This window comes from Malus sylvestris, chromosome 15 (genome assembly GCF_916048215.2).
Source record: "Malus sylvestris chromosome 15, drMalSylv7.2, whole genome shotgun sequence".
Lineage (NCBI taxonomy): Eukaryota > Viridiplantae > Streptophyta > Magnoliopsida > Rosales > Rosaceae > Malus > Malus sylvestris.
In genome coordinates this window covers 41,052,595-41,124,683 of record NC_062274.1, presented here as the reverse complement: position 1 = coordinate 41,124,683, position 72,089 = coordinate 41,052,595, and the positions used below count along the sequence as shown (strand labels likewise).

The 72,089-nt window shown below is 38.8% G+C and overlaps 3 protein-coding genes and 3 long non-coding RNA genes across 12 annotated transcripts in view; 4 read left to right on the top strand and 2 right to left on the bottom strand.

Annotated features, from left to right (window-relative positions):
- Positions 1 to 118, top strand: part of LOC126601871 (uncharacterized) — a 3,176-nt gene extending 3,058 nt beyond the window's left edge. For both annotated transcript variants that reach the window (XM_050268639.1, XM_050268638.1), the window contains exon 5: positions 1 to 118. This exon is cut by the window's left edge and continues 437 nt beyond it. The gene's annotated coding sequence lies outside the window, so the exon portion shown is untranslated.
- Positions 119 to 6,647: 6,529 nt separating this feature from the next.
- On the top strand, positions 6,648 to 7,388 carry LOC126601266 (uncharacterized). Its single transcript, XR_007615704.1, has 2 exons — positions 6,648 to 6,820; positions 7,040 to 7,388. It is a non-coding gene; the product is annotated as an uncharacterized LOC126601266 (long non-coding RNA).
- Positions 7,389 to 12,412: 5,024 nt separating this feature from the next.
- LOC126602974 (uncharacterized) lies at positions 12,413 to 13,066 on the top strand. The gene has a single exon (XM_050269764.1). It carries the CDS (start codon positions 12,413 to 12,415, stop codon positions 13,064 to 13,066), a length of 654 nt encoding a protein of 217 aa, XP_050125721.1.
- An 8,684-nt stretch (positions 13,067 to 21,750) lies between these two features.
- On the top strand, positions 21,751 to 24,972 carry LOC126602339 (uncharacterized). Its single transcript, XR_007616080.1, has 2 exons — positions 21,751 to 22,304; positions 23,210 to 24,972. It is a non-coding gene; the product is annotated as an uncharacterized LOC126602339 (long non-coding RNA).
- Positions 24,973 to 25,322: 350 nt separating this feature from the next.
- On the bottom strand, positions 25,323 to 56,691 carry LOC126602338 (esterase-like). 6 transcript variants are annotated; one of them, XM_050269172.1, is made up of 6 exons: positions 56,359 to 56,691; positions 45,158 to 45,367; positions 44,462 to 44,631; positions 44,091 to 44,355; positions 43,317 to 43,495; positions 25,323 to 25,694 (listed from the first exon to the last, which is right to left on the bottom strand). In XM_050269172.1, the coding sequence occupies exons 1-6, from the start codon at positions 56,627 to 56,629 to the stop codon at positions 25,617 to 25,619; spliced, it is 1,173 nt and encodes a 390-aa protein (XP_050125129.1). In that variant the 5' UTR covers positions 56,630 to 56,691; the 3' UTR covers positions 25,323 to 25,616. The 6 variants fall into 6 exon arrangements, with proteins under 6 accessions (XP_050125129.1, XP_050125128.1, XP_050125132.1 ...); XM_050269176.1 differs by lacking the exon at positions 25,323 to 25,694 and adding an exon at positions 43,891 to 43,991 and having other exon boundaries at positions 43,312 to 43,495; XM_050269171.1 differs by lacking the exons at positions 43,317 to 43,495; positions 44,091 to 44,355; positions 44,462 to 44,631; positions 45,158 to 45,367 and adding exons at positions 26,475 to 26,739; positions 26,846 to 27,015; positions 27,398 to 27,607 and having other exon boundaries at positions 25,323 to 25,873; positions 56,359 to 56,688.
- On the bottom strand, positions 33,838 to 34,251 carry LOC126602340 (uncharacterized). Its single transcript, XR_007616081.1, has 2 exons — positions 34,111 to 34,251; positions 33,838 to 34,029 (listed from the first exon to the last, which is right to left on the bottom strand). It is a non-coding gene; the product is annotated as an uncharacterized LOC126602340 (long non-coding RNA).
- Positions 56,692 to 72,089: the final 15,398 nt, after the last annotated feature.

Here is a 72,089-nt window from a genome sequence, read left to right as displayed (position 1 = left end):
GTAGACTACTTCTTGTAGTTTTTTCTTTTATGTTCAAACATCTTGTTGTTTATAATTTAATTACAATATTTATTAAAAATTAAATAAAAAATATTTTTGCCAAAAAAAAATAAAACAAGGGTTTGCACGACGAAGAAGCAACCTGCGTTGTCTTTGCGCGACGCATGTCTCTACGTTGTGCAAAACTGCTTTGCGTGACGTATGTCCTTGCGTGGCGCAAAGTAGGGGTGGGCACGGTTTGGTGCGGTTTTGAAGCCAAAACCGAAATGAAACCAAACTGTTTGGTTCAGTTCGGTGCGGTTTCAAACGATTTCGGTTTGGTTTTTAAGAAAAAAAGTGTACAATTTGCAATTTAACATATTAATAAGCATTTCCCAGTAGCAATAAGAAAAAGACATTTGTTATATAAACAATTAGCATGTTGCATGCAGTTGTGATGTTAAAACATGTTTGTGCAACAAAAGGGTGTCCCGTACGAGGTATAACATAATACAAATTGAATAACTTTGAATTCATTAAACGTGAGCAAAATTTTCATACTAGAATATGTGATATCATGCTTCAAATGAGTGGATTTCATTAGATCATTGTTTGACTCTTGATAACAAGATTAGTCCAGCCTTGTACATATGTGTGTGTGTGTGATGGTATAAAATAACAAAGGTCCTTCAACTTAATGAACAAAAGAAAGTGATGAATGATGATATTCTAGTGTGGTTGAGTCCATACTAAGTGCATGGATTCTAACAAACAACCAATTAAAACATGAAATTTAATATGAACATTTAATTAAATGTTTATTAATATTTGCGGTGCTATTCAGTTTCGGTGCGGTTTTCAAAAGTCAAAACCGAAACCAAACCGTTTTCTATGTTGCGGTTCGGTTTCAAAACCGAAACCGTTCCAAAATCGCAAAACCAAACCGTTTGGTGCGGTTCGATTTGGTTCGTGTTTCGGTTTCGGTTTTCGGTTCTAAGTGCCCACCCCTAGCGCAAAGTGCCTTTGCGCAATAGATAACCTACATTGCACAAAGGAGTTTTGCTTGATGTAGGGACATACAACGCGCAAAGACACTTTGCGCGATGTGGGTTGCTTCTTCGTCATGCAAACCCTGCTTTCACTGCCTTGGCGAGACAGTTGGCGTGCGACGAAGGTTTCATTGGGCTAATTTTCAGGCAACGTTTTTTGATTTTGCACAACGAAGGTACCTACGTTGCACAAACTGTTTTTTGGTAGAGGGTGAGGCTAAGGGGGTATGTAAAATACCCAACACTTGGCCTCAATGGGGATCCGGCATAGGTATGCTGGTTGGGGGATGGGAAATGAAGGTGGGTAGTAGATTTGGGATCCTTTTCCTGATCGGAGCCTGCCTATTTGAGTACATGGTGGGATGGGGATGTAGTATCACAACTAAAGAGAAGGGAGGACAGAAAGTTAAAATACAGAAAACAGTAAAATTAGGCAAAAGATGCCGAATAAGGGGCATGAAGCCCATATCTGAGATAAGCTCAGGGGATAGTTGAGAACCTAGCTCAGGGAAAATTGAGATAAACTCAAAGAGAACTGGGAATCAAACGAACGAATGAGACTGGAAGGAAGAGAGGAAGAGATGGATGCAAGGAGGGGGATGAAGCAGAGAATGTGAGAAGGGAGGAAAAGAAGAAAAAGGCAGAGGAGGGAAGGAGAGAAAGAGACAAGGAGGAGGGAAGAAGGAGATTGGAAAGAGGAGGAAGATGGCGGGTTGCGCTTACCTGAGCAAGAGCAAGGGGTGGTGGCTGAGAATTGAAGCCAGAGAAGAAGCTCTAGATCGGGGTTTCTAGAGAGAGAAACTAGGAGAGAGAGGGAGAGAGTGAGAGAGAGAAAACGAGTCGCTAAACGCAATATTAATGAAGCAAACACTGATTGAATTAGGATAATGCTTATGCTCGTAAATATATAATTACCTTGATGGTTTAAAACATATATGCAGTTGTAATATGAGTGCTGTGTTTAATTCTCTCTTCCCAAATGTGTATTGCATGTATAGGGGGAAAAAGTTACCTTGATACTTCTTGAAGATCCCTTTGGAGTGTGCATTGCACCCTGTTAAAATCTCGCTTGGCAATTTCAAGTAGCACCTGATTTACATCCGGCATCTTTCTGTATGCCTCAATATACTATCTAGCTTCTAACCTTTGCATTCTATGGTGCAGTGGAAGTTCAAGTGCATGACTCACTTGTTCTGCTAGTCCATTGGTAACATTAGGTCCACTGAGGTTCTTGAGATAATTGGTTGAGAATGCAAGGCCTTCATCCAAGAGGTTCTCTCATTCGAAAGCAAAATATGAAGCTTCATACAGACTCAACATTCCTTTTACATCCTTGCAAAGCCATGCCTTGAAACTTCCATTATCGTCCATGAAGGTCCTGAATACATCTAACTTGCATACAAGTTATGACTAGAAGTACATTTGAAAGTTCTGTGTCTAATGTCTTTATTTGTAGATTATCTATCGTTTATAACAATAAATAACAAAAAATTCACGTATTACATACCTTGGGAGACCTCAAACCCATGTTGTCTAAGGAGCCTGAAGCTGAAAGCAGTGAGGTGGAGACTCTGGTATGTTCCTTGGCCATCAATGTTGTTCAATATTTTTTTAAGGGCTCTTCTTATGTCATTTTCAAAGTAATATCTTAAACCCAACCGTTGGAATCATCAATGAACTCAAGTGTAGTCAGCGTGTTGATATCATTATTATCATGGAATCCACTTGAGTTCAACACGTGGGGAAGCTATGGAGGTTTTCATGGTGGCCATGGTTTTGGGGAGAGAAACGAGGATGGGGAAGCTATCTTGGATTTTGCAATGGCATATGATCTCTTCTTAGCCAACACCTTCTTTAAGAAGAGAGAAGAACATGTGATCACCTACAAGAGTGGGTCGTCAAAAACACAAATAGATTTTCTTCTAATGAGGAAAGGGGATCGTATAACTTGTAAGGATTGCAAAGTTATACCAGGAGAGAGCGTGGCTAATCAACATCGCTTGTTAGTGATGGATGTACATATCAAAAGAGTGAGAAAAAAGAACAAGACTTGGAAGTGCCCAAGGACTAGATGGTGGAATCTAAAAGAAGAAAAACAAGCCATTTTCAAAGAGAAAGTAATCACCCAGTGTGTGTGGGATAGAGAGGGGGAAGCTAACCAAATGTGGGATTCCATGGCTAGTTGTATCCGAAAAGTAGCAAAAGAGGTATTAGGAGAGTCCAAGGGCTTTGCCCCACACCAAAAGGAATCTTGGTGGTGGAATGAGGAGGTACAAACAAAGGTGAAGGCTAAGAAGGAATGTTGTAAAGCCTTATACAAGGATAGGACCGATGAAAATGGTGAAAGGTATAGAAAAGCGAAGCAAGAGGCGAAGAAACCTGTTAGAGAAGCTAAGTTAGCGGCTTATGACGATATGTATAAGCGACTAGATACCAAAGAAGGAAAGTTGGATATCTATAAATTAGCTAGAGCAAGGGAAAAGAAGACAAGGGACCTAAACCAAGTGAGGTGCATCAAGGATGAGGATGGAAAGGTTCTTGCTACAGAGAACGCGGTTAAAGACAGATGGAAAGGTTATTTTCATAATCTTTTCAATGAAGGACATGAAAGGAGTGCTTCTTTAGGGGAGTTGAGTAACTCAGAAGAGTGTAGAAACTACTCTTTTTATCGTAGAATCCGGAAGGAAGAAGTGGTTGTAGCTTTGAAGAAGATGAAGCATAGAAAAGCAGTAGGCCCAGACGATATACCAATCGAAGTGTGGAAAGTTTTGGGAGAGACAGGTATAACATGGCTCACTGACCTTTTCAATAGGATTTTGAAAACGAAGAAGATGCCAAATGAGTGGCGAACGAGCACTTTGGTGCCTATCTACAAGAATAAGGGCGATGTACAAAATTGCATGAACTATAGGGGTATTAAGCTAATGAGTCATACAATGAAGCTCTGGGAGAGAGTCATTGAGCATAGATTGAGGCAAGAGACACGGGTTTCAGACAACCAATTCGGGTTCATGCCAGGGCGCTCAACCATGGAGGCAATCTATCTCTTACGAAGATTGATGGAAAGATATAGAGATGGGAAAAAGGATTTACACATGGTCTTTATAGATTTGGAAAAAGCGTATGATAGGGTCCCAAGAGACATTCTTTGGAGGATTTTAGAAAAGAAAGGAGTACGAATAGCATATATCCAAGCTATACAGGATATGTATGAAGGAGCAAAGACTGTCGTAAGAACTCATGAAGGACAAACCGAAAGCTTTCCCATAACTGTAGGATTACATCAAGGCTCATCCTTAAGTCCTTACCTTTTTGCGTTGGTAATGGATGAGTTAACAGGACATATTCAAGATGATATTCCTTGGTGTATGCTTTTCGCAGACGATATAGTGTTGATAGATGAAACTCAGGAAGGGGTAAATGCAAAGCTTAACCTTTGGAGAGAAGTGTTGGAATCTAAAGGTCTTCGCCTAAGCCGATCAAAGACAGAATATATGGAGTGCAAGTTCAGTGCAAATGGAGGCCAAAACGAGTTAGGGGTGAGGATCGGAGATCAAGAAATACCAAAGAGCGACCGTTTTCGTTACCTAGGATCTATCTTGCAAAAGAACGGAGAATTAGATGGAGATCTCAACTATAGAATACAAGCTGGATGGATGAAGTGGAAGAGTGCATCCGGCGTGTTGTGTGACCGCCGTATGCCACTGAAGCTCAAGGGAAAATTTTATAGGACGGCAATAAGGCCGGCGATGCTGTATGGCACAGAATGTTGGGCAGTGAAGCATCAACACGTACACAAAATGGGTGTAGCGGAGATGAGGATGCTTCGTTGGATGTGTGGGCACACGAGAAAGGATAAGATTAGGAATGAGGATATCCGGGGTAAAGTAGGAGTAGCCGAAATTGAAGGAAATATGAGAGAAAATCGGTTACGGTGGTTTGGACATGTGCAAAGAAGGCCTACTAACGCTCCGATTAGAAGATGCGACTATAGGACAGAGGTTCAGGGCCGAAGGGGTAGAGGAAGACCTAGGAAAACTTTGGAAGAGACCCTAAGAAAAGACTTAGAGTACTTGGATCTAACGGAGGACATGACACAGGACAGAACACAATGGCGTTCTAAGATTCATATAGCCGATCCCACTCAGTCACTTGGATTTTCCAAGTCTCCAACCGAGAAGTTTTCCTCACTCGGGAAATTAAGGGAACACTACCTCAACCTACATGTTCCACTCACAAAGCTTCAACATACAAGCTTCAACAAAAGAAAATTCAAAGAACTTAGCGAAGAAGGCTTTGGTGTATTTAACACAATACGTTGAAATGAAGGAAAGCTTATTTATTGATATCCCCGATAAGTTACAAATATGTACATATACTTGAGTCAAAATAAACAAACAAGAGGGAGCCTTCACAAAGGTTGCTTAGGAGAAGTCTCAGCAGTCGATAGAGCCCCAGAAAGAGAAGGCACCGGAGGGGGATCATTCGGAGCCTCAGTACTGGACAGAACCCTAGAAGGAGGAGGCATCAGAGGTTGATCATTTGGAGCTTCATTACGCGGTACAGCCCTAGAAGACGAAGGCAATAAATGCCTTTGGAACAAACCCACAAATCTCTGATGATCAAGTAAAACCTGACCATCAGATTCCTTCATCTGGTCAAGCTTCATCTTCATGTTTGTAGCATAGTCATGTGCGAGCCGGTGCAACTGTTTATTCTCATGCTTGAGCCCTCTAATCTCCTGTTTGAGACTCATCACTTCAGCCGCCAATGATTCAACTTGGCGGGTTCGACCAAATAGGCGTTGGGCCATATTAGACACAGAACCTGCACACTGAACACTGAGAGCCAGAGAATCCTTAACAGCCAACTCATCAGACCGTTTGGAAAGTAGTCTGTTATCTTTGGGAGTGAGAAGGTTCCTGGCCACTACTGCAGCGATCATATCATTCTTCATCACGGAATCCCCAACGGTAAGAGGACCAGTAGGGGAGACGAAGGATGGGCGTCATATGTTGTCTGGAGAAGGCGAGGCTGCCTCTTCAATAAGGTTCAAGTCAAAACGACGGTCGGAGGGGCCAGACATTTTCAAAGGTGTTGAAGAGAGAAGAGGTCGGACAAATCAAGATCTTAGAAGTGCAAGAATGGAGCTTCTACTGGTGGATATTCAAGTGTGCTTTGGAACTTAATGTCAGCCCCTATAAAAATCTGCACTCGACGAAGCTTCAGAAATCGAAGAGGCGCCTGCTCAGAAGTCGAAGAGGCGTTTGCTTTCTCAAAGCTGGGCTGCTCAGAGACCACGAGGGTCGATCTCAGAAATCGAAGAGGCGTTTGCTTTCTCAAAAGCTGGGCTGCTCAAAGACCACGAAGGCCGATCTCAGAAATCGAAGAGGCTTGCTTTCTCAAAAGTTGGGCTACTCAGAGACCACAAGGGCCGATCTCAGAAATCGAAGAGGCACCTACTCTTCCAGCCTTGTCAGCAACTGTCACACGCACACTCAGCTTTGCGGAAATTATGGGCATTCTGTCGAACATTTCTGGCAAAGTAGAAAGCACATGAATCGTACTGTTCAATCACCCACTTCCCACACGCAACAGTAGCTCATGGGTACCACAGATAACTTTGCCAAAGTTCTCTGACAAAGTTGAGACACGTGAAGCTTGCAGCTCCCACTACATCGCTCTGACCAAGAAGGGTAAAACAATAGCAAAGAAACAACACTAACAAAGTTTAGACACATAAATTTTGAAGGTCTAGCTACCATATTATTACCCACAAGGGTAAAGGAACAGTACCACTGCTGGATAATTGGAAAGTCCCGGTGTGTCAACCTCTGTGCTTCGTGGCAAGGTAGACTAGCAAACATGCCCAACCTTTACTCACATTCGAGAAAACACTCCCAACAAGATTGCTTGCTCCAAAAACGAAGAGGCACCGCCCTCCGAATCTCGAGAGCCAGACTCCCAACATGATTACTTTATCAAAAATCGAAGAGAGGGTAAAGGAACAGTAACACTGCTGGATAATTGGAAAGTCCCTGTGTGTCAACCTCTGTGCTTCGTGGCAAGGTAGACTAGCAAACATGCCCAACCTTTACTCACATTCGAGAAAACACTCCCAACAAGATTGCTTGCTCCAAAATCGAAGAGGCACCGCCCTCCGAATCTCGAGAGCCAGACTCCCAACATGATTACTTTCTCAAAAATTGAAGAGAGGGTAAAGGAACAGTACCACTGCTGGATAATTGGAAAGTCCCTGTGTGTCAACCTCTGTGCTTCGTGGCAAGGTAGACTAGCAAACATGCCCAACCTTTACTCACATTCGAGAAAACACTCCCAACAAGATTGCTTGCTCCAAAATCGAAGAGGCACCGCCCTCCGAATCTCGAGAGCCAGACTCCCAACATGATTACTTTCTCAAAAATCGAAGAGATGGTAAAGGAACAGTAACACCGCTGGATAATTGGAAAGTCCTTGTGTGTCAACCTCTGTGCTTCGTGGCAAGGTAGACTAGCAAACATGCCCAACCTTTACTCACATTCGAGAAAACACTCCCAACAAGATTGCTTGCTCCAAAATCGAAGAGGCACCGCCCTCCGAATCTCGAGAGCCAGACTCCCAACATGATTACTTTCTCAAAAATCGAAGAAACACCGCTCTCCGAATCTCGAAAGCCAGACCCCCAGAGCCAGACCCCCAGCAGGATTGCTTTCTCAAAAATCGAAGAGGCATCGTTCTCCGAATCTCGAGAGCCAGATCCCCGACAGGATTGCTTGTTCGAAAACCGAAGAGGCACCACTTTCCCAACTTCAAGAGTTGGATCTCCTTGGATAAAGCTTGTCTGTAATCTTCACACGCAACATCAGCTTTCCAGATACCACAGACCACTTTTTCAAAGTGCTCTGACAGAGTTAAAACATGTGAAGCTGGCAGCTCCCACTACCGTGCTATGACCAAGCAGGGTAAAGGAATAACATTATTACTTGATGTTAGGGAGACTCCTATATATGTCGACCTCCATCCCCAACGGACAGGCAGACCTGCAAAAATGCTCAACCCTTCCTCTTATCTGAGAGGGCACTCCCAACGAAGCCTTTCGAAATATTCAGCTTTCTTTCCCCCCGATAATACCTCTGTAAACAAGTTATACTAGAGCAAGAATATCTCATATCATCAGGGTTAAAAGCAAGAGTATCCCATATCATGCTTTTTCCCTGTCTTTTCCTTTGGCCTTGTTCTTACCTGCAAGACAATGAGAAAGAGAGCAATCAGTCAGCACTTGGAATCAAGCTTCCAGCCAGGAACTGACTGCTTGGAACCCCTTACCTGATTACTTACTTGGCATTGCTCTCGACTACTCATCTTCAACATTTTATGCTTCCAGGGAAGATACCGCATCTGCCTGAGGAACAGATAGGGCAAGTGAGAAGGATACAAGGAAGCATGTGGAGACAAGCGTAACAGCACACGTGCCGATACATCCACTACTCTGTCAAAAGCAAAAGTATCCCATATCATCAGGGTTGAACGTACTCTAGATTTGATGGACTTGTTTTGACCCTCAAATTCTTCAGTCGACCTTATACTCTGGAGGAAACCAGAAAACCCTCCAGCCCAGTTCAAGAATAAGCCTGTGGAAAGTTACTTCTTCAAAAGCAAAAGTATCCCATATCATCTCTTCTCATTTTTCTTCTCTTTATCCTTCATGCTGCCTGCAAGATAGGGAGAATGTGAACAATCAGCCGGAGCTCTGATTGCTTACCTTGTCTGTCACCTCTTTCAGCAGATCCCCTAGCTCGGCGACTTGGGGGACTCCTACTACATGGTTTGTATCGCGCTTGACCAAGCCTGAAACTACAAGTAAGCTTCAAGTGAAATTGATACATTACCTTGTGCATCTCCACCAGTTACAGATACCACCCCTGGATGGAGGAAGAGTACTTCCAGAAAAGATGCCATATCTACCTATGAGACAGATAAGGCAAGTCAAGACGATACCACACTCCGGTACTTAGAAGTTTCGTGGTTACGAGATCATTCTCCCACAATATTTCCTAATGTCATTTGTACTAAATCATTCACTTTGTACTCACTAAAGGAGAGCTTGAACCTATGTACTTGTGTAAACCCTTCGCAATTAATGAGAACTCCTCTATTCCGTGGACGTAGCCAATATGGGTGAACCACGTACATCTTGTGTTTGCTTTCCTATCTCTATCCATTTATATACTTATCCACACTAATGACCGGAGCAATCTAGCGAAGATCACAAAAAGTGACCGTTTTCGCTACCTAGGATCTATCTTGCAAGATAACGGAGAATTAGATGGAGATCTCAACCATAGAATACAAGATGGATGGATGAAGTGTAAGAGTGCATCCGGCGTGTTGTGTGACCGTCGTAGGCCACTGAAGCTCAAGGGAAAATTTTATAGGACGGCAATAAGGCCAGCGATGTTGTATGGCACAGAATGTTGGGCGGTGAAGCATCAACACGTACACAAAATGGGTGTAGCGGAGATGAGGATGCTTCGTGGGATGTATGGGCACACGAGAAAGGATAAGATTGGGAATGAGGATATCCGAGGTAAAGTAGGAGTTGCCAAAATTGAAGGAAATATGAGAGAAAATCGGTTCCGGTGGTTTGGACATGTGCAAAGAAGGCCCACTGACGCTCCGGTTCGAAAATGTGACTACGGGACAGAGGTTCAGGGCCGAAGGGGTAGATGAAGACCTAGGAAAACTTTGGAAGAGACCCTAAGAAAAGACTTGAGTACTTGGATCTAACGGAGGACATGACACAAAACCGAGCGCAATGGCGTTCTAGGATTCATATAGCCGACCCCACTTAGTGGGAAAAGGCTTTGTTGTTGTTGTTGTTGTATGTTTGGAAGTGATGGGAAAGAAACAAAGGAACTACCAATTTTTTTGAGATATAATAGGTATTTTCAATTATTAATTATTTGGGAAATTTTATTGGAACCCATTTAACCTCTTTCTACACCCAAAACAAAAAATATTTTCTTAAAATTCCTAATTCACCCTTTGATTAAAACTGAAAAAAAAAAAAGAAATAAACAAAACTAAAATCTCTTTCCACACCCAGTGGTTCTCTTCCACCTCAAACCCCACGGAAGATTCACCGGCGATTCTCCATGGAAACTTCAATTCAAATTCTTTTAGCATCACAACCGCCTTATATGGCACCGGAACGGAGTATGGATCTGGATACGGTCGAAAGCCCGAGTATAAGGCACCGGAACCAGAGTATGGATATGGGTACGGGAGAAAGCCCGAGTATGAGGCATCGGAGTCCGAATATGGATCTGGGTACGGTCGAAAGCCCGAGTTTGAAGCACCACCAACTGAATTCGGATCTGGGAATGGTTGGAAGCCGAGCTACGGTAAGGAATCTGGTTATGGCGATAAGCCACCGAGAAGCCGAGCTATGGTGAGGAAGGCGGTTATGGAGAAGAGCCACCGAGAAGGCCAAGTTATGGGCGGCCCAGTTATGAGACGCCAGAAAGTGAGGAGAGGCCGGGTTACGACGAAGAGCCGCCGAGGAGGACCGGCTATGGAGATGAGCTGCCACCCCCGAGGCCAAGCTATGGGAGGGCCGGCTACGAGGGCCAGGAAAGTGGGGAGTATGAGAAGCCCAGTTATGGGAGGAGCGAGGAGCAGAAGTATCGCTGCCCTGGTGGTTATGAGAGGCGCGGCGACGATGATTCTGATTTTGAGCGTCCTAAGTATGGTGAAGAAGGCTATGGTCGCAAGAAATATGTGAGAACCTTTAATGCCGGCGTTATGATTGAAGAGCGTGATAAATAGAGGAGGGAGATAATATGAAGGAGGAGGTGGTTTAGAGGTGTTGGCAACAAGATATTCATGCTGGCGTTAGTGAAGAAGACGCTGGAAAATGGTGGGCAGATACATGGGTTTATGTTCTTTTAATTTATTTTTACTTTTTAAATAACGTCAGGGCAAAATGGAGAGTTTAATGGCAAAAATATTTAAGTTGGGTTTGAAGATAAGATAGTTAGGTGTAAATAAAATTTCCCTAATTATTAATGGTTTATATTGGTTTTCCCTTGAGTAAGAAAATGATTTTCCAAGGTGGATGGAGGGCATCCCTTTTCCCTCTATTTTCACTTGGCCAAGGCAATCATTTCCCAAGAATGACCTTACCAAACATGGAGATGCAATATTCCCATTCTCAAGCCCATTTCCCCCCAAAACAAACACACCCAAAAAGGAAAAGCATTTTTATTGAAACAGGTGTTGAAAATGCTGGTGGGTTAGTGAATGCCCACAATGATGTTGAAAACACACAGATTGGATTTTCAACATTGGCAGTGTTGAGATGTGGACTTTGGAAATGAAGGAGATCGTTTTTCAAAAGATGTATTGTAAATTTCAAACTGTAATAATACGGAGTTGCTCTATAAATAGAGCGCTCCGACTACTGTTAAAGGACAGTGTGATATACAGAACGAAAGAAAGATCAATAACATCATCTATTCCTCCCTCTTTTATTTGTCATCCTCTTGTGCTATAGCTTTAGTGTGATATTTTACACCTGCTTCATTCCTGTCACTAGTAAAGGTTATCTCTCTAACTTTAACATATTTATAACACGTTATCAGCGCGAGTCTCTAAAACCTAACCATTTTTTCATTTCTCTTTGCCCAACAAAAGAAAGGAAAAAATGTTTCCTCTAAGGTTTTTACTGTTCATCTTCTTCCTCTGCCTCAACTGCGCGATATACCCTCGTGACGAACTGTTTGCTCCATGCCTGCTTCTAGTTCTCAACCTAACAGTTACATATATATTTGATTTCTTGTTTGGTGTTGATCTTGATTACTAACCCAGTATTTATTTATGTTGATTTTACTGCAATCCAAGATGGTGCGGTACAATCGCCCATCTTGAACTGCAAATTTAATCTTATTGTGATCCAAGATGGTGAGGTATCATCGCCTATCTTGAACTGCAGATCTAATTTTACAGCAAATTTTAGGTGGAGCGGTATAATCGCCCACCCTACCCTACATATTTAAATTTGCCTGCTATTTAATTTCATTGCAATTTTAGGTGGTGCGGTATAATCGCCCACCCTGCTATGCGTATTTAAATTTTTCCTGCTACTGGAGTGGTGCGGAATAATCGCCCATCCTATGTTATATTGTTTCAATGAGAATGGTGCGGTATAATCGCCCTCCTCATTCATCTTGAAAATCTCGAGCCTGAAGTTTCAAGTGCTTATCATTTTGGCCTGAAGATCAAAATGAAAATTTTGTAAGAACCAGAAATTCTAACACTATATTCTACCAGGAATACATATTATTGCAAGTTCTTACACATCTCATTTTCTTTCAGAAAAGAAAATGGGGAACTTGGTGAAGCTTGATTTTGTTGCCCTGGACATTACTGGGAATAGTTACCTTACCTGGGTACTGGATACCAAGATCCATCTGGAAGCAGGGAATCTTAGAGATACCATCAGGGAAGAGAACAGCTCATCCTCTCAAGATTGGGTGAAGGCCATGATCTTTAATCGTCGCCATCTTGATGAGGGACTAAAGAACGAGTACTTAACGGTTGAAGATCCGTTAGCCATTTGGAAGACATTGACAAACAAATACAATCACCAGACAACGGTGATTCTTCCAAGGGCTCACTCTGAGTGGACTCACCTAAGGATCCAAGATTTCAAGTCAGTAGGTAAGTACAATTCTGTATTGTTCAGAATTACCTCTCAGATGAAGCTCTGTGGGGATACTATTACTGAGGAAGATATGCTGGAAAAGACTTTCAGCACATTTCATACCTCTAACGTGCTCCTGCAGCAACAGTATAGAACGCGAAGCTTCACTGAATACAACCAGCTGATATCTGTGCATTTGGTAGTTGAGCAAAACAATGAGCTCCTGATGAAAAATCATCAGTCCCGACCTACTGGATCTGCACCATTCCCAGAAGTGAGTGTTGCTTCCCTCGAAGTGAACCCCACATCCTCTAGTGGTGATAATCATAAATGAAGACGTGGCCACAAGCATGGTCGGTGGAATAGGAAAGGCAAGAACCATGGTGGTCAGTTTCACAACCAGGTTCCAAGGCATAATTTAGGCCAAAGTTTAAAAAATGTGAATCGCCACAAAGGCAAAGCTCACATGAACAATGCTCCCAGGAACTCTGAAGGAGTCTCCCACAGGTGTGGTGGCAATGGGCATTGGGTGCGTACTTGTCGTATCCCAAAACATCTGACGGATCTATATCAAGCCTCCCTCAAGGAGAAGGGTGTCGAGACTAATTTTCTCGACCAGGCTAAACCAATGGATATACCTGATCCAGTGTGCGACTTATTAAAGCAGTTGAACACAACTCACCTAGATGTTTCGGACTTCATTGTGGAAATGGGGAATGAAGTGTATCGGTCCGACTGAATCATTTATGTTTGATGTATTTTTATTATGTTGAACTTGTAGTCTAAAACTAGCATTTTAGATTCAATAAAAATGGCATGTAAATTTCCTGTTATAACTTGCTTCTAACTCTGATTCCCTTACTCAGAGAGCATGGATAAAAACTATGGTCATTCTCAAAACATGAGAAATGGCGAAGATATTTGTCTTGCAGACTGTGCAACTACACATACAATATTTCGAGATCGAAAGTATTTCTCAAGATTGATGCTTACAAAAGTAAGGGTAACAACAATATCAGCACCTTCAGATGTAATTGAAGGCTTAGGGAAAGCCCAGATTATGTTACCAAATGGAACAATAGTGTCCATACAAAATGCATTGTATGCTACTCGATCTATTTGAAATTTGTTGAGTTTCAAAGACATACATTTAAATGGATACCACATTGAAACGAAAAGTGCAGAAAATGTGGAGTATCTATGCATTACCTCCAATGATACCCAGAAGCGTATATTGGAGAAGTTGCTTGGTTTGTCGAGTGGATTGTATTATACATACATAACGACAGTTGAATCACATACTGTCGTGAACCAGAAGTTCATTGATTCAAAAGTTTACATGTTTTGGCATGACCGTCTGGGTCATCCAGGATCCCTCATGATGCGTAGGATCATTACCAACTCTAATGGACATCCATTATTGAGCAAACATATTGCTATCACAAATGATAACCCTTGCAAACTTGTTCTCAAGGGAAGTTGGTAATAGACCATCATAACTAAAGGTTGATGTTGAATCCCCATCATTTTTGCAAAGAATTCAAGGGGATATTTGTGGACCTATTCAACCATCTTGTGGACCATTTCGATATTTTATGGTTTTGGTTGATGCATCTACCAGATGGTCACACGTTTGTCTCTTGTCTACTCGGAATGTAGCTTTTGTGAGACTTCTTGCTCAGATAATTAAGTTACGAGCACAATTCCCAAATTACCTCATTAAGTAAATCCGACTTGATAATGCTGGTGAATTTACGTCTCAAACCTTTGATGATTACTGCATAACATTGGGCATTGATGTTGAACATCTTGTTCCTCATGTCCATACTCAAAATGGTCTAGCAGATGCATTGATCAAGTGGCTTCAGTTAATAGCTTGCACTCTGCTCATGAAAACAAAATTGCTAGTTTCTGCATGAGGACATGCCATCTTACATGCTACATCATTGGTTCGATTGAGACCTATAGCCAACAACCAATACTCCTCAGTACAACTTGTATTTGGGCATCAACCAAACATTTCACATTTACGAGTTTTTGGTTGTGCTATTTATGTGCCTATTGCACCCCCGCAACGCACTAAAATGGGACCTCAGCATAGACTGGGAATTTATGTGGGTTTTGATTCACCATCCATCATTAGATATTTGGAACCATTGATAGGTGATATGTTTACAGCTCGCTTTGCTGATTGTCACTTTGATGAGACAGTCTTCTCGTCGTTAGGGGGAGAAAAGACCGTTCCAAAAGAACGGAAAAAGCTGACATGGGTTGTTCCCACCTTGTCTCATTTTGATCAATGTAGCACTTAATGTGAAAATGAAGTGAAAAAGATTGTTCATCTTCAAAGCATTGCCAATCAAACGCCAGATGCAGTTAATGATGCTATGAAAGTAACAAATCACATATACCAGCTGCAAATGCACCTGCAAGAATTGATGTCCCTATTGGACAAAATAAAGTGGCAGCGAATGATTCATCTGGTGCACGCTTGCAGCGTGGTAGACCACCAGGTTCAAAAAATTCAGCCTCTCGTAAGAGAAAGACAAGGGCACAGTTGAATCCAAATGAAATCATTCAAGAAAAGAGAATGAATGACAAATCTACAATTCATGATTCTGGACTTCTAGAAAAAGAAAATGTCCTTGATGAGACACATGTCCCTGAAGAGAAAGCAGTACATGAGAGCAAAGAAATCTCCATAAATTATGAATGTACTAATGAATTGTGGGATCAGAATGAAATAATCATCGACGATATGTTCGCATTTGCATTAGCCACTGAAATCATATTAAGTGATGATATTGAGCCCCGCTTTGTTGATGAATGTAAGCAAAGACAAGATTGGCCTAAGTGGAAAGATGCAATCCAGGCAGAATTAAATTCCTTGGAAAGGTAAAATGTTTTTGGACCAGTAGTCCAAATCCTGCCTGGTGTAAACCCTGTGGGTTACAAATGGGTATTCACAAGGAAACGCAATGAGAAAAACGAGATTGCAAGATATAAAGCACGACTCGTTGCACAAGGTTTTTTCGCAAAGACCTGGAATTGATTATGAGGAGACATACTCTCTTGTAATGGACGTAATTACGTTCTGTTACTTAATAAGTTTAGTGGTTTTAGAAAAACTTGACATGCAACTTATGGATGTCATCACCGCGTATCTATATGGAGAATTAGATACTGACATATATATGAAAGTCCCAGAAGGACTTAAGTTGCCTGAAACAACTAACAAATCACGAGGTATGCTCTCGATCAAATTAAGGCGATCATTGTATGGGCTGAAACAATCTGGACGAATGTGGTATAATCGTCTCAGTGAGTATTTGATCAAAGAACGGTATATCAACAATGTCATTTGCCCTTGTGTGTTCATTAAGAAATCCAACTCTGGATTTGCTATAATGGCAGTATATGTTGATGATATGAACCTAGTTGGAACCCTTGAAGAGCTCAATAAAACTGCTGAATATCTGAAAAGCGAATTTGAAATGAAAGATCTTGGAAAAACAAAATTTTGTCTCGACCTGCAGATTGAGCATTGTGCTAGTGGAATTTTGGCCCACCAATCAGTTTACATTGAAAAAATCCTGAAGCGATTTGGTATGGACAAGGCTTATCCACTCAGCACGCCAATGGTCGTTCGTTCTCTGGACGTTAAGAAAGATCCATTCCTTCCAAAAGAAGATGATGAACTGGTCCTTGGTCCAGAAGTACCATATCTGAGTGCAATAGGTGCTTTATTATATTTAGCACAATGTACTAGACTAGATATAGCTTTTTCAGTCAACTTGTTAGCAAGGTATAGCTCTGCTCTAACAATTCGTCATTGGAAGGGTGTCAAAGATGTATTGCGATACCTTCGTGGGACAACATACATGAGTCTCTTCTACTCAGAGAAATCCACAAATGACCAGATCCTTACTGGATATGCAGATGATGGTTTCCTCTCTGATCCGCATAAAGCTCGCTCACAAACTGGATATGAGTTCAAGAATGGAGATACAACAATCTCATGGCGCTCAACAAAGCAAACACTAGTTGCTATATCTTCAAATCATTCAGAAATACTTGCTTTACATGAAGCAAGTCGTGAATGTTCTTGGTTAAGATTAATGATCCATCATATCTAGAATTCATGTGGTCTAACTTTGAAGACAAACAATCCAACTGTCATTCATGAAGATAATGCAACCTGTGTTGCCCAAATGAAGGAAGGATTCATCAAGGGCGACAAAACTAAACACATATCTCCAAATTTTTTCAACACATATGAGCTTCATAAGGCTAAAGTTATTGAAGTCGGACAAATTCGTTCCAATGAAAATCTGGCAGACTTGTTCACCAAGGCCCTACCGAAATGCACGTTTCAAAAGTTAGTGCAAAGTATCGGATAACGTCGACTTACCAAACAACCAAATTTGGAGAATGCGGAATCAGGAGGAGATACATGTCAGGGGGAGCATCCATGATACATGCATGTTGTACTCTTTTTCCTTCAATTAGGATTTTTCCCACTGGGTTTTTCCTATCAAGGTTTTAACGAGGCAACATAAACATACTTAACACTATATCAACAATCCAGGTAAAGTTGTACTCTTTTTCCTTCGCTATGGTTTTTTCCCACTGGGTTTTTCCAAGCAAGGTTTTAACGAGGCAACTGATGTTGATATGTGGGCATCCAAGGGGGAGTGTTGAAAATGCTGGTGGGTTAGTGAATGCCCACAGTGATGTTGAAAACACACATATTGGATTTTCAACATTGGTAGTGTTGAGATGTGGACTTTGGATATGAAGGAGATTGTTTTTCAAAAATGTATTGTAAATTTCAAACTGTAATAATACGGAGTTGCTCTATAAATAGAGCGCTCCGACTACTGTTAAAGGACAGTGTGATATACATAATGAAAGAAAGATCAATAACATCATCTATTCCTCCCTCTTTTATTTGTCATCCTCTTGTGATATAGCTTCAGTGTGATATTTTACACCTGTTTCGTTCCTGTCACTAATAAAGGTTATCTTTCTAACTTTTACATATTTATAACAACAGGTTCATTTTTACAAGAAATATATGCATTTTATTCCAAATAATTTTCACTGTATTTCTCGACTCTTGCCCTCTTTTTTTGTTAGCTTTACAATTGAGTAGATCAAAACAACATTACGGTTACAAACAAAGAAAAGAGTACTCAAAGAAAAAATAACATGAACATGGTCTCTGCATTAATCGAGAGCTTGTAAGGAAGGGTGGTGATTGTTTTGCCCCTTGCATAGTTGTTGTTCTGCCCCTTTCATATGAGATAAAGAAACTTTGGTGTATTAACCAAAAAAAAAAAAAAAAAAAAAAAAAAAAAAAAAAAAAACTTGGTGTATAAACCTGGTATGCATATTGATATTTGAGTCATGGATGTGATTTTTAGTCACCGTTTTCTTCTTATATTTTATTCTCTTTGCTTTTTGTTCAATGATTTCCTTTTTTTCATTCAAGAGACTAAATGAGTATGCGAATATCACTTTGTTTTTTTTATTTATACAGCGATTTCCACATTAGGGGATTTGGACTAAATCAAACAATAGGCTAGCCAGAATTAAATATTTATGAATTCGTCATTCATGGGGTCGAGTTAAGACTTCTCACTTACAAATGAATATAAATGCTCATAACTATAAAAAGTAAGAAAATTACCATTTAATATTATAGTCTAGTGATATTCTTGTTTTATTAGAGAGATGGCAAATCTTTGGTTGTACAGTTACAGAAAGATAACTTCTGTGGAGTCATTTTTTAATGGATGGTCCTCTGCGAATTCCTCTAGTGCTCCGGATAGATAGGAATAAATAAATGGTTGAGTCATTTTCATTCAGTCATTTACATTTCATACTTTGTTTTGATCTTTCATTTCATATGTACTTTTCTCATTGAGCTACCATATTTCGCACATGACGTTATCAGTTGCTTTCCACTTAATATTTATAAAATATAAATTACTAGTTAATTGAAGTATTGAGCAGCCTCGCTCACGAGTTTCCCCATCAAAAATATCTCAGGGTATTTTATAATGTTGATCAGGTGACTAAGGAGTTCCATGAGAACATATGAATATGATATATCTTGGATGACATCTGAGTACGTTGATAAGGCTTTTTAGTTAATGACACCTGCGCTGACCCAATTAAAAATAGGGTTGGTGGGAACAATTTGCAAATTCAAGGTTGAAGCCACGTCAAAGATCAAATACAGTGGATCAATTTATGTTAAGTACATGCGGGTTGAAATTGGGCTCCATACTTAACCATCAGGTACTTTATCTTTGTAAATAGAATTGATTATTTATAGTGATTTAACATCGTGAGAAAGCTCCTCAATTCAACAAACAACTTAAATGCTCTACGTGAAGGCTCTCAAACGCTCGATGTGAAGGCTCTCATTCTCAGAGATTGGACGAGTTGACGACTGTTTGAAGGTCCAACGTCGGACCTACATATATTTGATCAATGAGATAACAGACATCATTAGAATCCTTGTGCCATACTTGTTGTGATTGACCTTTAGTGAAAAAAGACAAGAAAAAATTGATAGTGATTAAATGAGCATCCATGCATCAAGTTCGATCATCGAATTCTCAAATGATTTGTGCTAAGAATGAAGTTGTACATACCGTGCTAAGGAAAGTTCCACACATATGCATGATTCTGCTCGGTGATACAGACTCCATTTCGAAGATTACCACGGATATGAGGACAATCAGCTAGAGCCTTAGTAATATTTATGGGTGCAATTACAAATACAAAAAAAAATGTAATACTTGAGAATAAGTAATGTCCAGTAGCATAGGTAGCCATTAACAAGAGGAGATGTCAAATAAAAGATTACTAACCCTAGAATGTTGAATGCCAAAATCATTAGAAGTTCGCGCACTCTCCATCTTGTGACTTTTTATCCAATGATCAAGATGGGTGACGAGGCAAGGACATAGTGTTCGAGGTTGTGAGGAGGGGGGATTGTTGCGCGGCTTACCGGATCCTTTCGTTTATCGGGATAAAAGTACCCTTCGCTTCTTCCCAACTGGCCACATATCTCTCTAGCCGTAATGCAATTTGGTCTTCAAGATTCATCTGTTTAGAAAGAAACATTGGTCCTTCCTTCAGAGTGTTGAATTTCATTAATGTCCTGGGGAAATTGTATATTCGACGTACAAAAGATCCTCCACATGGCATCCAATTTTGTACACACTTGTGATAAAGGCTGAAGGGTCATCAAAGGAGACTGTTTCTGCTAATGATTTGCTTACCTCATCGAGAGTCGGAATGAGTCCCTCATTTCCATGGTGCCCCTGCTTCGGCTTCCTGAACACATACACAGAGGAAAATGCAGTCACACCCCATAAGGGGTTTGAATTAAAAACAATTCACCACAAAATGCATTAAGAATGGATTGGGCATTCTTGATTTTTGTTTTTTTTTTTCAAAAGAAATAGGAGGACTAAAGTGAGATAGAAAAGGAAATAGTTTTGACGTGTTTGAAGTTGTTTTTGCTTCAGTTGGGAGTTTAGCATTGACGAGGGATTTGAAAGGAAACTAAATCAGACTTGGAGTGGGCTTGACATGTAGGGCCTTGATTCTTATTAATTCTCACGGTGTGCAACGTATAAAAGGAAGAAGAAAAAAAAAAAAAAAAAAAAAAAAAGCAGTAAAGGGAAGGGGGCTTCTTCTGGTGTGGTACAAAGCGGCAGCAATTTGGTTCTTTTTCTCTAATTACTATGAATTCTTTGTTCATGGGGTTCTAAACTCTTAGCTAAGGCTAAGAGGAAGCCCTAATTATGAGTACTTTAGTTATTTGATTGTTTGATTCATGGATTTAGATTGATGATTAACATCATGAGAAGGCTCTTCAATTCAACAAACAACTCAAACGCTATGTTTGAAGCTCTTATTTTACGTAAAATTCTTCTCACACCCCTAAGAAAAAAAACTAACAGATTCAACCATCAGGTACTTCATCTCTACAAATAGAAGTGATTATTTATAGTGATTTAACATTGTGAGAAGGCTCTTCAATTCAACAAACAACTCAAACGCTCCATGTGAAGGCTCTCATTCTACGTAAAATTCTTCTCACACCCCTGAGAAAAAAAACTAACTATATTGTTGATATGCAAAATCAGATTGACTTTGGAACAACGTAAAATGTCGAGGACCTTCACAAGGTTGCTTCAGTCATAAATGTATATGTAAAGAGATATAGATAGGGAAATAAACACAAGATGTACGTAGTTCACCCTAAGTAGGACTACGTTCACGAGGGTAGAGGAGTTCTCATAATAATGTAGATTTTACATGATACAAGGGTTTAACCATAATCATCATTAGTGAGTCCTTATAACAAATTAAGTAGAATAATGACATTAAGGATTAATTGAAGGAGAATGGTCGTCTTTTATAGTTGGGCAAAGTCGCATGCTTTAGTTTGTGGTTAATGTGGGACTTTGGGAGCGTTATTATGATGTTGGCACGTGTTGTGTTGTGATTAGCCTCTCTTATGCTTCAGTAGGGGTACCTTAACACTAATCCTTTAGCCGGTCCCTGAAGGTATGAAGTTGACTGGTACCAAAGCATTGTAGCATATAGTGGGAGGCCCCCCAGGAATCCGAGCGAGGGGATTGTTGAAGGAGGTGCCTTACTTGCTGCCAAGTCGTCAAAATAGCAAAGCTTTTTTAATATCACACACTCTTTAGACATGCTTCAGCCCAAAAACACTTTACACTGGTTTAAACTTAAGAGGCAAACATTTTTATTAGCAACCTGATAGAATTTTTACCACCTGCAAAAGTATGGATAAAAACACTTAAAAATATTTGCAAGAGAACAAGGTAGTTGTAGTATAAACAGCTTAAGCAAGGTAATTTTCCACAAGGATTGAATGAAAAATTTGTATTTAAAACGAAGTCTTACCACAAGGATTGAATGAAAAATTTGTATTTAAAACGAACTCTTAATTAATTATTTAAAACAAAGTTTGGAAAATGTTGATTTTGAAATTTAAAATAATAAAAACGAATTTTAAATAAAAATAATTAAATAATTGATAAAGTAAAATAAACTAAAATAAAACGGTTTTGAAAATCATAGAAAAACGGATATCCGGACCGGCCCATTTGTAATTGCAATGGACGGACGAGATTGAAGAGATTATCTCTCCATCCAATCTTAACAGTTAGTTTAGGTCACCTCGTCCTCGACCTCGACTCTGTCACTCGAGTCCTCGAACTCGATTCTCTCTCGCCGTCTCGCGTGCGTCGTCCCCTCCCCTCCACGGTTTCAACCAGGCACCCGCACCACCCATCTTCTCGATTGTGGTTGGTATCAATTAATCACTTAATCATCTCCTAATTTTGCATCATTCTTTCTGGTTTGCTGCATAAAACTATTGGTAGAAATGTTGCTACAAGCTCTGCGCCTCTCCGACTCACGGCCTCATCTGCGTCGGTAAACGGTTCATCGCCCCCTCTTAGCTTCGCTAGGCTTCTGCCTCTTCTGGCCTTATCCAGTACCGGTCCTGGTCCAAGGTAAGATCACCTCCTTTCTTATGCACACAATCTGTTTGATGAATTGCCTTAATTGATACTCGATTGAGTGGTAAAATCGTCGGTCTATAGATTTTCTGGTATCTTCTGGTACTGCTTGATTTGGTCATTTCTTTTTCTAATGGTGTTTTTAAATCTCCTGCATAAGCTTGTATTGATATTGTTCTGTAATCGTATCGAAGTATTGATGGAATACCTGCATTTTACATTGACTTATATTCAAATGCCCACCTAATTTCTGTGGTTGAGTCATTTGTTCCTTTTCGAATGAAGAAACTGTTTGTGGCCAGTCATGAGATCAAATCTTGGGTCTTGGTGCTTGACCAATGTATGACTACACTACCTAATCCTGTCAGCGAGTTTTTTTCAGTGTAGATTCATGCATTTGTATTGGGAAAGTCCTAAACTGGAGTTTGGGAGTTGCTTAGTTTCTTTTTTATTTGGAAAGTCCTAAACTGGAGTGTGTGATATTGAAAATGCGTTGCACAATCATCATCATATGCATATATGTTCCTCTCAACTTAATTACGGATTATATAGATATACAAGATCTTAAATATATTCTCATGAAAATTCTCATGAATTCTTAAGAACTAGAATCTACTCAAAAAGTAACTGCCATTCATTAAAATTTTCGAACTCCTTGAAATGTGCGCTTCTCATGCCGCGATTACCCCTCCCACTATCTCCCTTGACATGAACCGAGGATGTCTAACTTTATCAGCATATAGGGCCTGGGCCAACCCCGCATACATGTCTTCAATCAGCGTAGGAAACAGCTTTGTCAACTTCTCCAGTACTCGACTTGGTCCATGTTCTTTCTGTTCATTTAAAAGAAAAGAAAAAGTTAGAAGATGCATGCTGACAAGTAGGTATTAATTTTGTAGGGTGATGAGACTCACCTTTTGTAACCGCTTTGCATGTTCCCAGTAGTGCTTCATACAGTTGTGCACATACAATAACCAACTTTCTGCAGTTGTATAAACGGGAATTGGAATTCTGAGGACTCCTACCTTGGCGGAGTCGGCGTTTGTTCTGTTGATAATTTTTCACAGCCTTGAAAACGACATGGTTGTCCACTTTATTTTGCCAGTCATCATACTCCCGAAGGTTGAATTACTGAACATGTAGAACCTCACCAAACTTATGTTGCTGATTTTCCCGCCTTCATGACGAATATTAACAGAATTTGTGAAACTTTGGAGGAAAGACTTGTACTTTTCTATACGAACAGTCGTCAACTCGTCCAACTACCGACCTTCATATATTTGATCGATGAGATAACAGAGATCATCAGAATCCTTGTGCCATACTTGTTGGGATTGACCTTGTGCCATACTTGTGCCATACTTGTTGGGATCCCCTTGGCTTCTTCCCAACCGGCCACATATCTCTCTGGCCGTAATGCAATATGGTCTTCAAGATTCATCTGTTTAGAAAGAAACATTTGTCCTTGCTCCAGAGTGTTGAATTTCATTAATGTCCCCTGCTGTGTATGCCCTGGGGAAATTGTATATTCGACGTACAAAAGATCTCCACACGGCGTCCAATTTTGTACACACTTGTGATAAAGCCTGAAGGGTCATCAGAGGAGACTATTTCTGCTAATGATTTGCTTACCTCATCGAGAGTCGGAATGAAACCCTCATTTCCATGGTGCCCCTGCTTCGGTTTCCTGAACACATACACAGAGGAAAGTGCAGTCACACCCCATAAGGGGTTTGATTTAAAAAAACATATCCTTAATAATAAAGAAAGTGTTCAAAGAGGAATGATAAAGAAAGTTGTCAAAAAAGTTTCGTCCAGTAAAGGCTGAAAGGAGTTCTCGTATGGGACAAGCCAAAGTAGCTGATAGTGGTACAAGAGTTGCAGCAATATCTGCTGGCCGTAATAAGGAGGAGCCAACTGGCGGTAACAGTGATTCCAATGTGACTTTCGTCAATACCACAACTAGCCATAAGACCCCTGAACTGGTCTTGTCACTTATTGACCAACTATCTTCTCTCTATGATATTGTTGATGACACAGGTAATCTTGGTAAGGTTTCAATTGCATCTGTGGATAGAGATGCGGTGGGATTGTTGACTTCGTTGCAACTGATCCACATATGACAAATCCCTGTTTCAGTATATGACAACACCTCCTAAACAGAGTGTTGTTACGGCTAATGGTGATGTTGTCCCAGTAACAGGGGCCGACTCTATTGCCTTAACTCTCACTTTATCTTTACACCGTAGGTTGTTAATTCTTGCTTTTTTGAACCACTTATTGTCAGTTGGTCAAGTTACTGAGCAATTGGATTGTATTTTATTAATGTTTCCTACATTTTGCCTACTTCAAGATATCTAGACTTGGGCAATCATTCATCATGGCACTAAGAGAAAAGGGCTATACTATGTTGACGATGTGGCATCCGGTTGAGTACATCAAGTTTGCAGTAGTAACAACGAGCACGTTAAGAAGATGTTGGTTGTGGCATTGTTGAATTGGGCATGCATCTTTTGAATATTTGCATAAGTTGCATCCGTCTTTATTTAATGGTGTTCAAGACTCTGAGTTAAAATTTAATATTTGCACTTTAGCTAAAAGATATTGTGTTTCGTACCCTTTAAGTTTTAACAAAAGAGAATTTCCTTTTGGATTTGGTTCATTCAGGTGTTTATGGTCCCTTCCCGATTACTACATAACATGGAATACGTTGGTTTGTTACACTTGTTAGACAATTGACTCGGGTCTATGTGATGTAAAATAAGAGTACATCAAGTTTGATTTGACCTCATGTTGAGCCAAAACCTGATCACCTGACACAAGTGTTGAAGATGTTTTTTTTTTTGGTCGAACAAGTGTTGAAGATGTTGGAGACAGATTGTTTTAAGGCATGTAAATAACTTTGCTATCTTTCATACTTTAATTGCGCCTAAAACTCGTGTGCAAAGCGAATAAGCCGGTAGATGTTTATTTAGCCTCAAGTAAAATACGTTTTCTCAATAAACTTCAAACTAAAAGTGAAGGTTATATCAAATTATCTGCATTTGGAAACTACATGCCTTAAGGATGAACCTGATACATCTTATACAAATGGGCAAGTGTATACTCATCATAAGAGTTTCCAATATAGTTACAACAGTACTGAATGTTGGAGCCTTTATTTTTTTTGTGGTTCTAACCTACTACCTTAACGACTCGAAGTAGCTTATACAAGGTAGAACATTATTGCCATAAAAGATTTCCAGTTTTCCACATGCATGCGTCTGCAGGAGTACTTATTTATGGTTTAATTAATTTTTAATTAGTCTAAATCCTGTGACATGCATGTTTTAAGGGAAGGGGTGGATCTGAAAATGCTCCAGTTGAAATTTTGTCAAAAACAAACTTGTTAGCTGCCTCAGTATAATGAACGCCATCCCAATTCACTCTCACTGACGGGCTTTTGCACGAACCAACAAATATTTGGCTTCCATTGACTGTAACTGTTGTTCCACATCCAGCACTACTGCTATAGTTGTACTTCCCACCAAACCCACAACAAGCAACAAGTGGGAACTCAAACCCTGAAAAAAGTTTCAAGAAAGATTCATACAACGGAAAATAAATAACATTAATGAAATTTCTCTAATCTACGATTAGGTTTTAGATGTGCACTCAATTGTTACGAAAAACTGATAATTAACACATCACTTATCGTATTATATAATACACTAACGCAAATATATATCCAACCAACCAAACCCTAGGGATTATACATCTCATTTTCCACAAGATAATTTTTTATTGATGTGGCTTGTTCACCTCAGTTGTAACATTAGATGGTACTAAACTGTGGTACATTATATTAGGTGGTAAAAATAGCATTACTCGTCTGAGTTTTATAAAGTTACATCTTAGCAGAGGTGACTTTTTTTTTACCTCCTACTATGTGAAAATGTTTGATTTAATCTAGTCGTACCATTGTTAAGTCGACCATTTTGATAGGACATTTCAAGTCCTAGCCATCCAACGTAACTGACAGAAAAACTTGAATGCACCTATTCCATGCAACATTTCTCTCAGCGTATCGTAACGTATGGTGAATTCAAGTGTTTTCTAACAAGGGAGGCCTCTAAAATGCAGGTATGTTATGTGTATAAATATCATACAGTTTGGGCGGCTTACCATATTTTTTTGGCTCCTTGTAAAGAGAGTATTTGACAGAATATATGTCCACGTAAGTAAATGCAGCCAAAGGAAGATCCTTCCTAAGTTGAACTGTGGCTTCCTTCAGTTGGTGGTTAAAATACTGAGCCACTTCATTGTAAGACTTTGCGCAGCCAACCTCGTCCTTTTGAGCTGATGGAAAATTAGCTAAAATATAAGGGAGACAGCCAATTGGCCCAGTGTTGTGGATCCAAAACGATCTGGCTCCCAGGTCATATATTTTCTACATTTTGTGACATCACAACATTATCTTGATGATCATCGATGGGTAAACATATTAAGGCAACAATCAAAAACCCACCAATTAGGTCATTATTTTCAAAGGTTACCTGAATATTTGTTGAGAACTTGATGATTATATCAGGAACAGATGCATTCACTTCCTTTATAGTCTTGTTTGCAAAGAACCCTTCCCCAAGGTCGTTCTGACCAATGTCAAATGTGTATAAAGCTTTGGGGAAGTACTCATCCTTGGGCAGTAAACTTGCAAATATTCCTCCTGGAAATCAAGATGAAGGGCATGGTTACTTAACATAATCCAAGAGGAAAGGAATCAGAAAACATGAGAGAATTAAAAAGTGAAATGATTCTCATACTCATATTTTAATAAATGTAAAAATTATTTTAATTCTTATTCTCTATATGTAAACATGCCCAAAGCTCAAAAAACAAAATTTCGCTCCAAAACCCTAGTCATTATCTGTAATTGTGTTTGTACGACATATACTAACCACCAAAAAAGGGGGAATCCTACTTATATGGGTTCCACTCATGTAAATGTTGCTTTTATCAAAGAAGTGGTTATTAACTTGATCAGTAGATATTAATCCAAATTGGAACACGCATTGATACAGCAACACATTCAAGTTTTAGTAGTTTACCTCTTTGCCTTATGAGTCGTGATCTGGATTTGAATTGCATGAACTGCATGTACTGAATATCAAGGAAGAAAGGGCTAAATCCACCACTTGGTATAACGCTATTGGGCAGCCTGATTGTGGAAGCTGCAGTGGCAAAATTTGCACCGGAAGAGAAGTTGGTCCCAAGTGAATCCAAATATGCGCTTAGAAAAGGGTGGCCAACACTTTTAGCTGAACCACAAAAGCTTTATCAGACAACCACCACAGCACAAAAAATAAAAATTATTGAATAGATAAAACTCTAAAAAAGAAAAGAAAAGAATTTTACAACTATATCTGAGGAATAATCGGGATGATTACGTCTGATTTTCACTGTGAGAATTTTAGGGGTAGTGTCACTTAGACCATCTCCAACCTTTGCGCTAAAACCTAAAATTTTTAGCTCAAAAAATTTAGGTTTTAACCCAGAAACGGTTTTTCTGCTTCAACCCTTATGGCCTAAATTTTTAGCTCCAGATTATTAAAAAATGAATTTAGGCTAATTTTTTTCTTAAAGTAACTTTTTTAAAAGAAAAAATTATGTAGACTATCATAATTTAATTTTATGAACATTTTAACCTAAAAATATTTAGATTCTGACAAATATTGAAAAATCACAAATCAACACCATGAAACTCGTTAAACACTATGAAAAAAATATGAAACAATAAAAGATTTTTTTTAACTATTTTTGCCGTTAGATTTAAATTTGAACTGTTAAATATTTTTTTTACGGTTGAATTTCATCAAATTAGATTTTAACCGTTGGATTCAATGAATTTATAAATATAAAACTAAATAAAATACACATATATGGTGGGCCAGCCCCACTAATCCTGGGTTAAATCTGGCTTTTGTTTAGTTTTTAGCTTTTAGCCTACACATTTAGCATGGGTTGAGTTGGATTTGGGGGGGGGGGGGGGAATAAAACCTAAAAAAATAGCATTTAGCCCAGAATTAGAGATGGCCTTAAGTCAATAAAGTTGGTCGCACGTTGGGGTTAGCTGCGAGAATTGACAAAACTAGTGATGAACTACAAATTCAATTTGGCTAGTATTTTGTGTCCTTATGGACCACTGTGGCAAAACATCTTGAACCAACACAGGACTGTGCATTTTTTGTAGACCTCAAATGCCTCTTTTAATGGATAAAATGAGCAGGATTAGAAGAAAAAAAATCTCTAAATTCAAATTATAAACTTGATGGGAAGAAAAAGAGATATTAGGATTCTAGATAGAAGTAGTCAATACATAGACAGTATTTCGTCAAAGTAAACACAAATGCTTTGAGTGAAATAACCTTAAAAAATAATCATTTATCATTTTAAGAAACGTTCAAAGGTGATCATTTTTTGGGAAAAAAACAATTGAAAGACAAAAAGTGAAAAAAACTTCAAAAGTTTAAAAGGAAACTTTGTAGTGAAGCCTTTAATAAAAATTTTGGTCATGAATATATATGAAATTTTTTTGAGTGACTGATACACCAAGAAATTGTATTATTGATATAATATTTCTTATTACATTTATTAATTAATATTATTTCGTAAATTCATAACATATAAATTATGTTATACACTTATCCTATAACACGTGAGTTAATAATATTATGTTCTAATGTGACCTACATGCTAAAAAAATTTCATCCCATCAAGGTTAAGTTATGGCAAGTGACAAACAATTGAGAAGCGTATAAAAACTTCAATGGATTCCTTTTAACATGGGCCACACCAAGAAAACTATGCTTTTGGATTCAACAGAAAGGCAACCGGCTCCACGGTCTCATAATTAACGGAAGAATAGATGAAAAATTAAAAAGAGAAAAGGAAGAAGAAGAGAAAGTTCGAAGAAAAGGAAGAAGATAGAAGGTGTAGGGAAAATGACTTTTTTGTCCTTTAAAGGCAGTCATGCAAATACCTACTTAACGGAAGAATAGATGAAAAATTAAAAAAATTAACAGTAGGGTGCAAATTGACTAATTATGAGAGTAAAAGGGGGAAATTGGCCAATCCTTACAAGTTCAGGAGGTAAATTGATGAATACCTCTCCAAACTTTAATCTTAGAGTGTATAAGAGATTCCAAGTCAAAAACCCTACATTAATTAAAAAAAAGGTATATAATCTTTCGTTTCTATGAGAAAAGAAATACTAATTTAATAATTTAGAACAAAGTATATAGTGATGTTTCAAGATAAACTGTTTTAAGTTTCAAGATCATCAATGAAACAGTTTGGAAACAATAAGTAATTTCATCCACATAAGAAATAAGTAGAAGCAAGAGAAAACTATGAAATAAGTAAGGTAGTTAAAGAACAAATACACATACCGAGGAAATCGATTGTGAGACGGCCATCTGAGAATCTTCCCGCCGGCATACCAAAAAATGTCTCACCATAAGGAGGGGTTGGTGCAATAAGGGATGAGGCCAATCCGCCAGTATCTGAATTAGAGTCCCCAAAGTTAAAGACGGCTGGAAACTGACAGTCCTCCAAAGCAAAGGCAGTAGGGTTCAAAGTGGTGAGATGCAAGTGCGACAAAAGCATGTACGAGCAAAAGAATGAAATAACTTTGATAGTAATTATCGGTGACTCCATGGTGGAGAAAATAATACAACAATGATAATTGCAGATGAGATCGATGCATGAAAATTAAGAGGTCACTACTATTTATATAGCGCAAGCTAGGAATTGAAGGTGGAATTTTCAAATTTCACGTCTTTTCCAATCCATCTAGATAAAACTAAAAGCTGACTCATGAAAGGACACATGTCCATGTTTAAGTCGTGGCTCGTGAGTTGTATTGTCCAATTCTACAAGGCCAGCAAGTAAGTTCTACAGAGAGCTATACACTTGGTTGGCTTTTGTTATGCACGTGAGATTATTAGAGATTAGGATTACCTATGTTTGTTAGCTGATAAGGAATATGTATTATTAGAGATTAGGATAATCTATGTTTGTTAGTTGATATGCAAAATCAAATTGACTTTGGAACAACGTAAAATGTCGAGGACCTTCACAAGGTTGCTTCGGTCAGACAATTATTGATTATATAGATATACAAGATCTTAAATATATTGGTTTTATGGTAGAATTTCAATTTTTTTTTTCAGTTAGACAATTATTGATATTGGGTGGACCCCACCTGTTTTCTGATTCTCTAAATGCTAGTAAACGTTGGAAAGCACATGCTTTGGGAAGAGTGCAATTTCGTTCTTCCCCTCCAACTCCATTTGGTAAACACGTCATAGATAAATGAGTTTGTTAAGTAAAAAAGGAAAATCTAATTTGGAATTTGATTAATCTTAAAATTCTGACGTGTACAAAAGCTAAAGACTTCCACCAAAATTGTCAGGAAACAATGAAAGGGAAAAAAAAGGTTGCGTAAACAAGTTTTTCTGTTTATAATAACAATGTTTTATTTTCTTTTTTCATTCAAATTTATAGGGTTCAATTAACTAAAACGTGTCTTGCTAAACAAATAAAACTCGAAAGACAAAATGCAATTAACTTTTGTTTGTACCACTATTACAAAAGGCCAACTAGCACACGCGTAATATATAATCCTCCAAAAACAGGAGTTCTGGCTACGACCAAGGAAGAAAATATCGGAAATATCGGTAGTCTGAAAACACGGAAATATCGATGGAAATATCAGGATAATATCGATATCGATAAAAATTACATGGAAACCACGGAAATTGTAAGAAAAACTTGGAAATTTTTATTGAAACTTTGCAGGATGTTTATTTAGTCAATTATCTATTAGTTTATCACAAAAAATTGGAAGGAAATGCATTGCAGGATGGATTTAACTGATTTAAGTTGATTATACAGCGAGCTGGCAAACACTGTGAGTGTAGAAAATATGTAGTAATTAATGAAAAAAAGATTAAACACACCATAATCATTTATATATAATGATTTACTACAATATTTTACACTTTATACATTTGTTTGGGCCTGAATTTACACAATCGGCCCGAGTAATCGAGGCCGTTGAATATTATTTTATTATCCTGTATGGTCAAAGCAAATTGGTCAAGAAAGAACACAAAGGGATATGGACGGATGAGTTCAAAGATCTTGACAGATATGGAAGAATCATAGTCATCAAATATTTTGGCAGGATGCTAAATATTATAATTAAATGGGATTAATGAAGTTGCATGCATATGGACATGCATGGTGGAAGAAAAAAGGTTTATAGTTGAATTAGGAGTCTGACTTTGAAGTGATGGCTTTGGATGGGATAAGGCTAGGCTCTGATGAGATAAGAAAGTTTCTGATGGGATAAATATAAGTCAAAGTGGGAATAAAATAGGGTTAGCATGCAGAGTCCCTATTGTTGTTCAGATTCGCATATTCCATCATGAAGTCTTTGGGTGCAATTGAAATACAAATCCGTCAGGCCAAAGCTAGCAGATATCCAACCTTATAAATACAAGACTCAGTGCAGCAAGTTAAGGACCCCTGCAAATCAATACAAAATTGCCCTGCGCAAACTCTCACAACTTGTGATTTTTCTTTTTCCTTTTTCGCTGACACATCTTCCGTTGGCATCAACAGCACTGTGGAAGCAACCGGTGATATCTTAAGTCGGCATAGATAGCTCTGTCACCGTAGAGTCAGTCGGTCTCGCAGTATCTTCCGTTGGCATCAACAGCACTGCGGCGAGAACGATTGATTACCTATCCAAGTCTCGGTTGAGAAGGGTTTCTAAATCCTTATTGGTCGAGGTCATCTCATCAGCCTTCTCGGCGAAGTGAGGTGTTACAATTATTACATTCGGCACATTGAAAGCCGAATTTGATATCGAACTTCGTAAGAATAGTAACCTTGTCTTCAGGTTCGAGAGCCCAAGAGGCCGAGACGTGTTCCTTTCTCGGCCGCAATCGCAAGACGCAGAAGTCAGTAGCGCGACCCAACGCAACATCAACAAATTTACTCCTCGGCCGAGCTCGGCCGACGAGTTGGCACGCCCCGCATTCACCGAAGGACGTAGTTAGCTCATTAATTACTCGGCCTGCGCGCCACGTAGGCTTTGTAGTTTCTAGGGTCAACAACATTGCAGGGTAAGATACATGAGTGATTTAGAATCTTGATGAAACACCATTACTTTTTATCTTGTCAAAAGTTGTAAAAGTTGTCAAGAGTCAGAGACAAGGTTATGAATTAAGGAAAACTAATGAAAAGGGCTTGAAAACTTTGAGTTTTAACGATAAGAACAAAAGAAAGGGTAAAATGAATAGTACCAAGATTGACTTTTTAGTGTAAAAATGTGGTTTTTTGTTAAAGTGAACAGTACCAGGAGCTTTTTGTTAAAGTTCCCTATGAATTATTTGAATGCTTTTTTTTTTCTCACACGCCACCACACACATACATAGAGTCAGAGACTCTCACACGCCACCATACACGCACACAAAGACATTTATAAAATATATGTTTAATTTAAATAGGTTTAAGAATTATGTGGACCGTCGGATTGGTTGAGATTTAATCTCAACCGTCCAATCCAACTTAAGTTTTTCAGTCCTCTCCTCTCCGTCTCTCATTCTGAATCTCTGATTCACAGACACGCACACACATTCTCGAACTCTCTCAAGTCTGAACCCAATCTCATCTCTCTCAGTCTCGATTTTCCAATCTCATCTCTCTCAGTCTCGACTTAACAGTCGTCGAGACGCCATCGTCGTCATCCAAGAGTCACCGCAGAAAAAAGGGGCGTCGTTGTCGTCAGAAGTAAGGAGGCGCCGTCATCGAGACTCTTGCCTCTCCTTCTGTAGAAGTATGAAGGAGGCACCGTCATCGTCATCCAAGAGTTGTCGACGTTGTCGTTATCCAAGAGTCGCCGCAGAAGATTTGACAACGATTCTGCATCGTATACTGAGTCCAATGGTTTCGATAGTCGCAACTCCTCTCCGGCGAAGCTCCAAGGAGCGGAAGGAACGAAGCAGTCGTAGAAAAAGCAGCCGCCGGAATGAACGATGAGATTTCTGGGTTGATTTCAAAATATAAGGTTTTATTTCGATTTTTTTTCTGGGTTGATTTCTAGGGTTTGTCAAGATTGGGGTTGAATCTGTTTTGATTGTTTCTTGATCTGCAATTGGAACAAGATTGGGGTTGATTTCTGGGTTGATTTCTAAAATGTCGCGATATTATCGATAATATCGCGATATTTTGACGAAAACCTATTGGATGTGTGTGGAAATATCGAACTCCGAAAAAAACGATAATATCGGCGAAATATCGCCGATATTATCGATTTTTTATACCCTGGCTACGACAAAAGAAAGACGTGCTGCACAGACACACACCCAAAAACAGAGCCCGAAAAAGAACTAACTGCCTCCTATCAAACTTCTCTTGAAAATTCTCATGAATTCTTAAGAACTAGAATCTACTAAAAAAGTAACTGCCATTCATTAAATTTTCGAACTCCTTGAAATGTCTTTGCTTCTCATGCCGCGATTACCCCTCTCACTATCTCCCTTGACATGAACCGAGGATGTCTAACTTTATCAGCATATAGGGCCTGGGCCAACCCCGTATACATGTCTTCAATCACCGTAGGAAACAGCTTTGTCAACTTCTCCAGTACTCGACTTGTTCCATGTTCTTTCTGTTTATTTAAAAGAAAAGAAAAGGTTAGAAGATGCATGCTGACAAGTAGGTATTAATTTTGTAGGGTGATGAGACTCACCTTTTGTAACCGCTTTACATGTTCCCAGTAGTGCTTCATACAGTTGTGCACATACAATAACCAACTTTCTGCAGTTGTATAAACGGGAATTGGAATTCTGAGGACTTCTACCTTGGCGGAGTCGGCGTTTGTTCTGTTGATAATTTTCACAGCCTTGAAAACGACATGGTTGTCCACTTTATTTTGCCAGTCATCATACTTCCAATTACCAAATTGAGCTGTGAACGCCCTAACTATATCAAAGGTCTCATCTTTATGGAGTCTGTAAACGTTTGCAATTAGCTGCACCTTTTCCTTGCTGCTCCAGACGGTTGAATTACTGAACATGTAGAACCTCACTAAACTTATGTTGCTGATTTTCCCGCCTTCATGACGAATATTAACAGAATTTGTGATTCTTTGGAGGAAAGACTTGTACTTTTCTATACGAACAGTCGTCAACTCGTCCAACTTCCGACCTTCATATATTTGGTCGATGAGATAACAGAGATCATCAGAATCCTTGTGCCATACTTGTTGTGATTGACCTTTAGTGAAAGGGGTGTGCTATCCACACACCCCTTTTTACTTCTCACACACCCTTTGTTAATTTCTGTCAATTAATCTTCTTTAATTCATCCGATCCGACGGCCGAAAGCCAAAAAGGTGTGAGAGAAGTAAAAAGGGATGTGTGGATATCACACCCCTTAGTGAAATAAGACAAGAAAAAATTGATAGTGATTAAATGAGCATCCTTGCATCAAGTTCGATCATCCAGTTCGAAGATTACCATGGATATGAGGACAATCAGCTAGAGCCTTAGTAATATTTATGGGTGCAATTACAAATAAAAAAATAAATTAATACTTGAGAATAAGTAATGTCCAGTAGCATAGCTAGCCATTAACAAGAGGAGATGTCAAATAAAATATTACTAACCCCAAAATGTTGAATGCAAAATCATTATAAGTACGCGCACTCTCCATCTTGTGAATTTTTATCCAATGATCAAGATGGGTGACGAGGCAAGGAAATAGGACATAGTGTTCGAGATTGAGAGGAAAGGGTGATTGTTCCACTGCTTCCTGAACCCTTTCATTAATCTGGATAAAAGTACCCTTAAGCCCCTTGGCTTCTTCCCAACCGGCCACATATCTCTCTGGCCGTAATGCAATTTGGTCTTCAAGATTCATCTGTTTAGAAAGAAACATTTGTCCTTGCTCCAGAGTGTTGAATTTCATTAATGTCCCCTGCTGTGTATGCCCTGGGGAAATTGTATATTCGACGTACAAAAGATCTCCACACGGCGTCCAATTTTGTACACACTTGTGATAAAGCCTGAAGGGTCATCAGAGGAGACTATTTCTGCTAATGATTTGCTTACCTCATCGAGAGTCGGAATGAAACCCTCATTTCCATGGTGCCCCTGCTTCGGTTTCCTGAACACATACACAGAGGAAAATGCAGTCACACCCCATAAGGGGTTTGATTTAAAAAAACATATCCTTAATAATAAATAAAGTGTTCAAAAAGGAATGATAAAGAAAGTTGTCAAAAAAGTTTCGTCCAGTAAAGGCTTAAAGGAGTTCTCGTATGGGACAAGCCAAAGTAGCTGATAGTGGTACAAGAGTTGCAGCAATATCTGCTGGCCGTAATAAGGAGGAACCAACTGGCGGTAACAGTGATTCCAATGTGACTTTCGTCAATACCACAACTAGCCATAAGACCCCTGAACTGGTCTTGTCACTTATTGACCAACTATCTTCTCTCTATGATATTGTTGATGACACAGGTAATCTTGGTAAGGTTTCAATTGCATCTGTGGATAGAGATGCGGTGGGATTGTTGACTTCGTTGCAACTGATCCACATATGACAAATCCCTGTTTCAGTATATGACAACACCTCCTAAAGAGAGTGTTGTTACGGCTAATGGTGATGTTGTCCCAATAACAGGGGCCGACTCTATTGCCTTAACTCTCACTTTATCTTTACACCGTAGGTTGTTAATTCTTGCTTTTTTGAACCACTTATTGTCAGTTGGTCAAGTTACTGAGCAATTGGATTGTATTTAATTAATGTTTCCTACATTTTGCCTACTTCAAGATATCTAGACTTAGGCAATCATTCAGCATGGCACTAAGAGAAAGGGGCTATACTATGTTGACGATGTGGCATCTGGTTGAGTACATCAAGTTTGCAGTAGTAACAACGAGCACGTTAAGAAGATGTTGGTTGTGGCATTGTTGAATTGGGCATGCATCTTTTGAATATTTGCATAAGTTGCATCCGTCTTTATTTAATGGTGTTCAAGAGAAAAAGACTCAAAGTGAGAAATGTGCCTCGAAAGGAGGAGTGCGGTGCTCCGTCGACGAGCGCGTCCTGTAGTTGAATCGTTGTCCGAGATCTGACCAGCTAGTCCCTCATTCTCGAAGCTCTGGTTGCGAATCCGGGGACTTGGCTCGGCTGTCGTGATTTATTGGGGAACGGCGAGCAAAGTTGTTCCACTGGCGGCTCGAGGGCGGCCTGCCCAGGTGCGGAGATCTGGATCTGGTGGAGATCTGAGAGGAGATAAGGTACGGTGGCTGACGCTTGTGGTGGTGGCCTCTGGGGGGTGAGTGGGGTGCGGTTCTTCTAACTGGCCATGGCTGGGGGAAGTCCGAATGAGGACCTAGAGGAGTTGGGGACACGATTTGGGATCAACCTCATCCTGTCTGAGAAAGAACAGGGAGGCGTGTGTATTGAGAGAAAGGATGTCGAAGGTGCTCTATTAGGGTTTCAGTATACCCTGATTGCAGAAGTCTTCACTGCTAAGGCGGTGAAAGGAGATGTGTTCGTTGATTGCTTCATGTCTCTCTGGTGTGGACGTGAGGGGGTCTCGATTAGGGAGATTAGAGATCGGAGATTTCTTGCTCGGTTTGCTGGGAAAAGGGATTTGCAACGAGTGGTTGAGGCGGACATGCCTTGGATGTTCAAAAATGACCTTGTATTGGTGGCGGATTGAACGGAGAAGGGGCTGAACCGATGGACCCCTCTCTCCCTGGGTGTGCTTTGGGTCCAGCTGCATAACGTCCCGGTGCTCAGTATGACCCAAGCGGTAGCTGAAACAATAGGTAGTTTGATGGGTGAGGTTCGATCGGTGGACAAAACTGGGAGCCGTGACTGCATTGGAAGATTCCTCCGGGTGAAAATTGACTTCAATGTTCGCGAACCCCTAATGCGAGGGACCTTTGTGACCTTTCCCGATGAAGGCAAGATCTGGATTGATTTCAAGTATGAATCACTTCCTAACTACTGTCTCATTTGTGGAAAGCTGGGACACCCTACTAGGATTTGCAAGGAAGCTTTGGATGAAAGAACAGACCAAAGAGATTGCACCAAGACGAGGAATGAGGTACTTGCGTTCCGTGGGTTAGATGCGGTGTCGGACCTGAGAGGTAATCCTCTGGGAGCTGGAACCAGGAGCAGGGCATCCTCTGGGTCAAATGGTGGACGGAGTGGATCGGAGCGGTGGAACGAAGAACTGGGTGGTGGTAGACGCTCCGGGCGGTCTTCTACAGCGTCAGGAATGGGATGTCAACCCCCGATAACGGCTAGCAGATCTCAGAGCGGTAGTGAGTGCACCGCACCGTTGGAGGATGAGGTTATTGACACTGCAACATCACCAAGCAAGCCTAGGTAGTCGTCTAACAAAATGGGATACAGAGACAACGTGCTTGCGGGGAAAATCCGACGCCAAAGGCTAGCTGAAGAAGAGGCAAGGTCAGCGAGAGAACTGGCTTTCGATGCAGGCTTAATTGGGCCGGGGGGTGCGGTGGCAGCGGGAGCGGAACACGTGGTACTTAATGACCATTACGAGCAGGAGAGACGGGTGGATTCGGTAAGTATAACTCTGAATGAAGGCTCTTTTTTCGATCTTAACCTTGTGCCTGGAGTCGGTGAGGATGGGGACAATGTGAATGCTAGACGGGGGGAAGCTAGTGATGGTCGGGGGTGCGGGAGTGGATGTGATCTGGCTAAAGATGATTATCCTTTTGAGCTGGAAGCTATCATTGAAGCCGTGATGAACGAGAATAAAGGCAAAAAGAGAAGTGCCCGAGAGGTGGAGTATGATGAGGTTAACCCCTGTGTGGAACCTAAAAGATCTAAGCTGAGTAGGAAGACATATGTTGAGGCGGAGGAGACTAGCCGTGAGGGGTCTCCCAGGTCCAAATGAGGCTACTTACTTGGAACTGTCAGGGTATCGGGGGTGACCTGACAGTTGACAATCTACTGGAGCAGAATCGGCTCCACACCTCTGACATTGTGGTTTTGCTGGAAACCAAAAATAAAAGCAGTCGGTATGGGTATCTCAAGAAACGTTTGGATTTGGAGTACATGCACGCAGTGGAACCTAGGGGCATTGGGGGAGGCCTCTGTGTCTTCTGGCGGGATGCTTCCCAGGTTACTCTGGTGAAGTCTGAGGACTTTGTTATTGAAGTTAAAATTTGGGATGAGCACAAGAAGTGTCACTGGTATTTGTTTGCAATCTATGCTAGTACTGATGAGAAAAAACTGCGGGATCAATGGGGGTATTTGAGCAGGCGGCTTGGAAACAATAGGGGAAAAACTCTTCTCATCGGGGACTTTAATGACATTCTGTGTAATGATGAGAAAGAGGGGGGTAACTACATACCGACGGCTAATATGCGAGACTTTCGAGAGTTTATGGCTCAAAATGAGCTCATGGACCTGGGTTTTGTTGGCTATCCGTTTACGTGGCGGAACAACCAGGAGGCGAAGCCTATTCAGCAACGCCTGGACAGGGGATTGGCCACTATGGGATGGCAGGACCTTTACCCTGAGAACACAATCAGGCATGTGGTACTGGAAGGGTCTGACCATGCTCTGTTCCACGGAGAAAGTGAAAGCATGGAAGGGGAGAAAATTCTCTTATGATGCACGATGGAGCAAAATGGAGGAGTGTCAGCAATTGGTGGTAGAGGAATGGAGAGATAAACATGGGGGGTCACATGATTTTCGCTTTTGTGAAAAATTGAAAGCCCTAAGGCACAGGCTTAAGGATTGGTATCGGGGGAGAGGAAGGAACTCGAAGAAAGTCATCGGGCAGCTGAAAGAAGAGATTCGAGCGGCTTATATGTCTACTGAATTTGCCTCGGAGGTGGTTAAGATGAAGGAGAGAGAGCTCAGGGCTGCCCATCGAAACGAAGAATCTTACTGGAGGGTGAAGTCGCGTGCCCAATGGTTAAAGGAAGGTGATAAAAATTCTAAGTTCTTCCATGCTCAAACTCTCAAAAGAAAGAGGTTCAACCAAATCAAGGGGTTGGAGGATTTGAATGGAGTGTGGCAGGAGGATGAAGCAGCGATATCTTCAATTGCTACCTCTTATTTTGCAGTGTTATTTAAGTCGAGCAGCCCTGGGCAAATCGATGAGATTGGGGAATGCCTGGCACCACGTGTGTCTGCTGAGGACAACCTTGCCTTGACGGCAGCGGTGACGGAGGAGGAAATCAAAACGGCTGTCTTCCAAATCCCTCCAATTAGGGCCCCTGGTCTGGACGGGTACTCTGGATGCTTTTACCAGGATCATTGGGATATTGTGGGCAAGGATGTGATAAAGATAGTCAAAGCCTTCTGGCATTCGGGTACTATCCTGAGGAAACTTAATCATACTAACCTTGTGCTTATCCCTAAGGTCAAGTGCCCGAAGAACATGACGCAATACCGGCCTATTGCACTATGCAATGTAATCTACAAAGTCATTGCCAAGGTTCTCACTAACCGGCTAAAGATGGTGATGCCAAAGGTGATTTGTGACAACCAATCTGCCTTTGTGGCGGGGAAACAAATTCAGGACAACATTTTGGTGGTGCACGAGCTACTACACACACTGCTTCATAAAAAAAAAGGTGACCAGACTGGCATGGCTATTAAGCTCGACATGGCTAAGGCGTACGACCGCGTGGAGTGGGTGTTCCTCTTATCCATGATGGTGAAATTAGGGTTCGCTCCCCTATTTTGCAACTGGATCAAGGAGTGCATTTCCACGGCCTCTTTCAACATCCTCGTAAACGGGAACCCGACTGGGCTTGTCCTGCCGGAGCATGGGCTGCGACAAGGAGACCCCCTATCTCCCTATCTCTTCTTGCTCTGTATAGAAGGTCTTTCCATGCTCATCAGGAGAGGGATGGAGCGGGGTGCCCTCCACGGGTTCAGTGTGTCAGCAAACGGGACCCCGATCTCTCATCTGTTTTTTGCGGATGACTCGGTGTTATTCGGTCATGCAAGTGTGGAGGAGGCGAGTGGCATCGTAGAGGTGCTGCGAACATATGCCCGAGGCTCTGGCCAAGCTGTTAATCTGGCCAAAAGCTCAATTTCCTTCGGCTCGAAGACCTCGAACAGGGTGAGGAGAAAGATTGGCCGAACTATGGGAATCCAATGCAAGTCTGGTTTTGGTAGGTATCTTGGGCTGCAATCTGATTTTGGCAACTCTAAAAGAATGGTTTTTGAAGAGGTGCGGGACAGGCTTGAATCCCGGCTGGCGGGTTGGGCAGAGCAATTTCTATCCCAAGCAGGAAAGGAAGTCCTTGTCAAGGCAGTAGCCATGGCGATGCCATGCTATGCCATGAGCTGTTTTAAACTTCCCATTAGGGTATGTAGAGACCTGGAGAAAGCTATCCGGAATTTCTGGTGGAGAGGGAGCGAGCAGAGAAATGGGGTCCACTGGATCTCATGGGAGCGGTTAATGAAGCAAAAACGAGTCGGCGGGCTAGGCTTTAGGGATATCCAGTGTTTTAACCTGGCGTTCCTTGCCAAGATTAGGTGGCGGCTGATCCAGAATCTGGGGTCTTTGCTTGCTACTGTTCTGAAAGAAAAATATTATCCTGGGAAGAGCTTTACTGAGGCGGGAAAGGGTAGGAACACGTCGTGGGGTTGGAAGGGCATTTTTGATGCCCGGAAGGTGCTCCTACATGGCCTGCGGTGGCGGGTCGGGGACGGGGCATGCATTAACATTAGGGAGGACCCGTGGTTTCCTAGGCCCTCTACGTTTAAAGTTAGGCCTTTAGTAAGCTTGCATGCTACTATGGTAAGTGAGTTAATTGATTCGGGGTCCTGCTCTTGGAAACGTGATCTGATCCTGGCAAGCTTTCACCAGGACGATGTGAGACTAATCTTAAGCATCCCCTTAAGCAAGACTGGGTGCCGGGACCGGATGGTGTGGCACCACAACGCGAATGGGGTTTATTCGGTGCGATCGGGGTACGGAGTGGCTATGAACCTCATGGAAAACGGTGCTTTGGGGAAGAAAGGCTGTGGGTCTGCAAGCGACAAGCTAAAGAACTGCACTGCTTAGAACCTGATCTGGAAGTTGAAGGTACCTAACAAAATTAAAATTTTTATCTGGCGATGTTGTAACAATGCTCTGGCTGTTCGACGTAACCTGAAGCGGAGACATATGAGAGTGGACAACGTCTGTGGTGTTTGTGGTGCTATGGATGAGACGGAAGCTCATCTATTCTTCCGATGCCACCTTAGCCACCTGTTCTGGTTCTCCTCTTCGCTTCAGTTGAATTCCTTTGCGCTGGCAGGGGCAGACTTCCTATCTAGCTGGGAGTTGTTCTGGACTCGGGTTAAGGGGAGGGACAACGCGGAGGAGATCATGCAAGAGTTTACCTTTGGGTTATGGAGACTATGGAAAAACAGGAACGAGGTGGTTTTTAATGGGGTGCACCGGCAGCCCTTGGAGCTTTTGGAGGCTTGGAGCAGGAACATCTTTGAATTCAGAGATGCTACGCTCAGCGAGCCTGCTGGAAAGCAGCCTGGGTGTCGATCGAAGATTGCTTCCTTGGACCGTGGGGCTTGTAGATGGGAGAAGCCGGCGTTCGGGATCCTTAAGGTCAACACTGACGCCTCGTGGTGCAAGAACACCCTCCGCACGGGGGTAGGCTGGGTCTGCCGCAACTTTGCTGGATTACTTCACGGTGCTGGGGGCTCTGGCGTTGCGCTGTGCCACTCCGCGGCTGCTGGGGAAGCTGCTGCAATCAGGACCGCCCTCTTGGCCTGTATTAACTATGGGTATGATAATGTTGTTATTGAATCTGATGCCAAAGTGATTATTCAGATGATTAGGCATGAAATGGATCATGATTTCAGTCTTGAATGTATTCTTGGTGATATTGAGGTTCTAGCGCGTAGGTTGAGGTCAGTTTCGTTCTCGTACGTGCCTAGGGAGGGCAATGCTGCTGCTCACTCGGTTGCTAAGTTTGTTTTCAAGGAGGGTCGTGAATATGGGTGGGACTGTATTGGGCCTGAATTTTTGTTTAATATCCTAGCCCAGGATGTAAACCTTTCTATTCGTATCTAATATATTTCTATCTTCGGGGAAAAAAAAAAATGGTGTTCAAGACTCTGAGTTAAAATTTAATATTTGCACTTTAGCTAAAAGATATTGTGTTTCGTACCCTTTAAGTTTTAACAAAAGAGAATTTCCTTTTGGATTTGGTTCATTCAGGTGTTTATGGTCCCTTCCCGATTACTACATAACATGGAATACGTTGGTTTGTTACACTTGTTAGACAATTGACTTGGGTCAATGTGATGTAAAATAAGAGTACATCAAGTTTGATTTGACCTCATGTTGAGCCAAAACCTGATCACCTGACACAAGTGTTGAAGATGTTTTTTTTTTGGTCGAACAAGTGTTGAAGATGTTGGAGACAGATTGTTTTAAGGCATGTAAATAACTTTGCTATCTTTCATACTTTAATTGCGCCTAAAACTCGTGTGCAAAGCGAATAAGCCGGTAGATGTTTCTTTAGTCTCAAGTAAAATACGTTTTCTCAATAAACCTCAAACTAAAAGTGAAGGTTATATCAAATTATCTGCATTTGGAAACTACATGCCTTAAGGATGAACCTGATACATCTTATACAAATGGGCAAGTGTATACTCATCATAAGAGTTTCCAATATAGTTACAACAGTACTGAATGTTGGAGCCTTTATTTTTTTTGTGGTTCTAACCTACTACCTTAACGACTCAAAGTAGCTTATACAAGGTAGAACATTATTGCCATAAAAGATTTCCAGTTTTCCACATGCATGCGTCTGCAGGAGTACTTATTTATGGTTTAATTAATTTTTAATTAGTCTAAATCCTGTGACATGCATGTTTTAAGGGAAGGGGTGGATCTGAAAATGCTCCAGTTGAAATTTTGTCAAAAACAACCTTGTTAGCTGCCTCAGTATAATGAATGCCATCCCAATTCACTCTCACTGACGGGCTTTTGCACGAACCAACAAATATTTGGCTTCCATTGACTGTAACTGTTGTTCCACATCCAGCACTACTGCTATAGTTGTACTTCCCACCAAACCCACAACAAGCAACAAGTGGGAACTCAAACCCTGAAAAAAGTTTCAAGAAAGATTCATACAACGGAAAATAAATAACATTAATGAAATTTCTCTAATCTACGATTAGGTTTTAGGTGTGCTCTCAATTGTTATGAAAAACTGATAGTTAACACATCACTTATCATATTATATAATACACTAACGCAAATATAAGTCCAACCAACCAAACCCTAGGGATTATACACCTCATTTTCCACAAGATAATTTTGTATTGATGTGGCTTGTTCCCCTCAGTTGTAACATTAGATGGTACTGAACTGTGGTACATTATATTAGGTGGTAAAAATAGCATTACTCGTCTAAGTTTTATAAAGTTACATCGTAGCAGATGTGACCTTTTTTTTACCTCCTACTATGTGAAAATGTTTGATTTAATCTAGTCGTACCATTGTTAAGTCGACCATTTTGATAGGACATTTCAAGTCCTAGCCATCCAACGTAACTGACAGAAAAACTTGAATGCACCTATTCCATGCAACATTTCTCTCTGCGTATCGTAACGTATGGTGAATTCAAGTTAACAAGGGAGGCCTCTAAAATGCAGGTATGTTATGTGTATAAATATCATACAGTTTGGGCGGCTTACCATATTTTTTTGGTTCCTTGTAAAGAGAGTATTTGACAGAATATATGTCCACGTAAGTAAATGCCGCCAAAGGAAGATCCTTCCTAAGTTGAACTGTGGCTTCCTTCAGTTGGTGGTTAAAATACTGAGCCACTTCATTGTAAGACTTTGCGCAGCCAACCTCGTCCTTTTGAGCTGATGGAAAATTAGCTAAAATGTAAGGGAGACAGCCAATTGGCCCAGTGTTGTGGATCCAAAACAATCTGGCTCCCAAGTCATATATTTTCTACATTTTGTGACATCACAACATTATCTTGATGATCATCGATGGGTAAACATATTAAGGCAACAATAAAAAACCCACCAATTAGGTCATTATTTTCAAAGGTTACCTGAATATTTGTTGAGAACTTGATGATTATATCAGGAACAGATGCATTCACCTCCTTTATAGTCTTGTTTGCAAAGAACCCTTCCCCAAGGTCGTTCTGACCAATGTCAAATGTGTATAAAGCTTTGGGGAAGTACTCATCCTTGGGCAGTAAACTTGCATATATTCCTCCTGGAAATCAAGATGAAGGGCATGGTTACTTAACATAATCCAAGAGGAAAGGAATCAGAAAACATAGAAATAGGGGAAGTAAGGACAGAGGAATAGGATCACAACTAGCCCCTCTAGTTGCTCTCTACTTCTAGATGTTTAGGTATTTGATTATGGGTTTCAAAAAGAAAGACACAGTTATCTAATTATATTTGTGCTACTGAACACATGAGAGAATTAAAAAGTGAAATGATTCTCATACTCATATTTTAATAAACATAAAAATTATTTTAATTCTTATTCTCTATATGTAAACATGCCCAAAGCTCAAAAAACAAAATTTCGTTCCAAAACCCTAGTCATTATCTGTAATTGTGTTTGTACGACATATACTAACCACCAAAAAAGGGGGAATCCTACTTATATGGGTTCCACTCATGTAAATGTTGCTTTTATCAAAGAAGTGGTTATTAACTTGATCAGTAGATATTAATCCAAATTGGAACACGCATTGATACAGCAACACATTCAAGTTTTAGTAGTTTACCTCTTTGCCTTATGAGTCGTGATCTGGATTTGAATTGCATGAACTGCATGTACTGAATATCAAGGAAGAAAGGGCTAAATCCACCACTTGGTATAACGCTATTGGGCAGCCTGATTGTGGAAGCTGCAGTGGCAAAATTTGCACCGGACGAGAAGTTGGTCCCAAGTGAATCCAAATATGCGCTTAGAAAAGGGTGGCCAACACTTTTTGCTGAACCACAAAAGCTTTATCAGACAACCACCACAGCACAAAAAATAAAAATTATTGAATAGATAAAACTCTAAAAAAGAAAAGAAAAGAATTTTACAACTATATCTGAGGAATAATCGGGATGATTACGTCTGATTTTTCACTGTGAGAATTTTAGGGGTAGTGTCACTTAGACCATCTCCAACCCTTGCGCTAAAACTTAAAATTTTTAGCTCAAAAAATTTTGGTTTTAGCCCAGAAACAGTTTTTCTGCTTCAACCCTTCTGATCTAAATTTTTAGCTCCAGATTATTAAAGAATGAATTTAGGCTAATTTTTTTCTTAAAGTAACTTTTTTAAAAGAAAAGATTATGTAGACTATCATAATTTAATTTTATGAACATTTTAACCTAAAAATATTTAGATTCTAACAAATATTGAAAAATCACAAATCAACACCATGAAACTCGTTAAACACTATGAAAAAAATATGAAACACATAAAAGATTTTTTTAATTACTTTAGCCGTTAGATTTAAATTTGAACCTTTAAATATTTTTTTTACTGTTGAATTTCATCAAATTAGATTTTAACCGTTGGATTCAATGAATTTATAAATATAAAACTAAATAAAATACACATATATGGTGGGCCAGCCCCACTATTCCTGGGTTAAATCTGGCTTTTGTTTAGTTTTTAGCTTTTAGCCTACACATTTAGCATAGGTTGGGTTGGATTTTGGGGAGGAGGGAATAAAACCTAAAAAATAGTATTTAGCCCAGAGTTGAGATGGTCTTAAGTCAATAAAGTTGGTTGGTCCCACGTTAGGGTTAGCTGCGAGAATTGACAAAACTAGTGATGAACTACAAATTCAATTTGGCTAGTATTTTGTGTCCTTATGGACCACTATGGCAAAACATCTTGAACCGACACAGGACCGTGCATTTTTTGTAGACCTCAAAGGCCTCTTGTAATGGATAAAATGAGCAGGATTAGAAAAAAAAAATCTCTAAATTCAAATTATCAACTTGATGGGAAGAAAAAGAGATATTAGGATTCTAGATAGAAGTAGTCAATACATAGAACAGTATTTCGTCAAAGTAAACACAAATGCTTTGAGTGAAATAACCTTAAAAAATAATCATTTATCATTTTAAGAAACGTTCAAAGGTGATCATTTTTTTTGGAAAAAAAACAATTGAAAGACAAAAAGTGAAAAAAAACTTCAAAAGTTTAAAAGGAAACTTTGTAGTGAAGCCTTTAATAAAAAATTTGGTCATGAATATATATGAAATTTTTTTGAGTGACTGATACACCAAGAAATTGTATTATTGATATAATATTTCTTAGTACATTTATTAATTAATATTATTTCGTAAATTCATAACATATAAATTATGTTATACACTTATCTTATAACACGTGAGTTAATAATATTATGTTCTAATGTGACCTACATGCTAAAAAAATTTCATCCCATCAAGGTTAAGTTATGGCAAGTGACAAACAATTGAGCAGCGTATAAACTTCAATGGATTCCTTTTAACATGGGCCACACCAAGAAAACTATGCTTTTGGATTCAACAGAAAGGCAACCGGCTCCACGGTTTCAGACAATAATATTCTGCTTTTGGGTTCGTTTTATACATGTATGCATGGTTGAAGTTCGATTTTCTTCTTCCAAACTTGAGGTAGTCATCAATTTACCCCTTGAACTTGTGATCATTGGACAATTTCCCCCCTCAACTTTAATTTTGGCCAATTTCTCCCATCGACTCTCATAATTAACGGAAGAATAGATGAAAAATTAAAAAGAGAAAATGAAGAAGAAGAGAAAGTTCGAAGAAAAGGAAGAAGATAGAAGGTGTAGGGAAAATGACTTTTTTGTCCTTTAAAGGCAGTCATGCAAATACCTACTTAACGGAAGAATAGATGGAAAATTAAAAAAATTAACAGTAGGGTGCAAATTGACTAATTATGAGAGTAAAAGGGGGAAATTGGCCAATCCTTACAAGTTCAGGGGGTAAATTGATGAATACCTCTCCAAACTTTAATCTTAGAGTGTATAAGAGATTCCAAGTCAAAAACCCTACATTAATTAAAAAAAAGGTATATAATCTTTCGTTTCTATGAGAAAAGAAATACTAATTTAATAATTTAGAACAAAGTATATAGTGATGTTTCAAGATAAACTGTTTTAAGTTTCAAGATCATCAATGAAACAGTTTGGAAACAATAAGTAATTTCATCCACATAAGAAATAAGTAGAAGCAAGAGAAAACTATGAAATAAGTAAGGTAGTTAAAGAACAAATACACATACCGAGGAAATCGATTGTGAGACGGCCATCTGAGAATCTTCCCGCCGGCATACCAAAAAATGTCTCACCATAAGGAGGGGTTGGTGCAATAAGCGATGAGGCCAATCCGCCAGTATCTGAATTAGAGTCCCCAAAGTTAAAGACGGCTGGAAACTGACAGTCCTCCAAAGCAAAGGCAGTAGGGTTCAAAGTGGTGAGATGCAAGTGCGACAAAAGCATGTACGAGCAAAAGAATGAAATAACTTTGATAGTAATTATCGGTGACTCCATGGTGGAGAAAATAATACAACAATGATAATTGCATATGAGATCGATGTATGAAAATTAAGAGGTCACTACTATTTATATAGTGCAAGCTAGGAATTGAAGGTGGAATTTTCAAATTGCACGTCTTTTTCAATCCATCTAGTTTTTCAATCCATCTAGATAACACTAAAAGCTGACCCATGAAAGGACACATGTCCATGTTTAAGTTGTGACTCGTGAGTTGTATTGTCCAGTTCTACAAGGCCAGCAAGGGACTTGGATTGTCTGCCCTCCTAGTTGTGGTGCCCTTCCATGCCCTCCTATTTTGTGCGGTCACAGTTAAGCCACGTCAATATTTTATATTAATTTTTTAATGAGATAATAAGACAAAAAATAATTAAAATATAAAATATTGACGTGGCTTAACCGTGACCGCACAAAATAGGAGGGCATGGAAGGGCACCACAACTAGGAGGGCAGACAATCCAAGTCCGCCAGCAAGTAAGTTCTACAGAGAGCTATACACTTGGTTGGCTTTTGTTATGCATCATATACCAAATCATATAATTCATATAATTTCTATTAGGCCTGGCAATTCCTGACACGACCCGATAACCCGACACGACACGACACGAAATTAACAGGTGTTTGGGTCGACACGATAACGAAACGGGTTGTTATCGGGTAACCCGATAAGCACCTGTTAAGATAACGGGTTTGTTCGGGTATACACGTGGGTAACACGATACACGATAAGCAGAATATTAATTTAATAATTTATAACCCTAAAAAAATACTATAATAATTATATATATATTAATTTAACAATTTTACACCCCTAAAAACTATAATAATTATATATATATATATATGTATATATATTAAATTAACTATAATAATTATAATAATTATATATACTATAATAATTAAACCCAAAATATTAACTATAATAATTATATATATATATATATATATTAAATTTTATACCCCTAAAAACTATAATAATTATACATACAAAATAAATAGATTTAAATCTACTTAATAAATAAATATATATATATATATATATACAAACACACACCATTGAACTTCATGGGATACAAATTATACGAAACTAATTTCAACGATCCAACCGTCAAACATGTTTGTATATACTTCGAGATCGCATACGCCAAAAATTGCAAAAAAAATACATTCAGAGAGCAAGTAATGAGACAAAACTTTTTGACGGTTATAAACGAAAAATCACGATTTAACGGTCATTTTAACTCCGATTTTGATGCTTTTTTACAACCACACTCCTTGACCCTATATGAATACAATGATTGAATTCGATCTTCATTTTAAAATATTTACACTAGTGGATACCACAAAATCTTATGTTATACTTAATAAAAGTATGAATAAACTCTTAAGTATTAGTGAATCTATTGTTTTGATGGGATACTCATTCTACAAAACTAGTTTCAATGATCCAACAGTCAAACATGTTTGTATATACTTCGAGATCGCATACGCCAAAAATTGCAAAAAACAAACATTCAGAGAGCAAGTAATGGGACAAAAGTTTTCGACGGTTATAAACAAAAAATCACGATTTAACGGTTATTTTAACTCCGATTTTGATGATTTTTTACAACTACACTCCTTGACCCTATATGAATACAAGTAATGAATTCGATCTTCAATTTAAAATATTTACACTAGTGGATACCACAAAATCTTATGTTATACTTAATAAAAGTATGAATAAACTATTAAGTATTAGTGAATCTATTGTTTTGATGGGATACTCATTCTACAAAACTAGTTTCAATGATCCAACCGTCAAACATGTTTGTATATACTTCGAGATCGCATACGTCAAAAAGTACAAAAAACAAACATTCAGAGATCAATTAACGGGACAAAACTTTTCGACGGTTATAAAAAGCAAAATCACGATTTAACGGTTATTTTAACTCCGATTTTGATGATTTTTTACAACTACACTCCTTGATCCTATATGAATACAAGTAATGAATTCGATCTTCAATTTAAAATATTTACACTAGTGGATACCACAAAATCTTATGTTATACTTAATAAAAGTATGAATAAACTATTAAGTGTTAGTGAATCTATTGTTTTGATGGGATACTCATTCTACAAAACTAGTTTCAAAGATCCAACCGTCAAACATGTTTGTATATACTTCGAGATCGCATACGTCAAAAAGTACAAAAAACAAACATTCAGAGATCAATTAACGGGACAAAACTTTTCGACGGTTATAAAAAGAAAAATCACGATTTAACGGTCATTTTAACTCTGATTTTGATGATTTTTTGCAGCTACACTCCTTGACCTTATATAAATACAATGATTGAATTCGATCTTCAATTTAAAATATTTACACTAGTGGATACCACAAAATCTTATGTTATACTTAATAAAAGTATGAATAAACTCTTAAGTATTAGTGAATCTATTGTTTTGATGGGATACTCATTCTACAAAACTAGTTTCAATGATCCAACCGTCAAACATGTTTTTATATATTTCGAGATCGCATACGCCAAAAATTGCAAAAAACAAACATTCAGAGAGCAAGTAACGGGACAAAACTTTTCGACGGTTATAAACGAAAAATCACGATTTAACGGTTAATTTAACTCTGATTTTGATGATTTTTTACAACTACACTCCTTGACCTTATATGAATACAATTATTGAATTCGATCTTCAATTTAAAATATTTACACTAGTGGATACCACAAAATCTTATGTTATACTTAATAAAAGTATGAATAAACTCTTAAGTATTAGTGAATCTATTGTTTTAATGGGATACTCATTCTACGAAACTAGTTTCAATGATCCAACCGTCAAACATGTTTGTATATATTTCAAGATCGCATACGCCAAAAATTGCAAAAAAAAAAAAAAACATTCAGAGAGCAAGTAATGGGACAAAAGTTTTCGACGGTTATAAACGAAAAATCACGATTTAACGGTTAATTTAACTCCGATTTTGATGATTTTTTACAACTACATTCCTTGACCTTATATGAATACAATGATTGAATTCGATCTTCAATTTAAAATATTTACACTAGTGGATACCACAAAATCTTATGTTATACTTAATAAAAGTATGAATAAACTATTAAGTATTAGTGAATCTATTGTTTTGATGGGATACTCATTCTACGAAACTAGTTTCAAAGATCCAACCGTCAAACATGTTTGTATATACTTCGAGATCCCATACATCAAAAATTACAAAAAACAAATATTCAGAGATCAATTAACGGGACAAAACTTTTCGACGGTTATAAAAAGAAAAATCACGATTTAACGGTCATTTTAACTCTGATTTTGATGATTTTTTGCAGCTACACTCCTTGACCTTATATGAATACAATGATTGAATTCGATCTTCAATTTAAAATATTTACACTAGTGGAAACCACAAAATCTTATATTATACTTAATAAAAGTATGAATAAACTATTACGTATTAGTGAATCTATTGTTTTGATGGGATACTCATTCTACGAAACTAGTTTCAAATATCCAACCGTCAAACATGTTTGTATATACTTCAAGATCGCATACGTCAAAAATTACAAAAAACAAACATTCAGAGATCAAGTAACGGGACAAAACTTTTCGACGGTTATAAACGAAAAATCACGATTTAACGGTCATTTTAACTCCGATTTTGATGTTTTTTTACAACCACACTCCTTGACCCTATATGAATACAATGATTGAATTCGATCTTCAATTTAAAATATTTACACTAGTGGATACCACAAAATCTTATACTATACTTAATAAAAGTATGAATAAACTATTAAGTATTAGTGAATCAATTGTTTTGATGGGATACTCATTCTACGAAACTAGTTTCAATGATCCAACCGTCAAACATGTTTATATATACTTTGAGATTGCATACGCCAAAAATTGTAAAAAACAAACATTCAGAGATCAAGTAACGGGACAAAACTTTTCGACGGTTATAAAAGAAAAATCACGATTTAACGGTCATTTTAACTCCGATTTTGATGATTTTTTATAACTACACTCCTTGACCCTATATGAATACAATGATTGAATTCGATCTTCAATTTAAAATATTTACACTAGTGGAAACCACAAAATCTTATGTTATACTTAATAAAAGTATGAATAAACTCTTAAGTATTAGTCAATCTATTGTTTTGATGGGATACTTATTCTACGAAACTAGTTTCAATGATCCAACCGTCAAACATGTTTGTATATATTTCGAGATCGCATACGCCAAAAATTGCAAAAAACAAACATTCAGAGAGCACGTAACGGGACAAAAGTTTTCGACGGTTATAAACAAAAAATCACGATTTAACGGTTAATTTAACTCTGATTTTGATGATTTTTTACAACTACACTCCTTGACCTTATATGAATACAATGATTGAATTCGATCTTCAATTTAAAATATTTACACTAGTGGATACCACAAAATCTTATGTTTATACTTAATAAAAGTATGGTATAGTACTATTGTTTTATTTTTTTTCATAATTATTTTGGTAAACTTCTCATAATTTGAATGATTTTTAATGTTTGGTTTTTCTATGCTTAGTTTATGCAGAAGATAGTTATGACGTGGAAAACCTTACTGAAAACATCATCAACATAACTCTGGAAGGCAATAGATCAAGCCAAAGTTCTAATGCAATTTCATGATGATCGATGTCAATCGAGGATTTTGTAAATTGAGGTTTAAACTTTTGAGAAAGATTTCACAACTTTGAAAACAAAAACTGTTTCATTTTGCATATCCTTGCACATTTAAAATTTGTAATAGATTAGTAGTGTATGTATTATTTTTTTATTAGGCTCTTATTTTCGAGTGTAGATGTAGTACTTAAACGACAAATGTGTTTTAATGTTTTGAAGTAATATTTATGTGGCAATGTGTGGTATGTGCAAATTTAAGAAAAAAAATATATTTTTCTTAACGGGTCATAACGGGTGTGACACGACACGACCCGTTAAGATAACAGGTGTTACACGAAAACGACACGAACACGACTGACACGACCCGTTTGCCAGGCCTAATTTCTATGCATGGCATTTCAAAACTCATTTCATAATGCATTTCATTTAACTCGATTTCTGGGAAAATCAATAGTATATAGATATATATAGAAAGCAAATGCCCACTCACCTGGGGTCCGCGCTACGATTCCCTTACATCAGAACCAAGGCGTCTCGAACGCTCGGCTCCTAAAACAGTTATCAAACCACTTCTCAGAACTCTTATCCATAGAATATGAAATTCACATAACACACATCCACAAGGGCATTCAAGAATAATGCGAGACCCGTTGATTAAAGGTCAACCGTCGACTAAGTTCGATGGTAGGGTCATAATCCCACATAACTCAATCTGAAAGATCCACAACTCAGATTACCGATCTGTCACTTCCCAAGGTACACATTAAGCTTCTAGAACAACGTACTAAAATTTCATTACGATCCGACGGTCGGATCTCCGCCAATTTCCAAAACCGAGTGGCGGTTAACCTTTATTTTATGAACTTACAACTCCAATTCCGAAAGATCCGTAAATCGGATACCCGATATGTAAGTTCCTATAATCCTCAAATATTACGTACTACTACGTATCAAAGTTTGGTGACGATCCGACGGTTGGATCGTCGATTCACCTTTTGGCCTAACTATGAATCGTATCGAAATTAAGTCCAAATGATCAACTAACGTTAAACCACTATCATAACTGAACTCAAGACATCAAGTATAACTTAAAAATAACATTGGCGGCCCACTGGCCACGTGCCGCCGCACGCGCCACCGTGGGTGGCGGTCGGCCGCCCCGGCTCGCCGGAAAATCTAACTATTTCCAAAAATTACCAAAATTTACAGAAATGAAGATCTTAATGAGAAGAGCAACTTTCATACCTGTGGCCAAGGCCAATTCGGTCAGCAAGGCCTCCAATTTCAACAAAACCCGTCGGAAACCCTAGGTTTTGGGTGTGCTCAATCCGTCCTCAAATCAACTCCGCCGTCCCAACCATTGCTTGGGCTTTGTTCTAGGCCTCAAGAGGATTCCATGGGTGGTGGAAATTGAAAGAAATCATTTCAGAATTGAGAGAATCGAAGGCTAGGGTTCATCGCACCCACCTGTGCAATTTTGCTAATTTGGAGGCCAATTATCACCAAATTTGGGGTGGGAAGGATAAAGGATAGGTCCTAGAGTGTTTCCCAAGTGGTTAGGCGGTTCAATTCGTCGGAAAAATGGGTGGAAACCCACCGGAAACAGCAAGAGATCCCGATCGGGTCGGGTCGCACACCCATGGGTCAGGGATCCCCCGCACCTCCGTTCCCTCATTTCTCTGAATTCTGATTGGTCCTTCCCTTCTCTCACTATTCAGATTGGTCCATCTCCTCCCTTCTTGGTTGGGCAGCCAATCCCCCTTCTTCTTTCTTTTCTTTCTGATTGGGCAGTCCACCTCTCCCCTCTCTAACTAGGCAGCGCCCAAACCTATAATTTCCCTCTCCAAAACTGAAATTCTACCATAATTAATTAAATTACCAAAATGTCCCAAACTTTAAACGTTAATATCTTCTTCGATATAACTCCAAATCACGAACCGCCTGCGCACATGCGTCCGTAGCGACGAGTACTACAAGAATATGCCAAGAAATCAAGTCTTACATGTCATGACAAGCGATTAACACAAATCAAGACATATGCCTCAAAGGGCATTTTTGAAATTCCACGTAATAAAATTATAAAAATCATAATTTTGCGGGACAGGATCACATAGGTTGGGTTGGATTTTGGGGGGGGGGGAGGGAATAAAACCTAAAAAATAGCATTTAGCCCAGAGTTGGAGATGGTCTTAAGTCAATAAAGTTGGTTGGTCCCACGTTGGGGTTAGGTGCGAGAATTGACAAAACTAGTGATGAACTACAAATTCAATTTGGCTAGTATTTTGTGTCCTTATGGACCACTATGGCAAAACATCTTGAACCGACACAGGACCGTGCATTTTTTGTAGACCTCAAAGGCCTCTTGTAATGGATAAAATGAGCAGGATTAGAAAAAAAAAAATCTCTAAATTCAAATTATCAACTTGATGGGAAGAAAAAGAGATATTAGGATGGGAAGAAAAAGAGATGTTAGGATTCTAGATAGAAGTGGTCAATACATAGACAGTATTTCGTCAAAGTAAACACAAATGCTTTGAGTGAAATAACCTTAAAAAATAATCATTTATCATTTTAAGAAACGTTCAAAGGTGATCATTTTTTTGGAAAAAAAAACAATTGAAAGACAAAAAGTGAAAAAAACTTCAAAAGTTTAAAAGGAAACTTTGTAGTGAAGCCTTTAATAAAAATTTTGGTCATGAATATATATGAAATTTTTTTGAGTGACTGATACACCAAGAAATTGTATTATTGATATAATATTTCTTAGTACATTTATTAATTAATATTATTTCGTAAATTCATAACATATAAATTATGTTATACACTTATCTTATAACACGTGAGTTAATAATATTATGTTCTAATGTGACCTACATGCTAAAAAAATTTCATCCCATCAAGGTTAAGTTATGGCAAGTGACAAACAATTGAGAAGCGTATAAACTTCAATGGATTCCTTTTAACATGGGCCACACCAAGAAAACTATGCTTTTGGATTCAACAGAAAGGCAACCGGCTCCACGGTTTCAGACAATAATATTTTGCTTTTGGATTCGTTTTATACATGTACGCATGGTTGAAGTTCGATTTTCTTCTTCCAAACTTGAGGTAGTTATCAATTTACCCCTTGAACTTGTGATCATTGGCCAATTTCCCCCTTAACTTTAATTTTTGCCAATTTCTTCCATCGACTCTCATAATTAACGGAAGAATAGATGAAAAATTAAAAAGAGAAAAGGAAGAAGAAAAGAAAGTTCGAAGAAAAGGAAGAAGATAGAAGGTGTAGGGAAAATGACTTTTTTGTCCTTTAAAGGCAGTCATGCAAATACCTACTTATGGAAGAATAGATGGAAAATTAAAAAAATTAATAGTAGGGTGCAAATTGACTAATTATGAGATTTGAGGGGGGAAATTGGCCGATCCCTACAAGTTCAGGGAGTAAATTGATGAATATTCTCCAAACTTTAATCTTAGAGTGTATAAGAGATTCCAAGTCAAAAACCCTACATTAATTAAAAAAAAGTATATAATCCTTCGTTTTTATGAGAAAAGAAATACTAATTTAATAATTTAGAACAAAGTATATATGTTTCAAGATAAACTGTTTTAAGTTTCAAGATCATCAATGAAACAGTTTGGAAACAAGAAGTAATTTCATCCACATAAGAAATAAGTAGAAGCAAGAGAAAACTATGAAATAAGTAAGGTAGTTAAAGAACAAATACACATACCGAGGAAATCGATTGTGAGACGGCCATCTGCGAATCTTCCGGCCGGCATACCAAAAAATGTCTCACCATAAGGAGGGGTTGGTGCAATAAGGGATGAGGCCAATCCGCCAGTATCTGAATTAGAGTCCCCAAAGTTAAAGACGGCTGGAAACTGACAGTCCTCCAAAGCAAAGGCAGTAGGGTTCAAAGTGGTGAGATGCAAGTGCGACAAAAGCATGTACAAGCAAAAGAATGAAATGATAACTTTGATAGTAATTATCGGTGACTCCATGGTGGAGAAAATAATACAACAATGATAATTGCAGATGAGATCGATGTATGAAAATTAAGAGGTCACTACTACTGTTTATATAGCGCAAGCTAGGAATTGAAGGTGGAAATTTCAAATTGCACGTCTTTTTCAATCCATCTAGTTTTTCAATCCATCTAGATAAAACTAAAAGCTGACCCATGTCCATGTTTAAGTTGTGACTCGTGAGTTGTATTGTCCAGTTCGACAAGGCCAGCAAGTAAGTTCCACAGAGAGCTATACACTTGGTTGGCTTTTGTTATGCACGTGAGATTATTAGAGATTAGGATTACCTATGTTTGTTAGCTGATAAGGAATATGTATTATTAGAGTCTCTAACTTAAACGGTCATGATTGTATTACAACGCTTGTATATAGTGGCGGATCCAGGAAATAATGTTTGGGGGGTCAATAAGGATAGCGCGCGCAGCGCGAAATTTTTTTTTAACAGAAACGGCATGCATATCGTCATTTCATCGGGTCTTGGTAGGATAGCGCGACCAGCTACTCCAAAATCCTTGTTCAAAGGTCCTGAACGTTTAAACATGGAGGAAGAGATTGCTTCAACTTGTCGGCCTTCTCGGAATCAAACACACAAATATGAAACACAAATGTATCTGAGCATGCACGTGAGACCTTGAGAACTAGGAAATTTTCATGTTTTTCAATTTAGATGTAAGAGTTAATATCTTACTGTGCCAAATACAGCAACTGCTGATTTCCTCATCTGCATCTACCTAACCATTATGCTTGGATCTCTCATAGAAGAAACAGCTTGTTCACTAATATTTTGCAATTGGAAAAAGAAAAATGAATTCCTTGTGAATATCTGGCAAAGCATATCACAATTCCGTCATAGGGAAAGGCATGGTTACAAGTTCAATTATAGAGCCAAACCTGATTAAAAGCACGCAGTTTGCTTTTAAGTGTTGAGAAGGGTTTCTGTAAAACCCCTCCCCAAAGATTTCCTTGTAATTTCACAATTTCCCTACAGTTAAATGAAGTTTACAATTTGGTCCCCACTTACTTACCCTATCCGGATCCCTTTTTGGGATTTCCTACCTATCACAACTTGCCACGGGGCAAGTCCCTATTGTCCTCCTTCTCATCTCCCCGAACTCTCCTCTCTCTCTCTCTCTCTCTCTCTCTCTCTCTCTCTTTTTCACTCTTTAACTCTCTCACTCTCTCCGATCGAATCCACACCCACGCACACCCACACCACTACCCCGACGAAGGTCTACATCACCACCACCCCGAGGACTTTCCTTCCCTCTCTCTCTCTCTCTCGTCTCTGTGAAGTGGGAATTAAAGGTCAGAAACTCTACACAGAACCTGCAACCGAAGTCTTTTTCTTCTTTCAGACATTTCATCGAACATGTAGTATGCAGCTCCAAGAGGTCGCACCAGCAGCTCCAAGGGACCTCTAAGGTTATTTCCATGGCTTCCAAGGGGTCGTGCGACCCCATTGACCCCACTGTGGCTCCGCCTCTGCTTGTATATGATATGAATTATGGATATTCATGGTGACAAGTCTGGATTGAAAACGATCACACATTGGGTACGTAGTATCCTTATTAAACCACCGTCTTTGGTATAAATATTAGGGTTCTCTGTTGACACGACCTGATCTCGGTATTATCTATGGAGCCAAAAATAATTAAGAGGTGACACGTGGATTTTTGGGTGAAAAGGACAAAATTACCCTCGCGGCACACTGAAATTCCTACGCGCGAGCAGTGCACAATCGTCCCTTAATCAAGATCAACAGAGTATGCGGCAAGAGTAGCTACACCCCTGCCACCATGAACGACAAAGAGACCGAAAAGCAGTGGAACACCTACAATTTGAGGAAGTACCAAGCGTGACCTCCCACTACATCAAAGGCCAAAAACTCAAGTAGGTCGATGGGCACTATCTCGCAAGCTGAGTACTATCCAGTTGTTATGTAGTTCCTACCTTACAACTAAGTTCTTGTTTATTTACTTGTTTTTCAATGAGGAATTTAAAGATAGATTACAAATTGGCTTGGCTGCATGCTTACAACAACTGATCACCCATGCACTTCAAAAGAAGACCGCGCCCTTCTTAGGGACTTATCGCAGGAATTACGCCCCCCCCCCGAAGGACCAACCATGATCTTTAGTGCGAGAGGGTAAACCAATTCCCCAACACCCATCTGGGTCTATACTCTAGTGCGAGAGGATAAATTAATTGCTCTCCAGTGCGAGAGGGTAAACTAATTCCCCGACACCCACATGGGTCTACTTTCCAATGCAGAAGGATAAACTTACACTTCGAATATCCAGACGTGGATGAGCCGGGCTGCCCTGGTATAACTAGGTGCATGATGGCTTGTGCTAGGATTCCTAGAAGTAGCCATAATGGCCTTTTTCAAGGCTTAGCTAGATGAAGGATTTTGGGTCTCTTGGCCTAATTTGCAGGAAATCAGGCCCTAGAGACGGAGGGGGCACATTACGTAGTACACTTTACAAATGGCTATCCTAGAACCCTAAAGCTACTACCGAGTGCACTAAGGTAGCCTACGGTTTCCAGAAAACTGCCTACAGCTTGCCCTTCGAGTAGTAAAGCCACGCTAGACTTATACAACCACACATTCTTGTGAAAGGTTAAACAAGCTAGCGTGCATATACGAAGCTTTATTCATTGCCGACATGCTACGTAGTCGATAAGCTTCACCTCTGCAAAGTGCGGAATGACTTACACCAAGTCCTAAAGTGTTGTGATACCTGCTACGCAATCTACAAAATTGGAGAAAGCCAAGGTTAATAGCCTAGTGGTCACGCAGACTTCTTTGCTTTTGTAAGTAAGGTGTTCGGCTGCCGACCCTATGACTAACAACTTTGCAAAGTTCGATACCAACACCTATAGCTGCATCGGCTGCGCAGGCCTGTTTGCTTATAGAAAAGTAGCACGCTTGCCATTAGTCTATATAGTCTAAAGGTTAAGGCATGAACAAAAGAAGCAAAGATGGAGAAAAGTGAAGAAAGCAAGTTTATTAAATTTTCTAGCAAAATTGATAAACAACTAGCAAAGACCGAATGAGTTCAACCAAAGCAAAAAGTAACGAGGGAAACAAAGACTACCTAGAAGACTACTCTTCAGCAGCTTGGACACTCCACGATTACTCGATCGCTATACCTTTAATAGCCATGACATTCTCAGCAGCGGCACCATCCGGCGCTTCATCCCCGGCCGCTCTAGCCTGGCCACCAACATCTCCAACTACTTCACCAATGAAGGCCTCAAAAGTAAAGGCAAACAAGTATTCTAGAGAAATAAAAAAGGTTTCAAAGTCTCTCCCAACAAACTCGAAGTCAGATAGCCTACTAAAGAAATGATCTATATAACCTAGGTTGTAGAAATCGGCTTGACTCTGAACGAGCGAAGCCTCAAGCCCAACCTTCTCACCTTTCAGCTGCCCGATCTCTTTGAACAGACCAACAGGAGTGCGCTGCAGCTCATCCACTTATTTCTTCAAACTTTCATTGATCTTCAGTACACCTTGGAGTTCCAACACTTGGGGTTCAAGCCTATCAATGACTTTCTTAAGGTGGATCACCTAGTTATAAGAATCAATCAACTCTTCATCCTTTACATAAACAGCAAAACGAAGCTAAGAAACGGCACGCTCAAGATCTTAAATCTGAGGTATGTGACATCTGATCTCTTTCTCTGCACTTTCATACTTAACTTGGATCGCGTCAAGCCTAGTTTTCAAGTCAACGATCCTTTCGCAAGCAGTCTCAAGTTGTGGAGAAATGGGGGCATAAATATTAGACCCTTTCAAAGCGACGAGCTCATATTCTAACCTTTTAATCTTTTCGGTTGAAGATTAAACTTCAGCTGCCACAACCCTTACCACCTCTTTGGCAGCCTTGGTATCCTTTTGGTCAAGGACCATAGACTCGGTTGCCAGAATAGTCGTTTTCTGCATCATGGCAAGTAGGGCAGTCTTCCTATACTCGGTCGTATGCTTCGCAAAGGAACTTGGGCAAACAACCCTTCTAAGACCATCGAAAAACTTGGCACAAGCGCCCATGTCTTCAAACAGATCCGATTTCAAAAGCGCATAAATCTCAGCAGCCTCTCCATAAGTAGGCTTAGTGGATTTCTCACAGCTACCCACCCAAGTAGTCTCCCCCTTTCTAGTAGGCGAATTAGTCTCAACCGTAAAAGGAGTGGGCCTTGGCCCCACTTTAGCAGCAGAGTACACCTTCTCGCTCTTCATAATAGCAAGCATCTCCAAAGGTGAACCAGACTTATCACCCAACGGACATCTTGTTACAGACTTCGGCACTAGGGGCATGCTAGGACCTTTACGCTAAGCAATCCTATCAGCAGTTATACTGGCCATTCTCGACATGGTAGGTGCCATAGGCTCAGATCTAGCAACCTCATTTTTCTTCCTATTGGAAGAAGTCATGACAATCATAGGTTTCTCGACAGCAAGCGGACACTTACGAGTAGCGAAGGAAGTCTTTAGTTTTTTCTCAACCAACATTTCTTGAGCAGGGGGAAATCTCTTCTTTCCACCTTCATTCATAGTAGGTTCCACGACAGTGACCAGACGAGCCAATGTATCCATTTTGATCCTCTTTACCTTTTCTCTCAGGAATAGCCCATTTTTTTCCCGACAAATAGCACAAAGCAGCCATCACCATTCACGGTACTCAGTAGGGAAACTCAACCCATACTGGCTTTTCCCTCATTTTTTTTCTCTCAGATCAACAGGCAGGAGGCTTGCATGCCCAACATTCTAGCAGCTCATGAGGCTTGAGACATCCTCATCTCTTTCAATAGCCAACCTGGCCCCCGTCAGGTCCAAGAACCAAAAGGACATGAACCATACGACTTGCCTAGCACTGCGTACCAGCCCCTCAATCTGCGGCCCCAACCGCGCAAGTTGCCTTTGGCTCTAGCCAAGCTGAGCAGCCCAAGCAGTGGTCCTTACCATAACTGCTTCTCGGCCTATGACGAGCCAACTCCTGGCCCCTGCCAGCCGACGTGCGACACCACCCCGATGGCTACCCCGATGGCTACCCCGTGACAGAACTATCCAAGAAGAAGACAAGGAAAATTAAATTTTTCTTACCTTGGTGTGGCGCTTAGAAGATGAAGAAAGCAACGAAAGACGGTCCTTTGCACATGCAAGATTTAGAAGATTGCTAGAGAAGGGGGAACAAATATCCTCTAAGCTCTTTCTCTCTTGTAGGGTAGAATAAATCGCTCTTCAAAGTTGATTTAATATCCCACTTAAGGCGTACTTAAATAGGCTTTGAGAGAAATTTATTTCACTTTCCTAGAAGGATCTAATTTCCTATTAAAGAGGGAATCAACATCAAAATAGGAAACAATCCGACGTTTCCTAAAGCAAAAAGATCTCTACACTTGTTGCCTTTTCCTACGAGTAGCCCAACAGGTGTGGGGGTATTTGTGGAGCCAAAAATAATCAAGAGGCAACATGTGGATTTTTGGGTAAAAAGAAAAAAATTACCCTCGAGGCATACCGGAATTCCTACATGCGAGCGAGCAGTGGACAATCATCCCTGAATCAAGTCAAAAGTGCCCAAATAGGCATTTATTTTCAAGCCTATTTCATCCATCATCATCAAATTGTCTCCATAAGGTAACTCCCAAATCATTCCTCTTTATTATATTAATTAGCTAATCCATTAGGAAATTATTTTATTAATTAGCTAATTAATTGATTTATTATTCAATTATTCCTAATTAGCTACAAATCATGAACCTCACCCAAAATATCAACCAAGTGGCCGGTCCTCCTCCTCCTAAAGGGGCTAGCCACACCCCTATAAATACTACCTCATTCTCTCCAAAACTCAATTCCAATTCTCTTGCTAAATTCTGCAAACACTTTTCCCTAAAAAATTTCTAACTTTGGCATCGGAGGTTCTTCGGCCAACCCCCCCCCCCCTAATTCATCAAGGGTGCATGAGGCTCTTAACCTTGACCTAAGGTGTTATTTGTTTTGTAGGTGAAATTTTGTCCAAGAACAAGGAGGACGAAATTTGCATCCACATTATCTAAATACCAGGATGGGCAAGTGCTGACCAACACCTGAGGATTACGAAAGCCATTCTAACATGTTTATGCTAAGAACATGTAAAACATAGATGCAAATTTGTTGCAAAATAAGTAAACATAATTAAAAATTCATAAATTAAACATGACATTGGTAAGGTACTGATCATTGATAGTTAAAACATGAGAAATGCTTGAACATGTCCAGAGCATACCACTAATCAAGAACACAGTGGGAGAAATATTATATAAAGGTGCAATTATAAAGAAATGGGTCATACATAAAAAGGAGGAGGGCTCGAAGCTACTGATATGGGAATGCCTCAACACTGGAATTGTATGCCTCGTTTCTGAGTAACATGTCCAGAGCATACCCCTAATCAAGAACACAGTGGGAGACATATTATATAAAGGTACGATTATAAAGAAATGGGTCATACATAAAAAGGAGGAGGGCTCAAAGCTACTGATATAGGAATGCCTCAACACTGGAATTGTACACCTCGTTTCTGAGTCCTGAAGGGGGTGCAAAACAAAGGGTGAGTGGATTATAATAATAATAAGTAAAACCAATTTTCTTTTGAACATACTAACCCCTAGTTTTAGAAAACTCATATAGTAATACATAATAGGTTTTTCTGAAAACTCTAGCATGCTATAAGAACGTTCATAAATAATATAACCATGTATTCAAATAGTGGTATCGTAATCACTCAAAGGCAAATCTGTAAAACACTCATAAATCATATAACCGTGTACTTAAATAGGGGTATCATAGTCACCCAAAGCCAAATCCATAAAATGTTCGTAAATCATATGACAATTTACTTAAATAGTGGTATCGTAATCGCCCAAAGGTAAATCCGTAAAACGTTTTCAAATCATATAACAATGTACTTAAATAGGAGTATCAAAGTCGCCTGAAGGCAAAATCATCACTCAAGGGTGAAGCTGTACAACACTGGGTTACGCTAGTGAAGAAATATGGTAGGGCCCATCACTTGAAGGTGAAGTTGTACGATACTGGATTGCACCAGTGAAGAAATATAATACATAATACACCTACACTAGCCATTACTAGTGAAGTTGGGAGTATGTCATAAATTATTTCAATACGCATAAATATCACATCAAATCCATCACCCGAATGTGAAGCTGTAAGACACTAAGTTGTGCCAGTGAAGAAGTATGGTATGCCCTGTTGGAAATATGCCCTGAAAGTCAATCTTTGGAAGAAATCTTTCAGGACAAATAAATGGATGTATGGATGAATCTTATACATCAAAGGCAAAGACACGAAATAGGACTATCTCAATAAACGATATATGTCCTTAATAATGTATCCATGGACAATGGATCGATTGAAGAAGTAATCTAATGATGTTAGACTATAGAGACCTTCTTCACATAACCAGATGTCCAAAAGGTTCCTGGTCATTGGATTGTCGGAGGGATACTGACAATGTTTAGACCAGTACATACTGTGTCTGCTTCAAATGGAAGGATGGAAAGTCTTATCCCATTCGTGTTGTGACACTAAGACAAGTATGTAGGTGCTCATTAAGGGAATGAGTTCACTGAACACAATCGAACGAGAGTACTTGCATGGAGGTCTACTCACATGTCAAGCAAGTAACTCTAATGGTTGGAATAATGTAAGTAGTCCTTAGACCTGAGGCATCATCGTTGTCTTGTGGCTAAGTACTTAATATTTGATTATGTCAAAGTCTCCCCATTTGCGGGTGTTCACGGCATGATTGGGGTTAAGCCACTTAGTCATGAAGGCAAGTGTATGTGCAACAAGGAATCTCTAATCCTCGATAAGAGAGGAAGAATACTCTAAGATATGATTCGGGAATCTTCGGCCGAAGTATCAAGCGTATTAAAAGGAAAGCGTTCCTATACGACTCAAATGAATCATATATGAAGGAATAATCACATTAGGGGTTTGACATAATATATCCATACCCTAATGATGTGATTGAGAGTATTGTATTAGAGAAGGATCGAATTACATTGTAATTCCAACTGAATAGGTTCTCCGAATAAACTTCTACATTAGCTTGGGTAGCTATGACATATGGTTAGATGTCACTCATAGCTTGTGAGTTCTTCTAGATGATTAAATGTAGTAATCAAAGAAGAAAGGTGAATTGAAATGAAGTTTCAATTCACTAAGTGATTGAATTAATTGGATTGGTACCAATCACCTCACTGCCTTGCTAATTAGAACCTAAAAGATTGTTCACCAATACACTATTGTAGTGAGTAATTAATGGATGATGGAAATAATTAATTGGATTAATTAATTGTTGTGATTAATTTAGAAAGTCTAAAGAAATCATAAAAGCGATAAAGATCGTTTTGGGCTTAAAGAAACGTTTGGGTTTAATTGGGCCCATTGGGCCTAAACCCATTGGGCTTTTATTCAAGCATTGGATGACTTGAAATAATAAAAGCCCAAAGCCCAAACAAACAACAAAGAGGCCGGCCATATTGGTGTGGAAAGAGTGAGATATTTAGTCAAGTTGTTGGCTAGGTTTCTTTTGTATATATATGAGACTTTATAGAGATAAAGTTCATAAGGGTTTTTGTGTGTTAAAACAACAAAGAGGCAAAAGAAAAATAGCTCTCTAACTTCACAAGGGCCGGCCACCAAAGGGGGTGATTTAGCTAACAATTTTTCACCCTTTTGGTTATTCCTTCATCCTTCTCACTACACTAGTGGGTGAGGATCTTGAAGGATTATTTTGTGAAAACATGTTCATTTGAGCAACATCATATAGCATGCAATTAACAATTAAAGGTGGAATCATGCTTGCATGCACTCAAAAACAAAATATTACCCATGAAATTCAAAGCCTAGTAGATTGGTGAACCAAGAATCAACTCAAAAACAAAGTGAGTTGATAAATATATACCTTTGTAGATTCCTCTTTCCATAAGCAAAGGCTAATCACCCAAAGAGATAGGGCCTTCATTCCTTGCTTCTTAGATCCATGGATTTGGATGGAAGAATATGGTTATCCAAGTTCCCAAAATTGAGAACCTCTAAGTCTCTTCACCAAGGTTAGATTGTAGAAGAAAATGAGTGACCTTGGAGTAGTAGGATTGCTAGATGTACCCTCCAAGGTGACCTTCCTCCTAGAGAGAAAAGGAGAGACATGTTCTCACCAATTTTCTCCAAAAAGAAGCCTTAATGAATTTTAGGCTATAAAGTCATTTATATAGTCACTTCTTTAAGTGACCTAAATAACCAAAACCAATTTTCATCACACATGGCCGGCCATATTGGGATTTTTGGGCTTTTGGGCCTTTGTGAATCTTTATTCATTAAATTGTCATACAACTTAAGTTAATGGGCTTGACGTTCGAAGCCCATTGGGCCTTAAGGTCCAAAACTATCCCGAGGTCTTTAACGAACTTATTCGTTTGATTAATTAACATATTAATTAATCCTTGTCATAAATAATTAAACCATTTAATTATTCTTACTCATCTCCATTGTTTCTTCAATCTTCACCTTTTATGGTGAGCGATCTATTAGGTCCCTTTTAGCGAGGTAGTGGGCGATTAAAACCATTTTACATCGATTGTGAATTGAAACTATCTTCAATTCTCCCTTTAGTGATTACACACGTTTAGGGCTTCCACAAACCATGAGTGACACCTAGCAGCATATCATGGTTACCCAAGCTAATCAGAAGAGGTGGAGAACCTATTCAGTTTGAGATTACAAATGCAATACGGTCTTTCTCTAATCTAATACTCTTGACCACATTGTTTGGTTTGATAGTTTATTTGCTCATGTCTACTATCCAATGTGTGTCTTGTGCTTATATGATTACCTTGAATGTGATTCGGAACGCATTCCCAAATCTCATTCATACTCTGGCCAGAGATTCAAATCATATCAGAGAGTATTCTCCCTCAAGCGGTTTGAAGGTTAGAGATCCCTTGTTGCGCATTCATTTGTCTCCATAGCTAAGTGGCTTGACCCCAACGATGCCGTGGACACCCCGATGGGGTGACTTTGACATAATCAAAGATCAAGGACTTAACCACAAGACAACTATGATGCCTCAGGTCAAAGGACTAATTTGCATTATCTCAAACATGAGTTCTCATGTGACATGGAATATGAGAACTCTTCTTTGATCGCGTTCAGTGAACTCATTCTCTATTGAGCACCTACCGTACTTGTCTTGATGTCACACACACCAATGACTCGAGACAAATCACTCTCCCTGAGAGAAGACATAGTACGTACCAATCTTGACGGACTGTCAATGCCCAATTGGCAATCCTATGATCAGGAACGTTTAGGATGTGTCTACGAAAGAATGGTCTCATGAATCTAACTTCATTAGATTGCATTCTCCCAATCACATATTCCTTGGACTTTATTGTTTAAGCATATAACATTTATATGAGACGGCTCAAACAATAATCTTTGCCCTTTATATGTAAAACTAGATTAGTTTAACATGTGAAATGTCCGTAAAGTATCATCACATGATTGGCTTTAGGGCACATTTCCAACAATCTCCCACTTGCACTAGAGCCAATCAGCTTGTTCATCATGATGATATCTCTTCTGTAGTCATTTCACAAATGGCTGAATAGTAGGCCTAGACAGTGGACATCTATATGTGTTATCCATAGAAGCAACCTTGAGAATAACGACGTCACCATTATACATGATTCTCAATCATGTGGTTCAGTCTCTCATTTGAGTTCGGATCTTGATGAGACCTTGATTCCCAGGCTTGAGCTATCGCCCCATTAGTGTCAAACACTTTCTGGTTGGAACCGAATAGAGAGTTCATAAATGAACTTTCCCATCCAAACAACATTGTTGTAAACTTCTATATGGCAATATATTTTGCATTCATAATGGAACACACTAAAGTCATTACTTTAATGTTTCCATCCAAATATCTCTTTAGTCATAATAAAGAGATATCTGTTTATCTCTTCATTCATAATGAAGAAACATCCAATGATGGATTAGATTCATAATCTAATACATTTACGCTTCCATTACGTTACTTTGATTCTTCCTCGATCTTTGAGGAATTTATCCTTTAGTATTTCTTAAATACTTAAGGACTCACTTGACAGTTGCCATGGTTCTGATCCTGGGCTTACATTGATATCGTCTTGTACCGTTCTAGGTACAACTCATATCAATGTTTTTCATACAATATGAAATACATAAATCACCTTTCTGCGTATGCATAAAGGATTCTATTTACGCATTATTTCTTTGGGAGTCAAAGGGGCACGTTCCCTTTGAGAAGGGCAACTTGCTAGTCTTACTAGAGTCATCCTTCTAATTGAAGTTTATCATCATATGAGAAACTTCCTAGCATCCATTGTCTATTATTAGGGATTGATATAATCCAATTATATCATGAAATATATCATTATAGATTTCCATCCCATGTATATAGACTATATCTCCCATATACATTCTATCTTCATATAATGTATTAAAGTCATAACTTTAACGAAGAAGTATTCTTTTCATTTCCAAAATTAATATATCATATATATTTAAATTTTTAGGAACATGATTAACTCCCACTAATCTTTTGTAAAACTAGTAAACAAAAGATTCATTTACATCTTTATGAGAAATCAAACGATTTGATCCTTTTTCTCATAAAATGCAAATAGCTCCCACTAACTTGCTAAGATCCATGATGGATGGATCTCTACAACTTACATGTCTTGTGATTTATAGTTTTAGACATATATTATCAAGACTATCTTAATAATGGTTTCGGAAACCCATATTATGTCTAAACATTGAATCACCATTTAGTTGTAGCTAGCATTCTTCGAATTAATTGAAACTAAGACTACGTCAAAAATGGTTCCTTTAAAGTCAACCATTCTCTTTGATTGTAGTCACCTTAAGCTACCAATTAGCTATGAAGGTTTCATTATTTCGAGTCAAATGGTACTTTACCATTTCCTTGAGTATATATCGTATATGTAGTCAATGTAGTCATAAGGATTTTCATTCTTATTTCTTTCGAATTAAGAGGTGCAACTCTATGACATAGTCATAAAGTTCAAAACCATTTAACTGAGACGGTTTATAAATCCTTATCGACTACCTTGGAGCTTGAGGTATAGGAACTAGGTTGTTATATTTGTTGATTACTTTCTTGTCTCTCAAAGAACCCATTCTTTGAGTTCTATCTCTCGTTCATTTGCTCTTAGGCAAATCACATTGTAGAATTACAATGAACTACCCAACAAAACAACATTTGTTAGTTGGTTTATAGAAGCGATATCCAAAAGTTAATTTAAGGATATCCCACAAGATTGTTATCAAACAAATATTGCTTGTTAGCACACAACCCCAAATCTTTAACATGCTTAAGATTTGTCTTTCTTTCCAACTACATCTTATGGAGTTATGAAAATTTTGGAAGATCTTCTAATTGACAATCATATTGTTTTTAGAAGTATATATCCTATATATGGGTAATAGATAACATCTAACGAACTAAAACTTATTCGAGTGCGTTCTTCTCCTAATGGAGAAATTCATTATCTTATGATGCTATTTTCCTTGATATCTTTCAAGGAAACTCATCTAAAGTGTTACCTTTCCTTGGATCAAATCTAAGGAGGTAAATACTTTAGATGTCTTACTCATCAACTTACATTTCTTGAATTCTTTGAAACATTTTGCAAAGTATTCGGACTTGTGTTTATTCAAAATAAACTATAGTCCAACCAAGAGTGATCTTCGGTGAATGTTATCCAACATGAGTAGTATTATGTTTGTGGACAAGTGCCACTAACATCTAAGTGAATTAACCTCAACAACTTTGTGATTCTTTCTTCTTTCCAAAAGAATAAAGATTCGAACATTTCGCCTCTATACAATTTTAACAAGAAGGTATTGGATCCGGATCTAACGATCCAAAGCGTCCATCTATGACCAACTCGTAATTTATGTTTTAGAGGTATCACAACTTTAGTTGGGATTAGTCACTACCTTGCAACCTTTTGGGTTTTAAGCATCATTATTTTCTAAACAGTTAACACTACCATATTATCTCTACTATAGAGATAATTAATTAGATTACCATAATCCAATCATTGATTAATAAAGAACATTGTTTTGTCAAACAAAACATTTATCCATTTCACATAGTGACGGAATTTAGTTCCTTAAAATTGGAATATAAAGACAATCTATGTTTTTCCAATTTCTTTGGTAGTTCATATGAGGAAGTAAGTACTTTAGATGTCTTACTCATCAACTTACATTTCTTGAATTCTTTGAAACATTTTGCAAAGTATTCGGACTTGTGTTTATTCAAAATAAACTATAGTCCAACCGAGAGTGATCTTCGGTGAATGTTATCCAACATGAGTAGTATTATGTTTGTGGACAAGTGCTACTAACATCTAAGTGAATTAACCTCAACAACTTTGTGATTCTTTCTTCTTTCCAAAAGAATAAAGATTCGAACATTTCGCCTCTATACAATTTTAACAAGAAGGTATTGGATCCGGATCTAACGATCCAAAGCGTCCATCTATGACCAACTCGTAATTTATGTTTTAGAGGTATCACAACTTTAGTTGGGATTAGTCACTACCTTGCAACCTTTTGGGTTTTAAGCATCATTATTTTCTAAACAGTTAACACTACCATATTATCTCTACTATAGAGATAATTAATTAGATTACCATAATCCAATCATTGATTAATAAAGAACATTGTTTTGTCAAACAAAACATTTATCCATTTCACATAGTGACGGAATTTAGTTCCTTAAAATTGGAATATAAAGACAATCTATGTTTTTCCAATTTCTTTGGTAGTTCATATGAGGAAGTAAGTACCATCTGCTTTCGCATAGATCTATATTTGATTCACGTTTCGAATGTGAAGTACTTTCTCTTCTCTCATTAATCTTCTACTTCTTATTAGCCACACTTTTACAACGATTGCAAAACATAGTTACTAATACGGAATCAAGCATTCAAGTAGAAGAACCAACTGTTTTGAACTTTTCAAGAACATTTTATAACACCTTCGAAAGGTGTGTTCTTGACACTTGCAAGACATTTCTTGCAAATACCCCTTCCAATGTCCATCCTTTCATAAAGAAAGTTTGTTCCCTTGGAGTTATTTATCTTCTTTATTTGACTTTCACCTTTGACTACATTAGTCATGGTCCCTAAACTCCCACTATCTCTCTTGAAACCTTTTTCAATTGTGTTATACACATCAAACAATTTTGGAGAGCATGTGGTTTATTGTTCACTACATAGTTTACAATAAACTTAGTGAACCATTAGGATAGGGACACAAAGGTGAAGTCCTTGCCTAGTTTCCGTCTCGTTAAGTGGTTTATCACTTCAACATTCAATGATTCAAAATCATCATAAGTCCATGTTAATGGACTATTTTTGTCAACCAACCATTATGTTCTAAACATAATTACAAACCTTCAAGAGTTGTACAAGGCAACTCTCATTTCTTCATACAACAAATTGTAAGTGAAGAATCATGGCATATTAAGTGTCCATGCCTTTGTGCTTTCTTCTCAAGTTCTTTGTTCATTTAACAAAGAAACAAGCACTAGTGTTTGCATTGACTAAGGGTTGTTCAAAGCAACTATTATTTCTTCATACAACGATTTGTAAGTGAAGAACTAATAACACTAAAAGTGTCCTCGTCATTATGCTAATCTTCGTAAGTTCCTTTGTTCATTTAACAAAGGATTAAGCATTGGTTGTTTGTGTTGTCCTCTTCATGATAGACTTATCTAACATGTTCTTTCAATGATACATTACCAATAGAACGATTTTGAGGATGAGACTACTTAGGTACATATACAATCCATTTAAGACATTCTTTGGGATTGTGGTACCAAGTCCGGAAACTAAAACATTCGGTTTTTATTTGTCAAGTGTTGGATAGCGTTTGCAAATATATTGGTAAACAAATACATAACGAATATAAATTGATTGATTTTAAGCCATTTGATTCGGGTCTTTAAATCAAAATAGCACCACCCACTATTTTTGGCAAATTCCATATCCCTCATTGGAATTCGAGAGTTTTGGATGAAACTCCTAGTAGGTTATGGGAGGCTCACTACTACCAAGCCCACCTCACAATGATATGATATTGGCTAGCATTAATAATAATGAGAGAGTACGCTTACTCATTTGCAACTAATGCAAGTACCCATCTTATTTGGCCTCTAGAGAATGTAACCTCACAATGATATGATATTGGTTCCATTGCACTTAGTTAAGTCATTCCCATATTGGTTCCATTGCACTTAGTTAAGTCATTCCCACCATGCTTCGTTCATGAAGGGGTTCAAGAATA

Bases quoted from the DNA above. Each gene is read 5' to 3' on its own strand.
- LOC126602974 (XM_050269764.1), top strand. From the start codon at position 12,413: ATGGGGAACTTGGTGAAGCTTGATTTTGTTGCCCTGGACATTACTGGG.
- LOC126602338 (XM_050269172.1), bottom strand. From the start codon at position 56,629: ATGGAGTCACCGATAATTACTATCAAAGTTATCATTTCATTCTTTTGC. The intron at 45,368-56,358 runs GTATGTGTATTT...TTTGTGGTTCAG, and splicing joins TCTCACAATCGATTTCCTCG to CAAAAAGTGTTGGCCACCCT. The intron at 43,496-44,090 runs GTAAGCCGCCCA...AACTTTTTTCAG, and splicing joins CAAGGAACCAAAAAAATATG to GGTTTGAGTTCCCACTTGTT.